Source organism: Rhamphochromis sp. 'chilingali' (assembly GCF_963969265.1).
Source record: "Rhamphochromis sp. 'chilingali' genome assembly, chromosome: 18".
In the NCBI taxonomy this organism is placed as follows: Eukaryota; Metazoa; Chordata; class Actinopteri; order Cichliformes; family Cichlidae; genus Rhamphochromis; species Rhamphochromis sp. 'chilingali'.
In genome coordinates, this window is record NC_137945.1 from 34544796 (window position 1) to 34616884 (window position 72089).

Here is a 72089-nt window from a genome sequence, read left to right on the forward strand (position 1 = left end):
CCTAGTTAATTTATATATACCCCACTTCTTAATACCACTCCCTGGTTTTTAGTAATAACATAAATAAAACTAAACTGTAGGTGTTTGCACTGAGATGGAGGGTTGCTCGATTGCTCAAGTCATCCCCCTCCTCAGGTCTCTTCTTCTCCATGTGTATTTCTTCTTCAGTCACTTTCCTCACTCACTATGTGTTAATAGACCACTCTGACCTGCAATGACTTTGCCAAATTATTCACAGAAAAATCCAAAAGATTAGACAAGCAATTGGTACATCAACAGCATATTCAGGATATGTACTGTGTCCACCGAAAAAGTGTTTAAACACCATCAAACAGTTTCGCCCTATTAACAGCAAAGACCTGGAGGACATCTTAGGTCAACTGAACCCCTCCTCTTGCTTTTTAGATGTAATGCCAACAAGTTTTTTCAAAAAGGTCTCAAAGACTTTTGAGTCAGACCTGTTACAGATCGTCAACTTTTCTTTAATGTCAGGTGTGTTTCCAGAATCACTAAAAACTGCTGTAATCAAACCTATACTGAAAAAGGACAATCTTGACAAGACACAAATGAACAACTACAGGCCGATCTCAAATCTCCCATTTTTAAGTAAGATCATTGAAAAAGCAGTTTCTCAACAGCTCAATTACTTCTTAAAACAGAATAACTGCTATGATGCCTTCCAGTCAGGCTTTAGACAGAACCACAGCACTGAAACCGCTCTGACCAAAGTGTTTAATGACATATGTCTGAATACAGACAGTGGAAAAATGTCAGTCTTAGTTTTACTGGATCTCAGTGCAGCATTTGATACAGTTGACCACAACATATTACTCAAACGACTGGAGAACTGGGCAGGTCTTTCAGGAACTGTACTAAACTGGTTCAAAACATACTTAGAAAACAGGAAATACTTTGTATCAATAGGTAACTTCACATCTGAGCAGACAAGTATCACATGTGGAGTTCCCCAAGGTTCCATCTTGGGACCCCCTCTGTTTAACATTTACATGCTCCCACTGGCACAGATTATAAAGAACAACAAAATAAACTATCACAGCTATGCAGATGACACACAAATATACATCACAATGTCACCAGGAGATCGAGGCCCTGTACAGGCTCTTGGTAAATGCATTGAGGAAATTAATGACTGGTTGTGCCACAATTTTCTCCAGCTAAACAAAAACAAAACTGAGGTAATAGTCTTTGGTGCCAAAGAAAAACGATTACAGGTCACCAGAGAACTTCAATCTATACACCTAAAAACCACAAACCAGGTGAGAAATTTGGGTGTAGTGATGGATGCAGACCTAAACTTAGAAAAACACATTAAGACAATAACAAAGTCAGCTTACTATCACCTCAAGAATATCTCAAGGATAAAAGATCTGATGTCTCAACAGGGCCTGGAAAAACTAGTCCATGCATTCATCTTTAGTAGGCTTGATTACTGTAACAGCATCTTTACAGGTCTACCTAAAAAATCAGTCAGACAACTACAGCTCATTCAGAGCTCTGCTGCTTGAGTCCTCACTAAGACCAAAAAAGTGGACCACATCAGTCCAGCTCTGAGGTCTTTACACTGGCTGCCTGTCCGTCAGAGGATAGACTTTAAAGTTCTGATGCTGGTCTATAAAGCTCCGAATGGTTTAGGACCAAAATACATCAGTGACCTCCTGACCCAGTATGAACCTTCCAGATCCCTCAGGTCATCTGGATCTGGTCTTTTATCAGTTCCCAGAGTCAGAACCAGACACGGAGAAGCTGCATTCAGCTTTTATGCTCCTTATATCTGGAAAAAACTCCCAGAAAGCCTCAGATCAGCTGAAACACTCAGTTTATTTAAATCCAGGTTGAAGACTCACCTGTTCTCAGCTGCATTTGAATAAAGCACCAAATCCACACTTTTAAGCTTAAATTGCAAAACTTAAATTTTAACTACTGATTTTATCTACTTTTTTTTTTTTTTATCAATTTTAAAACACACTTTTTATTGTTTTTTGTTTTTTAATGTCTCTGTGAAGCACTTTGAATCACCTAGTTGTTGAATTGTGCTGTATAAATAAACTTGCCTTGCCTTGCCTGTCTTCCTTCTCTCACCCCATCCGGTCGCAGCAGATGGCCCCGCCCCTCCCTGAGCTTGGTTCTGTCGGAGGTATCTTCCTGTTAAAAGGGAGTTTTTCCTTCCCACTGTCGCCAAAGTGCTTGCTCATAGGGGATCATATGATTGTTGGGTTATTCTCTGTATGTATTATTGTAGGTTCTAGCTTACAATAATACATTAGAATCTGCATAAATAAAATTGAATGTGTATCTTGCCCATATATCCTTGGGCTAGACACTGAACCCTTAGTTTTCTCCTATGCGTCCACTGACAGATCTTTTCGAGTACCGGGGGTGCTCTGGAAGACCTTTTTTGACTCTGCTGTGGTGTCATTCATCTTCTATGGTGTTGTCTGTTGGAACAACAGCTTATATACAGTTGAGATGGAAGCAGTTGGATAAGCTCATCGTGAAGGCCAGCTCTGTTCTAGGATGCCCATTTGACCAAGTGCAAGTGGTCGGAGACAGAAGAACTCTGGCAAAAATAACATCATTCTTAATAATGGCTCCCACCCCATGCATGAAGCTGTTGCAGAACGGGAGAGGTCCATCACTGACAGACTGCTGCATCCTAGGTGTACAAAGGAACATAATCGCAGGTTCTTCCGCCCAGCAGCTGTTAGTATGAAGGTTTGCGTGGGTGTGTCAGTCCAGTCACAGAGTGTTCAGGGGGAAGACACTGTTTTGCAGTCTGGCATTGAGGGCCTAAAGAGTTCAGGGTGAAGAGTGTGTGGGGTCCTCCACAATGCTGGTGGCTTTGCAGGTGCACCATTTGCGATAGGTGCATGTGATGAAGGGAAGAGAGGCTCCAATGAGCTTTTCAGATGTTCTTAATATCCGCATAGGGTATTGCGATCCGATACGGTGCAGTTCCCATATCAGACAGTGATGCAGCTCTTTAGGACGTTCTTGACAGTCGTTCTGTAGAAGGTGGTGAGAATGGGTGGTGGGAGATTTCTCAGTTTCCACGGGAAGTAAAGACTGAAGATGTCAGCGAGAACATCTGCCAGCTGGTCTACACATTCTCTGAGCACTCTCCCAGGGATGATATCTGGACCAGCAGCCTTCCGTGGGTTAACTCCGTGAAGTGAAATTCTCACATCGGCTGAGGTTAGACACAGAACCTGGGTGTTGTGAGGAGGGGTGCTCTTCCTCACCATCACATCATTCTGATATGCTTATGCATTTTTAAATTATTAAAAAAACAAACAATGGGAATTCATCAGTGGTTGTTGATCAATGGTCATGACAATTTGCATATTAATTTACTGTTTATCAGACTGAGTAAACCTGCAGTCAGCTAATATGGACAAAGTAATTTGGATGAATGACAAAATATTTCTCCCACTGAAAACGGTAAGTCCAAATGAATAGAATCAACTTTTTCGGATATATGCTTGCTATATGGTCCTGCATGCCTGTCAAGAGGTTCTGGCTTAAGATATGTGAAGAACTATCCGTATAGTTTAGTTGCTGTATCCCAACCTCAACCAGGCTGTGCATCATAAGTGACATAAGTGAACTAGATATGGAAGCAAATACATCATATATATGCCTTGCTTCTTTTTGCATCACCAAGAAAACGATCCTCGTGAGCTGGAAATCAAAAAACACCTTATGTATCAATCATGATCACATTACTGTAAAGAGAATGTCTACCTCTTCAAAAATCTGGATGAATTTGTCTCTCTCTGGTCCCCACTCATTATTTACATTACTTAGTGGGGGTGGTCGGCTGTAATCTCTCCAGGATACTCTCTGGTACTATGGGCGTCTGGCGGCCTCTTGGTGGCTGGAGAGTAGTGGTTGCTTCTTTGGAGTGTCTGTGTGTCTGCCTCTGTTAGTGGCAGTGAGTACTGGGGTGGGTGCTGCTGGAAGCCTTGGTGCGTTACCCAGAGGCTGGATGTGTGCGGCTGCAGTGGCCCCACTCATCCCTTCACTGTTATCTGCCCTTCAATTTCATCCATGGGGAACTACAGGGTGGTTTTATTGTATACCTCCCCCACCATCCCAATTTTATCAACACTCTAGTTTTCACACAATCACATGTAACATGCTTCAGTGCGTTACTTTTGTTTTGTTTTTGTGCATTTCTTCTGTGTCTGGGCACTCCTCTGGATACTCGTACACCAGAGAAGAGCTCCTTAACTACAGGACTACAACGCCTGTGGATTTATTTCCAATATTTGTCGCATCTGCAGCAGATTTACTGCTGACTCTGACCAGGAAAGCGAGACGCCGAAAGAGAGGGAAGCGAGCCGGCGCACTCGTGCGTTTGAGGAGACGCGGACTGCGAACTGCTCTTCCTGGGATCTTCCTTTCTAATGTACGCTCACTCGGGAATAAGATTGACGAACTGGCCCTGATGAGAAGCATGAACAGAGACTTTGCCTCCTCCTGTGTCTTATGTTTTACGGAGTCGTGGCTCAGTGAGAACATCCCAGACTGCGCGCTCAAGCTGGAGGGCTTCCATCTGCTGCGCGCGGACCGGCAGGCCGCTCTCTCCGGTAAGTCCAAAGGTGGAGGTCTCTGCTTCTACATCAATAGTGGCTGGTGCACAGATGTGACAGTGATTGCTCAGCACTGCTCTTCCTCTCTGGAATATCTTTTTATCCACTGCAAACCGTTTTATTCTCCGCGGGAGTTTGCTTCATTCATCCTGGCCGCTGTTTACATCCCGCCAGACGCAGATGCGCAGGCAGCTCAGTGCGCACTCGCGGAGCAGATACTGCACATGGAACAATTACACTGCAGTCTGTGAATACTACGAATTTAAGAAGTGGCTATTGTTACGGTTATTCTGTTTTTTTTATTTTATAACGTTTTTTGCTGAAATGCTAGCGCAACAGAAATGCCTCGCTATCATTTTCGGCTGAAACTTCCTTCGAAAGGTAAAGTAATATTAATAATTTGATCCTTCCCCAAAAATATGGAAAACATTTTAAAAGACTCCATAACTAATCGGGCTTGGGATGCAGTCTTCATCACCTGCGCTACGGCAATGTTGCAAGACTCTCATCCATCCATTATCTGGTTCCGGGCTCCGCTGGCGGTGCCAGCAGCTTCAGTAAATAGACCCAGACTACCCTCTCCCCAGCCACTTTAGCCTGCTCCTCAGGAGGAATCCTTGTTTCTTCAAACAGTGTGCTGGTCATTCTCGGTCTTGATGCTTAAATCTAATCAAATCAATCATTTGATTTGTTATTACTCAATAATGTACGCCTTTGCGATGCTACAAATTATCACGAGGGAAAAACGTGTCAAATTTTCACGGTTTTCCTACAATATAGTATCATGTTCTAAAGCAAGAAGTAAGAGATCTTTTTCAGAAGGCCTTTTTTCCCCCAAGTAATGTGCAGCTGAATGATTCCAGTTGAAATGACACAACTGCAAAATCTTCCCTAAACTATGTGTCATGTTTAAGTAAATAACAATAAATGATAATACTAATAATAATAAAAATAATTAAGTAATAAAGGCACTACTAAAGGAGTTTACAATTTATTACGTAACAGAGAGAGAGAGCAAACTGCGGTGGCAAGAAGTTTTTCTTCTGTCTATGTGCTCATTATTGGCTGTTTCATATAGATACAACCTGTACATAATGCAGATTTTTGTCCACATACAAATTCCAGGCTTCCCTCGTTCACGTATTCATATGCAGCATACTTTTGGGAATTTTAATATGTTGTTTTTACCGTCCCTCTTCTAAATTGGCTGTTTCTCTGATGTACTGTTTGTTTCTATGGTTTATTTACATTTCTTACACAATTAACATGGCTCCCACATACCAGAATTCAAAGCGTAATGCCAAGCCCTATATATTTACATTTATTGTTAATACAATTAATTTTTTTTATGATGTGTCAACATGTTATTTGCAATTATTACTTTAGAGCATGTGAAAACAGCACTGGTGATTCACTGGTCATCACATAGAAAATGAAAGGCCATTAAAAACAAGAATTAATTAAGTGGAAGCAAAAAATTTTGAGTGTCTCCCAGATTTTTGTTTGTGCTAGCATTATACACTATCATGCTGATGCATACTTATTTATGTTTAACTAGGGATGCACCGATACCACTTTTTTGGAAAATGAGTACGGGTACGAGTACTTCAGTACACGCTGATGCCGATACCGAGTACTTAATAAAAGCATGATTTAAATTTACAAGTTACAGTCACATAGTCATATGATTTTACAGAAAAACAAGGGACTATTATGGAATTAAGAACATTTATTTAAAATGAAAACTAAAGCATGTTGTATGTAACATATTATAGCAGAGGTGGGACCAAGTCATTGTTTTGCAAGTCGCAAGTAAGTCTCAAGTCTTTATCCTCAAGTCTCAAATCAAGTCTCAAGTAATGTCAGGCAAGTCAGAGTCGAGTCTCAAGTCACTGGTGTAAAAGTCCGAGTAAAGTCACAAGTCTGAAATTTTGAATTTCAAGTCCTTTCGAGTCTTTAAAAAAAAAAAACGAAAAAAAGCATGTTGCAGTTATATGCTAAATGTAAATATTAGACCATGTAATTTTTAAATCTGTGTTTTTCTCAACACATGACAAAATAGTGAACTTAGAAAATATACACAAATTGTGAAATTGCACCTCTTTAAAATGCAGCTCAATTAAACCTAGCTCCAAGAATAATTTTCACCGACAGTTCGGAGATAAGCCGCATGTTATTCTTGGATGCGCTTGTAGGACTGGCTTTAAAATCGCATGACAAAAATATCATACATATTAAAAAAAAAACTGCATCACCAACGTAGCCTGGAAACCATTTGCTAGTTAGATGAAGTCAGCTATCTCATCGTAGCATATTTATATACATATTTATAATTATACGGTTCTTGTGAGTGCATACACTCGTGAAGTTTAGTAACTTCCGGTCACTGCAACAAGCCCAGGTACAGTTTACCGACGGATGGGTACAGGACCTTGAAATGCACAAGTGTAGAAAGTAAAGACCATCGTACGTATCATAAGTTTACCAGTCTCACAAATCGTCGTCATAAATACACATTTGTTAACCGTTTATTAATAGGACCTTTGAGCTCAATGGTAATTAATTAGCAGTGGAAATAATTTCTGGTAGCATCACAGAAATGTAGCAGTGACAATAATACTGTATACTGTAATCGCACTGGGCAATTAGCCTGATCTCTGATAACAACGAGACGGCCTACCTGAAGGAGATTAGGAATCTGGAGAACTGGTGCCAGAGGAACAACCTCCTTCTAAACGTCAGTAAGACAAAGGAGCTGATAGTGGACTTCAGCACTAAGCAGGAGAGGAACTACCAGACCCCCGTCATCAACGAGTGCCCAGTGGAGAGAGTGGACAGCTTCAAATACCTCGGAGTTCACATCACGCAGGACCTGTCATGGTCCTGTCACATCAACACCGTGGTGAAAAAGGCCCGTCAGCGTCTCTACCACCTCAGACGCTTGAGAGACTTCCAACTGCCCTCCAAGGTGCTCAGGAACTTTTACTCGTGCACCATAGAGAGCATCCTGGCGGGAAACATCTTAACCTGGTTCGGGAACAGCACCATGCAGGACAGACGAGCTCTACAGAGGGTTGTGCGGTCAGCTGAGCGCACCATCCGCTCCGAGCTCCCTGACCTGCACTCAATCTACAGCAGGCGGTGCTGGACCAAGGCCAGGAAGATCGTGAAGGACCTCAGCCATCCCAACAACAGACTGTTCTCTCTGCTGAGGTCAGGAAAGCGATTCCGCTCCCTGAAGACCAACACAGAGAGACTGAGGAGGAGCTTCTTCCCGCAGGCGATACGGTCTCTCAATCACACCACCACACAGTACTGACCCACACATACAGTTCTTACACACACACTGGACTTTCTGGACAGTGTTTTTGCACAACACTGGTCACTATATTCTTCATTTCCGGTTAATACTTGTACAGCTGCTGTTATTGTGTATATATTTATTTATATTTCTTCATACATTCTTATATAGTTCTATATTGTGTATTTTGTTGTACAGTTATTTTATTTTCAACTTTAATTTATATATTTTATCTTATTCTTTCCCAGTTAAATTTACCCTTCATTCTAATTTGTGTTGTACAGTTATTTCATTTTTAAACCTTAATTTATATTTTATTCCTTCCTAGTTAAATTTACCCTTTTTAATTTTTCATATTTATTTCCTATCTTATTCATAGCCTTTTCCGTTTTTGTTTTCTTTAGGTCACGAGCAGTTGTCCAAGCATTTCACTACATATCGTACTGTGTATGACTGTGTACGTGACACATAAAATTTGAATTTGAATTTGAATTTAGTGATACAAAACAACTGTTTTACCCTGTGAATAAAAGTATATGTTTTTGTCAATGTACCATAATAACAGAAGCGAAACGCAATATTGTGTCAGTACAATTCACTATTTATGCACAATAAACAAAGGAGCGACAATTTCTGTTCAGCGCCAGACTTGCTTGTGACCTATATCACCAATTATGTTATGAAAATGACGCATTAACTACAACAGAGGACTGACCTTTGTGGGAATGCTTGGAGCAGACTAACATGTGAGCTGGAGTGTTCTGGGACGTTATAATTGGTCTTTGAATGGCTGCAATCCAGGCCATCCGTCGCCTCTTTGTTACTTCGGAAACACGGCTCGAACAATTTCTCTTCAACGACGTAATCCGATAACAACCGATCTCTTTACCCGTCGGCTTCCCGTGGCTGTCATGCGACCGGCTATTGCAGTTAATAATACAACAGCTTCTTGACATTTTTGTGTTTCTTTTTATCGCTGTGTGACTGATTTCAATTGAAAGCCTGCGTGCGCTAGTACCTCTTGCCACGAGTTCCCAGAATCCTTTGCGGTTCTACCCGTGAATGACGTCACATTTTCAATCTCTATATAATATGTATGTTAAATTTTATATTTGGGGTGAAATATCAAGTCTTTTCAAGTAAACCGGCAGCCAGCCGTGCCTGAGTGACCGAGCCCCAGGCCGAGAGATGGCGCCGGTGAGGTCGGCTGCCGTCACGACTGCTCCGACCACTTTTTCTTTGTCTTTGTTTTTTAAGTTAGTTTTCAGCGTTTCTAAATCGGCAAAATCACCACCATTGGGTACATTAGGTATGACAGTGACACTCTTGTTTCTATTGGTTTACAATGGTTTACTCTGTTCATGCTTCTCATCAGGGCCAGTTCGTCTATCTTATTCCAGAGTGAGCGTACATTAGAAAGGATCTTCCTTTCTAATGTACGCTCACTCTGGAATAAGATAGACGAACTGGCCCTGATGAGAAGCATGAACAGAGACTTTGCCTCCTCCTGTGTCTTATGTTTTACGGAGTCGTGGCTCAGTGAGGACATCCCGGACTGCGCGCTCAAGCTGGAGGGCTTTCATCTGCTGCGCGCGGACCGGCAGGCCGCTCTCTCCGGTAAAACCAAAGGTGGAGGTGTCTGCTTCTACATCAATAGTGGCTGGTGCACAGATGTAACAGTGATTGCTCAGCACTGCTCTCCCTCTCTGGAATATCTTTTTATTCACTGCAAACCGTTTTATTCTCCGCGGGAGTTTGCTTCATTCATCCTGGCCGCTGTTTACATCCCGCCAGACGCGGATGCGCAAGCAGCTCAGTGCGCACTCGCAGAGCAGATTCTCCACATGGAGCGGACATACCCGGACTCTCTCATCATTGCTCTTGGGGACTTTAACAAAGCCAATCTGAGCCATGAGCTTCCGAAATACAAGCAGTATATTAAATGCCCGACCAGAGAGGAGAGGACATTAGACCACTGCTACAGCACGATCAGCGGGGCCTATCGCGCGGTGCCGCGCGCTTCACTCGGACTTTCTGACCACGTCATGATCCACCTGATCCCCACGTACAGACAGAGGCTGAAGCTCTCCAAACCTGTCGTGAGGACCAAAAAACTGTGGAGCAACGAGGCTGTGGAGGAGCTTCGCACGTGTTTGGAGACCACAGACTGGGACACAATGAAGGCTGCTTCTAACAGCTTGGACGAGTTTACGGACACTGTCACCTCCTATATCCACTTCTGTGAGGACAGCATTGTGCCATCACGCACCAGGGTGAGTTATAACAATGACAAACCCTGGTTTACTCCTAAACTCAAAAATCTGTGGCTGGAAAAGAGTAAGGCGTTCAGAAGCGGAGACAGGGACTGCTACAGAGAGGCCAAGTACAGGTTCACTAAAGAAGTGGACATTGCCAAACATCAGCACTCTGAGAAGATGCAGCAGCAGATCTCAGAGAATGACTCGGCCTCTGTGTGGAAAGGTTTTAGGAATATTACAAACTACAAGCCTAAAACCCCCCACTCCACTGATGACTTGCTCTTGGCCAACACCCTCAACGACTTCTACTGCCGTTTTGACGAGCCATCAGGCAGCCTTCACACCTCCAACGACCCCAACAATAGAGGCACTTTGGACACTCATTCCCCCACCTCTCCCCCCTCCATAGAGCCATCACCACCTTCAAACTGTTCACCTGCAACACCCGCCCCCTCACCCCACACAAAAGAGGATTTCACACCACCTCCTCCGACCACAACTCTTCATATTCATGAAGCAGATGTGAGGAAGCAGTTTAGGAGTCTGAATGCTCGGAAAGCTCCCGGCCCAGACGGCGTGTCTCCTGCCACCCTCAGACACTGTGCAAACGAGCTGGCCCCAGTGTTTTCTGGCATCTTCAACTCCTCACTGCAGGCATGTCATGTGCCTGCCTGCTTCAAGTCCTCTACCATAATCCCTGTCCCCAAGAAACCTAGGATCACTGGACTAAATGACTACAGACCCGTGGCTCTGACATCTGTGGTCATGAAGTCATTTGAGCGCCTAGTTCTCTCCCATCTCAAGACCCTCACGGCCCCCCTCCTGGACCCCCTGCAGTTTGCATATAGAGCCAACAGGTCTGTAGACGACGCCATCAACATGGCCCTACACTTCATCCTGCAGCATCTGGACTCCCCAGGAACCTACGCCAGGATCCTGTTTGTGGACTTCAGCTCTGCCTTCAACACCATCCTTCCAGACCATCTCCGAGGCAAGCTTTCCCAGATGAATGTGCCTGATCCCATCTGCCGGTGGATCACTGACTTCCTGACGGACAGGAAGCAGCACGTGAGGCTGGGAAAGAATGTCTCGGACTCCCGGACCATCAGCACCGGCTCCCCTCAGGGCTGTGTTCTTTCTCCTCTGCTCTTCTCCCTGTACACCAACTGCTGCACCTCCACCCACCAGTCTGTCAAGCTAATCAAGTTCGCAGATGACACCACCGTCATTGGGCTCATCTCGGACGGGGACGAGTCTGCCTACAGGAGGGAGGTTGAACGTCTGGTGTCTTGGTGCAGCCACAACAACCTGGTGCTGAATGCCCAGAAGACAGTGGAGATTATTGTGGACTTCAGGAAGCACACAGCCCCACTCCCCCCCCATCATCCTGACTGACACCCCCATCACCTCTGTGGACTCATTCCGCTTCCTGGGTACCACCATCACCCAGGACCTGAAGTGGGAGCCCACCATCACCTCCGTCATCAAGAAAGCCCAGCAGAGGATGTACTTCCTGAGGCAGCTGAAGAAATTCAACCTGCCAACACGGACGATGATGCAATTCTACACTGCAATCATCGAGTCCATCCTCACCTCCTCCATCACCGTGTGGTACGCTGGAGCCACTATCAGGGACAAACAGAGACTGCAGCGTGTTGTGCGCTCTGCTGAGAAGGTGATTGGCTGCAGACTCCCATCTCTGCAGGACCTGTACACCTCCAGGACACTGCGGCGTGCAGCCCGGATCTCAGCTGACCCTTCTCACCCTGGACACAGTCTGTTTGACCTGCTCCCCTCAGGCAGGAGGCTCCGGTCCATTCGCACCAGAACCTCTCGCCACAAGAACAGTTTCTTCCCCTCTGCTGTTGGACACATGAACAATAACCACATGATTGTCCCCGCCACTAACACATGACCCTACGCTGTGTCACTGCATCATTTCATGTTTGGCACTGATCACCACCTGCACTCATGTATATATCTTTCTACGTAGCACTCATAATTCTTATTCTCATGTATATATCTCATGTATATCTCATGCACATATCTTTCTTTCTACATAGCACTTTAATTCTTATTGTCTGCACTGAAGCACCGCAGCAATTTCCTAATGTTGTAAACCTCAACATCTGGCAATAAACCCATTCTGATTCTGATTCTGATTCTGATTCTGATGTACTCACAATTCGAAGTTTTTAACTCCGGATCCGAGCTGGCCGAGTGAGATCTTGAGGGAGAACAAAGGGAAGCGGCGGCGGCCTAGATGGAAGCGAGCCGGCGTCAGGAACAGGCTGAGAGCTCGTGCACACCGCACACCTCTGCCTAGCATCCTGCTCGCCAACGTCCAGTCACTGGAGAACAAGCTTGACGACCTCAGGGCCAGGGTAAAGTTCCAGAGAGACATTCGGGACTGCAATCTCCTCTGCTTCACCGAGACATGGCTGAACCCAGCGGTGCCGGACCACGCCATCCAGCCGGCCGAGTTCTTCTCGGTTCACCGCATGGACAGGACACGGGACTCGGGGAAGTCAAGGGGAGGTGGCGTGTTTTTAATGGTGAACAACAACTGGTGCAACAGTGCGAACGTTGTTCCTCTCACACGCTCCTGCACACCAAATCTGGAACTACTGTCCATCATGTGTCGTCCTTTTTATCTACCTCGGGAATTTACATCGGTCATTATAAGTGCCGTTTATATTCCACCACAAGCGGACACGGTCACCGCCTTATGCGAGCTGCATGAGGCACTCACACAGCACCAGACACAACACCGGGACGCTGCGCTTATTGTGACGGGGGACTTTAATAGCGCCAACCTCAAACGCGCAGCGCCGAACTTTTATCAATACATCTCCTGCCCCACCAGAGGTGAAAGGACACTGGACCACTGCTACACTACGGTCAAGGACGGCTACAAGGCACAATCCCGCCCTCCTTTTGGCAAATCTGATCACGCCGCCATCTTCCTCATCCCAAAATACAAACATAGGCTGAAACAGGAAGTTCCGGTTCAGAGGAAGGTCGCGCGCTGGACGGATCAATCGGTGGCCGCGTTACAGGACGCACTCGATGACGCAGACTGGGGCATGTTCAGAAACAGTTTACCGACGGATGGGTACAGGACCTTGAAATGCACAAGTGTAGAAAGTAAAGACCATCGTACGTATCATAAGTTTACCAGTCTCACAAATCGTCGTCATAAATACACATTCGTTAACCGTTTATTAATAGGACCTTTGAGCTCAATGGTAATTAATTAGCAGTGGAAATAATTTCTGGTAGCATCACAGAAATGTAGCAGTGACAATAATACTGTATACTGTAATCGCACTGGGCAATTAGCCTGATCTCTGATAACAACGAGACGGCCTACCTGAAGGAGATTAGGAATCTGGAGAACTGGTGCCAGAGGAACAACCTCCTTCTAAACGTCAGTAAGACAAAGGAGCTGATAGTGGACTTCAGCACTAAGCAGGAGAGGAACTACCAGACCCCCGTCATCAACGAGTGCCCAGTGGAGAGAGTGGACAGCTTCAAATACCTCGGAGTTCACATCACGCAGGACCTGTCATGGTCCTGTCACATCAACACCGTGGTGAAAAAGGCCCGTCAGCGTCTCTACCACCTCAGACGCTTGAGAGACTTCCAACTGCCCTCCAAGGTGCTCAGGAACTTTTACTCGTGCACCATAGAGAGCATCCTGGCGGGAAACATCTTAACCTGGTTCGGGAACAGCACCATGCAGGACAGACGAGCTCTACAGAGGGTTGTGCGGTCAGCTGAGCGCACCATCCGCTCCGAGCTCCCTGACCTGCACTCAATCTACAGCAGGCGGTGCTGGACCAAGGCCAGGAAGATCGTGAAGGACCTCAGCCATCCCAACAACAGACTGTTCTCTCTGCTGAGGTCAGGAAAGCGATTCCGCTCCCTGAAGACCAACACAGAGAGACTGAGGAGGAGCTTCTTCCCGCAGGCGATACGGTCTCTCAATCACACCACCACACAGTACTGACCCACACATACAGTTCTTACACACACTGGACATTCTGGACATTGTTTTCACTTCATTACTTAAATCACGCTGCTGTTATTGTGTATATGCTGCTGTTATTGTGTATATATTTATTTATATTTCTTCATACATTCTTATATAGTTCTATATTGTGTAGTTTGTTGTACAGTTATTTTATTTTCAACTTTCATTTATATATTTTATCTTATTCTCCCAGTTAAATTTACCCTTCATTCTAATTTGTGTTGTACAGTTATTTCATTTTTAACCTTAATTTATATTTTATTCCTTCCTAGTTAAATTTACCCTTTTTCATTTTTCATATTTATTTCCTATCTTATTCATAGCCTTTTCCTTTTTTGTTTTCTTTAGGTCACGAGCAGTTGTCCAAGCATTTCACTACATATCGTACTGTGTATGACTGTGTACGTGACAAATAAAATTTGAATTTGAATTTGAATTTGAATTTGAATTTGAGAGGCCGGGGGCATCCCACCTCCGAAGTGGCCCGAGCGAGCCCCAGGCTCCAGGCCCCGATAAGCGGCCGACAATGTAAAATGGCGCCAGTGAGGTCGGCTGCCGTGCTGGATGCTCTGCCCTAACTTCTCCACTTTTTGCAGTTTTTCGTCACTTTTTGCTATATCTGCGATAATCTTGCATGGGCATCATGCAAAACAAACAAATCCGCTACAGTAGAGACACTTTGGTTTCTATTGGTCTGCAATACACGAACATTTCACCATGTTTAACTCCGGACCCAACCTGGCCAAAGGAGATCCTGAGAGAGAACAAAGGATGCGACCCTAAGCGATGGCCTCGAGGTAAAAGAGCCGGCATCAGGAACAGGCTACGGGCTCGCGCACACCGTGCACCCATGCCCAGTATCCTGCTAGCCAATGTTCAATCCATCAAGAACAAGCTTGATGACCTCAGAGCCAGAATCAAGTTCCAGAGAGACATTCGGGACTGCAACCTCCTCTGCTTCACTGAGACTTGGCTGAATCCAGCGATACCAGACCACGCCGTGCAGCCGACGGGGTTCTTTTCGGTTTACCGCATGGACAGGACAATGGAGTCGGGGAAGAAAAGAGGTGGTGGAGTATGTTTGATGGTGAACAACAGATGGTGCGACAGCACAAACATCTCCCCACTCACACGCTCTTGCTCGCCCAATCTGGAGCTTTTGATTGTTAAGTGTCGCCCTTTCTATCTCCCTCCGGAATTCACTGCGGTCATTGCCTGCACTGTTTACATTGCGCCTCACGCAGACTCGGACACTGCCTTATGTGAGCTACATGAGGCTCTCACACATCAACAAACACTTCACCAAGATGCCGCACTCATTGTTATGGGAGATTTTAACAGAGTGAATCTCAAACGGACATTTCACAACCTTCACCAGCACATCAACTGCCCCACCCGGGGCACGAGGACATTAGACCACTGCTACACCCCGTTCAAGAACTGTTACAAGGCTCAGCCCCTGCCGGCATTTGGAAAATCGGACCATTCCGCCATCTTCCTCATGCCTGCTTACAAACAAAGGCTAAAGCAGCAACCACCAATCAGGAGGGAGGTCGCTCGCTGGACGGACCAATCGGTGGCCGCGCTGCAGGACGCACTGGATGACGCAGACTGGGACATGTTTCGGCGCAGCTCTGATGACATCAACATGTTTACGGAAGCGGTTGTGGGATTTATCGGGAAACTAGCGGACGACACAGCAGAAAGAACTATCATCCGAACGTTTCCCAACCAGAAACCGTGGGTGGATAAAAACATCCGCGACGCTCTGAGATCACGCACCGCTGCCTACAATGAAGGGCTTGTCTCCGGTAATATGGACCTATACAAGGCTGCGTCCTACAACGTGCGCAGCGCGGTCCGAAAGGCAAAGCGGAGCTACGGGGAAAAACTAGAATCACAGCTACGACAGTGCGACTCAAGGAGCCTGTGGAAAGGACTGCGGACTATAACGGACTATAAATGACCAGCTTCTTCAATGATGAATGCAGATGCTTCACTGGCTGATGAGCTGAACACGTTTTATGCTCGCTTCGACGCCGCAGCAATTAAAACAACAAACGGCTGCGCGCGCTCGGAGTGCACCAGTGAAGAAAATGCATTTGTCATCACAGAGCATGCCGTGAGGAACACCTTCAGGAGGGTGAACACCAGGAAGGCAACAGGACCAGATGCAATCCCTGGCCGGGTCCTTAGAGCCTGCGCTGATCAACTAGCACCGGTGTTCACGGAGATCTTCAACCTCTCCCTGGCCCAAGCTGTGGTTCCCACGTGCTTCAAACAGTCCATTATTGTCCCTGTTCCAAAGAAACAACAGCCCACTTGCCACAATGACTACCGTCCAGTAGCACTGACTTCAATTGTGATGAAGTGTTTTGAAAGACTGATGAGAGATCACATCACTTCTTCACTTCCTGCCACCATCGACTCACTTCAGTTTGCTTACCGGACTAATCGTTCCACAGACGATGCCATATCTCACCTGCTCCACACATCCCTGAGTCACCTGGACACTGGCAGAGGGAATTATGTTAGGATGCTGTTCGTGGACTACAGTTCAGCATTCAACACAATAATTCCCTCTAAGCTTTTCACCAAGTTGACGGATCTAGGACTCAGCTCATCACTGTGTCAGTGGATCCTCAACTTCCTCACAGACAGACCCCAATCAGTGAGGGTGGGAAAACAAGTCTCCCCCTCCATCTCACTCAGCACTGGAGTGCCTCAGGGCTGTGTTTTAAGCCCCCTGCTGTACTCACTGTACACTTATGACTGTGTAGCCACATCCGACACCACCTCCATTGTCAAGTTTGCTGACGACACTGCTGTTGTGGGCCTGATCTCCGACAACATCGAGACGGCCTACCTGAAGGAGATTAGGAACCTGGAGACCTGGTGCCAGGAGAATAACCTCCTCCTAAACATCAGCAAGACTAAGGAGCTGATCGTGGACTTCACTACAAAGCAGGCGAGGAATTATAAACCCCTCATCATCAGTGGCACGCCAGTGGAGAGAGTGGACAGTTCCCGATACCTGGGTGTCCACATCACTCAGGACATCACTCAGGACCACTGAAGGGGCTCAAGAACTTCTACTCCTGCACCATCGAGAGCGTCCTGACGGCAAACATCTGCACCTGGTTTGGGAACAGCACCAAGCAGGACAGACGAGACCTGCAAAGGGTGGTGCGCTCGGCAGAACGCATCATTCAATCAGAGCTCCCTGACCTGCTGTCCATCTACACCAAGCGGTGCAAGTCCAAAGCTAGGAAGATTATGATGGACCTCTCCCATCCCAACAATGGACTCTTCTCACTGTTGAGGTCTGGGAAGCGCTTCCGCTCCCTTAAGGCCAAAACAGAGAGAATGAGGAGGAGCTTCTTCCCCCAGGCTATTCGGGGCCTGAACCAGGTGTAGGACTGGACTCTCCCAAACACGTCACTATAAGAGTGGACTCTCACACACGTCACCACACGCACCACCACACATTTCCTATAATCCTATAATTCCTATAATTTATAATCCTTATCTTTATAATCTCTTCTGCTATTTGCACATTCTTTACTGTAAATTCCAAAGTTAATTTGTAAATTTTTGTAGTAAACTGTAAATTGTAAATATTGTAAAACTTTTCTTCTGTCATTTAATGGTCGGGCATTGTACAGCTACAAGCATTTCACCCCCATGTCATACTGTGTATGGTTGTGTGTGTGTGTGACAAATAAAATTTGAATTTGAATTTGAATTTGAATTTGACAAGGAGTGAGCCGGTGTGTACCTGGACGCCCATCCCCGGACACAAAGAACCACCAACGCACCGATGTCTGAGGGAGTCCGCCACTGGCAGGGGAAGTGGTGGTAGGGGGAGATAGGCCTCCAAACCTTGGAGGGCCTGAGATATCCCCAGAGAGGTGGCGTCTGACACCCAACCTGACATACAGACACAGACATACAGGCACATACATATACAAACATCCATTCCCACCCTCACGCTCTCATATGCACTTACTCCACACTCAACCAACGTGGAGACAGACATAAAGAGACGCTGTACACACGATCACACTCCCCAAGCGTACTCTACAAACCGGGTCTAGGTACCCTTGCCCCTGGAGGGGTGAACTGCACCCAGACCCAGGTGGTGTTACCCTTTTCCCTGCGGTGGGGGGAGGCAGACCGCCCCGACTCCGCAGCAGCAGGAAGGCCCCACACTCCAGACCGCAGTCGGACGGCCAACTCCTCCTAGCCCCCCCGCTCCAGCAGGCCGCAGCGAACGGGGGTGAGAGAAGACTCCAAACCTCCCTCCACCCGCTCATTGTAGTGTTGATGCATGTGTGTTCTAAGGTGCATTTAAAACCCAGGAGGGCTTGGAGCTACCTGCCAGAGAGCAGCAGGTAAGCGCATGGTCCCTCCTGCTAGCCCTCAATGTCTACGTGTATTTAAAATTGAGAGGTGGGCAATGACGCCAGGGTTGAGGTGTACACCCTGATGGTACTTTGGACTCCGTGTATCGTGCCCACCCCCAAGATCCTATATGTATGTGTAATGAGAGTGTGAGTAATGTGAATGTCTAAGTTGTGGGATAAAATTGAGGCAGAGGCAGCCAGAAGGGGACGGGGGGGGGGGGGGGGGGGGGGGGTAGCCTCCTCTGCACCCTGGTGACATACCCCTACTCCAAGGTCCTGCATGTGTGGGTGGTTGTGGTGGAGCGGGAAGAGGGAGGCAGCTGGAGATGGGGAGGGAAGGAAGGGAGGGGCAAGTGACCCCTCCCTGGGGCCAGCTCCCCCGCTGACCCCAGTAGGCACCCCCATACTCCGCGACCCGCCAGGGAAAGGGGGCCCAGGCCCATCCAGACCGGGGCCCAGTGCAGCAGCGCCTCCCGGCCCCACAGAGCCCGGGACAGTCCACCCAACCCCACCACAGAGAAAACTGCACCCACCCCACTATCCACTCATCTTCCAGACTACATAAGACAATAGACGCCCAGGCTGAGATCTTCCTCCACCTTTCCTGTATCTCCCCCTCCTGCAGAGAGAGTTCCTGAAGAGTGGAAAGCTCCTGGAAGATGTGACAATCTCCCCCACCAGTTGAAGAGCCCCCCAGGTGGCTCGACGCACCGGCGGCACCCTGCGCCAGGGCTGGGCCCCCATGCACCCACCCGCCCACAACCCCGGCAACACACCAACCAGGACCCAAGCCCCCAAGGCCCGGCCAGGGCCCCAGCCCAGAGACGGAGCGCCCCCAGAACCTCACGCCCATCCCCGGCCCACCCAGTGGCAGCCAGGCTACCTTTTTGGTGTGTTATAACTGTGCTGTCATTTTCATGTATTTTTCTAATTCCATTCAGATCATTCCCTGGTTTCTTTGGAAAAAAAAGTTTTCTTGGAAAACGAAAGATGCATAATCCAAGGATCCCTGTGACACCACCTTTTAAAGCATGGAAGCCTTTCAGTTTCTATGTATACTTGCTGAACTGTAATGCAGAAACAACACCTACCTCCTCTGAGGAATTTCAGCTTGCACAGGCAGGACTGGGTAAAAGACATCTCACAATGTCCAGGGACATGAACCATGAAGAGGTTTAAGGAATAAATATATAGATTTTCAGACTTACATGTCTCTGTAAAGATCATCAAGTCTGCAGGCATCACAATATTGATCTTCTTCTGCAGTTATTTGGACTTCTTCAAAGTGAATATCCTAAAATGCAGGGTCTGACTGGAGGATGGTTGCTCTACAAGGCTACAGGTAGGGGTAACAAATGTTTATTACATGATAGTCCCATAATTTGCACCTATGTGAACTAGATCTGGGCTCTACTTTTTTCAGGCGGTCAGGGTAAAAGGAAACTGACACTGGTCCCTCCTGATTCTGAAGGTTACACAGGGACCCTAATACGCAGTATGACAGGAAATGGGAAAAACTTGCTGTATATAGTACCTTTACAGCAAGAATTTGACCTTACTCCGTTACCTCCTGATGCAGTTGAATTTAAAAATATGCCCAAAGCACAATGCCAAACATGCAAAGTAAGTCTGCCATTGCATATTTTGGCTCTTCATGTGCAGGAGTGCACAGAGTCTGGGTCTTCAGCTGAGGACACAGAGGTACATACATCTTAGAACAATATATGCATTTATTTTAATGAAATTGCATTGCATTGAAATGGCAATAAAAAAATTGTCCCACTTTTTTTAAAATCTTAATCAGCAATGTTATATGTCTATTAATTATGATAGGCATGTCAAACCGAGGTCCAAATAGTGTCCGTGCAGCCTTCTGAAGAGCACACCGACACAGAGGAATTGGATGAAGAAGTAATATCTTAATATAAATGAGTATAGACCATTAACATAACTACAATGGAACTCTATTCAATATTTTAACTCTCATTTCTGTTTTAGAAACTTCAGTGTCCTATCTGTAACTTGAAATTTGCACCTTATTTCCTTGAAATCCATGAAAGCACATGTGGATAAAGGTAGTTGAAAAAGCAAGGCTTTTAAAATTACATATAGGATATAACATCTTGAGAATTTCCCATTGACACACCAACTTTTTCTTTATTTTTATTAGAAGCAAAAATGTAATAGACGTGGATGAAATTGAGGAGAACATAGTAGAAGAGGACCATATGAAAAGGTAAAAAACATCACACACACAGATGACTATTAATACTCTGAACTGAATAAAGAGTGTTTATTCTTTCATTTATGGATTTTTTTAGTGTCGACGATGTGTTGGATGCGATTTGTCAAAGAGTTGATGTGGAGAAGCAGTTCATCCTTATTTCAAGAACAAACATTCTGGAGAGAGACCTTCTGCAGTGGCAACGTCAAAAGAAAAATTCACCCACTGCAATGTTGAAGGTGTCCTTCTTTGGGGAAGCAGGAATAGACACTGGTGCCTTTCGAAAAGAATTTCTCACAGGTGAACTTAAAGAGATCAATTACTTTTCCATTCGTATTATTTATGTTGAAGAAATGACCAATCCCTAAATTTTATACTTCTGTAATATATATTTTATCTTCTAAGTGAACTCTGCTCCAGTTGTGTTGTAAATATGACTATATTTCTCCTTTACTAAACTATACATCAATCATGTTTATAATTTGGGATGGACTGATATGAAAGTTCTTGGCCGAAACCAAAAATGAGAAAACCAAGGTCGAAAACCAAAACACCGGTAACACAGGGAAAATACTCTTTTTTTTTTAAACCATAGCATGGCTGTGATGTGACTATGTTGTGTTATGAGCTTACTGGTTTGGTGTTGATAAAAGGTGTCAATATTATTGTCTCAAGTACACCTTTCTGTATACTATGATTTCTTTTTTGAATCATCCATCCATCCATTTTCTTGGCCGCTTATAATAATAATGGATACTTTATTGATCCCCATGGGGAAATTACTTGTTTTTCTCTGCATTTGACCCATTCACTCAGTGAAGCAGTGGGCAGCCCACTAAGCAGGCGTCCGGGGAGCAGTGTGTAGGGACGGTACCTTGCTCAGGGGTACCTCAGGGTAGCCGTTAAGTGGATTCGAACCGCCAACCTTCCGATCATGGGGCGACCACTTTACCTACTGAGCTATCCCTGCCCCAAAAATCCCTTGTGGGGTCGCGGGGAGTGCTGGTGCCTATCTCCAGCGGTCACAGGGCGAAAGGCGGGGTACAACCTGGATGGGTCGCCAGTCCATCGCAGGGCATCTTTTTTGAATCAATATTTTCATTTTGAATGGAATTTTTACATATCTGGAACAGATGTATGATGTTCCTTCAGTACATCTGTCATGTTAAGCCTTCAAAATCAGTGAGACACATTATGATATATATATATATATATGTGTATATATATATATATATCAGTATTGCCTCAAATGAAAAAAATACTGTGATATGAAAAAAATCTTATTTCACCCAGCTCTAAATGAATGTTTTACATCGGATAATTCATAACTTTCTTCTCTCAATAGAAATGGTCGCCGGAATCAAGACTCGTTTCTTTGAAGGACCACCACATCAAAAAAGTCCACACTATTCCCTTACTGACTTTGACAGTGGACTCTTCAGGCATGTTTATTTTAAAGAAAGGGAAAACTGTCATGTTTTATAGTATAAGCAATACACTCATGCTGTTTGTATAAGTAGGACTGTTGGTGAGATTCTGGCTGTTAGTTTGGCACAAGGAGGTCCTGCCCCTACATTTTTCAGCCAGTGGGCTTACAGTTACCTCTGCAATGGGCAGATCAACCCAACACAGCTGGATAAAAATTACAGTGGCAGATTCACAGTTGCGGTTACTGATTGACCAGGTGCTGTATAACTAGTAAAAATATTGCCTTAGTACACATTGCAGCTATATAATTTCATCTCTTAAATTACTTTTAGGTGGAATCTTCAACTGAGCAGTCACTTCAGGGCCTTACTGATGAGATTTTAAACTGTGGATTCACTGGAGCCATCTCGGTTCAAAACAAGGAACCGATTGTCCGGTATGCTGTGACAGGTTTTAGTTTTTCAAGGTTCAAGGTTCAAGGTTCTTTATTATTTGTCACATGCATAGTTATACAAGTATAACACACAGTGAAATGTAGCCTGACACGCTCCTCGACATGTGCAAAAATTGGGGGGGGGGGGGTGTAGAGGAAGAACATTATATATATGTATATATAGTATATACACTGGGTGAATGTGCAGTAGTAGCAGCAAGCAGGTGAATTCTGTACATTAATATGAATAGATATCTGACTATTTTACAGGATAGACAATATAAACATATTTAAAATTAAAGGAATTGTGTCTGGAAGAGTCCTGTCTCAGTCAATTATAGATGATGTGAGAGGGCGGGTGTGTGTGTTTAGGGCACGGATGGCTTGGGGATAGAAGCTTTTCTATATGAATGTAAGAAAAATAGCATCTGAAGATGTTGTTTAATCTCTTTTTTTGTACCCACAGAGCCATTACACTCCATGCTGTGCTTAGATTGCAGCCAATGTTGGAACAACTCAAGGAGGGTTTGCAGCTGTATGGCCTCCACCTGCTGATTAAGCAATACCCAGAAATCTGCCAGCCTCTCTTCGTCCTTGGGGGAGATGTGAAAGTGAGTACAAACGTATTTTCAGTTTTACATGTATGTATTACATACATTTACACATTTTGTTACATTACAGACACAAATATGAATCTATTTTATTTGAACTCTAAATGAAACACCTACACAAAGTGGTGTACATTAGAGAAGTGGAACAAAAATCATACATGATGCCAAATATTTATTACAAATAAATAACTGAAAAGTGTGGTGTGTGTAATTATTCAGCCCCCTTTGGTCTCAGTGTAGTCAGTTGCCCATAGACATTTCCTGATGATTGCTAAACATACAGTAAAGCCAGGGCAACAATAGAAAAACAAAACATTTCCATGTGTTAGAACGGCCCAGTCAATGTCCAGATCTAAATCCAATCCAGAATCTGTGGCAAGATCTGAAAACTGCTGTTCACAGACGCTGTCTATCTAATCTGACTGAGCTGGAGCAGTTTGGCAAAGAAGAATGAGCAAGAATGTCAGTCTGTAGATGTGCAAAGCTGGTAGAAAAATACCCTAAAAGACTGGGAGCTGTAATTGCAGCAAAAGGTGTTTCTAAAAAGTATTGACTGAGGGGGCTGAATAATTACACACACCACACTTTTCAGTTATTTATTTGTAAAAAAATGTTTTGAATCATGGATGAATTTTGTTACAATTCCCAGTTGTTTACCACTTTTTATTGGTCTTTTATGTTGAATTCCAATAAAATATATTCATGTTTGTGGCTATAATGTGACAAACTGTGGAAAAGTTCTAGGGCCCGAATACTGCATCCCTGAAGTAATCAAGCCGTTGGGTTGCTTTGCTTTCTAATATCATCATAGGTTAGTGCCGAGTTTGTCATGGCGTCCATTCACCCTCAGCTGAGTGAGAAGGGAACCTCCAAGCATCAGGTTGAGCTGGACCTGGTTAACTTCATTCAGGACTTGCTTTATGAGTCAGAAGGTAAATGGTTATTTTTGTCTAGTTTATAGTTGTCACATTCCAAAATTATATCCTAAGGTTTTAGTGACAAAAGTTACACTTGTATCGAATTCAAATATTTAGATATTTTTTTTGTCCAAAAGGCCAGGGTTCTTCAAAACGTCTTAAAATTCACTCTTATCCTAACAGAAGGTCAAGAACATGTAGCTGACGAAAATGGCCCAAGATCTATCACACCTGCCAGGTTTCTGCAATGGATCACCGGTCAAGGCCATGTTCCTCTCCTCCCCTCAGAAAAGAAGGACTTTGCTGTGGTGGTAAAATTTAATCACAATTGTGAAGCTGACTTTGGAAATCACAGCATCTGCTATACTGTTGTGTCATCCTGTGCTAAGACCATTGTCCTGCCTGTGAAACATATGAAGTCCTATAGTCAATTCAGAATGGTTCTGCTGGAGGCTTTTCATCTTGGCCAGGAATTTAACAATGTGTAAAGCATTGTCTATCAATAGTTTTGAGGTGTAACTCAAAATGCTGCTCCTTCCATTTAATGTTCAGGAAGCACATTTCAAAGTTGGAGATTGACAGCCAGAGTTCTTTAATGAGTGGCATGAAGCACACAAAAACATACAGGTTTACTGTTGAAAAATGTGCCAGAGACAAAAAAAATAGTTTGTAATGTGATGTTTGAGTGTTCACATAAACATTTCCTGGCAGGTTCATTTTACATGTATATCACATCAAATAAAGGCCTGAGCTATTCATGAACCTTCTCTGGGTTGAAAATTCAAAATAAAAATGTTGCCGCCTAGGAACGGTGAGCTAGTACAAAGTTAAGTACATCCAAATAAATGTCTCGGCCATGTGACTGAGAGGGCCTTGTTACATTGACAGTGTCTCTTAGTCTTGCCATGTCCTCCTCAGATGTCCTCTATCTGATGGAAGAATTACTCCAGGATTGCTCCCATCCAGCTCACCAATAGAGTTGACATCTAAGTACGCATCCTCGAGTTCCTGTGATGATTTAAAAAAAAAAAAAAAGATATTTCAAATGACAATTCAAAAACAGTGTTGGGAATTTCAAGACAAACAGTCAGCTCCATAAATATTGGAACATGGGAATTCTACTTTTGGCTCTATATGCCACGCAATGGATTTGAAATGAAACTAACACGATTGGCTATAACTGCAGAGGTATTTGAACTGTTTTCATATGTGCCTTCCACTTAAAGGACCAAAATGTTCTTTGAAATACCCCCAACTTAAAGCTGATAGTCTGCAGTGACAGCACACCGTGTTTTTTTCAACATCTCCAAGTGCACTTTTTGAAACTTGATTAAAGAGGGATTGTATAATTTAGATTTGTTTTAGTATCTCCACTGTGTCTGGAGTATCAACTGGATTCTGGTGGAGTCCCAGTGTCCACAGTTGTTGTGGGGACAGATTCCTCTCTGTCCTTAGAGGGTGGTTATCCCAACCCTGTCTAAAGACATCCAGATCCCTCTGCAGACGTGGAAGAAATGTATGTTGGGCACAAAACATGTGGACACCATCAGTTGGATTCAGAAGGTCTTCATCCTCGAGGTTGTGAAGGGTTTCATAGTGCACGCTTGAAACAGCCATCCACACATCTCGCCACAAGCGCTCTATTCTGTTCAACATCAAAATATGGCAACGTTTTCAGAATTTTACCCAGAAATTCACTGAATTGAAAAATATATAAGAACATTTTTCTTATTTCCATGGGACATTTATACAAATACTACACATACCTTTGGTTGTGAACACTCTTGCCTGACAGAAAGCTTCCTCTTCCACAGCCCCGGATGGTGAACATGCATCTTGCTATTCCAACATTTTCCACCCCTTGATCCCCTCGAACTCTGAAACAAAATTAAACATCGACAGTACAATTTGTTTTAAATCTAAAAAAAACATGTCACTCTTAAAATTTATTGCAGCCTTTGTGTTTTTAATATAATTTTACTTTAGACTGGTTATTAGAAGTTTATTGTTTTGGTCATTCAACAGTGTGCAGCTCTGTATAAGCACACCTTTCAAGAATTCTAAATGTTTGAACCATTTAAACATTTAAACTGATCATATAGGCTACAGTTTACACATTGCATGTCAAAATAATTACACTGCTAATCAAGGGGGGGGGGGGGGGGAATCATATTTACACATTTGCACAAGCATTGTGAAAATTAATTTTGTATAGATTTTACCTCAATGGAAAGCCATACTTTTGTACAGCCTCCAAGAAGAAAGCAAGTGCAGTTGATGCTCTGTTGTTGGCAGCAGCACCCAGGTACATGATCTAGAGATGTAAATATCATTAAGTGGAAACTTGGTCAAGTCAAGTTACTATAATTAAAGATAGAAACATGTTTATCAGGTATTGTAGCTTGGTACATTTATTTTATATTTATAAGTACAAGAAAAAAAGCCGGCTACATAATTCCCAAGGTAGCAAGCTGCCATGAGGTGTAGCAGTACTTGTAATCAACTATTCACCCAAATGCAAAGGGTAAAAAAAAATCCTTTTAGCAACTTGAAGAATTAGTTTACCAAGCATTTATAGTCACCAAATACTGACAAACATAAACAGATTAGGAACATTTTGTTCTACAGAAGGATCTCTATATTACAGTATATGGTAAGTTTTATGGTAGACCAAAACACAAGTATTTCACTTTTCAATTAACATCTCATTCAGCTCAATTTTGAAAGTGAAAAATCACCTTTCTTGAGTACCCATCTATTTATTTTAAACATCAGTTAGCCAGGACTACACAAAGATTAATGAGCACAACGGTTAGGGGTATAAGACTGTGGAATTCACTTCATTATAATTTAAAGAATTGTATAAATCTACAATGTTTTAAAAAGTGTTATATGTTTAAAACGATAACTCAGTATGAAGAATGCGAATGAATGTGATGTTGGTTTGGGATTCGACCGGAGAGAAATGTCAATATTAGTTTGTTCCTGATTTTTGGTGCCCATCGGTGATATAAGTTCGATGGTAGATAGGGGGCAGGGTTTAATAAGAATATTTTCTTCTTCCTGCTCCTTTTCACACATGGTTGTTGTGTTTTGTTGATAGAAGATGTGGTTGTTTTGTTTGATTTGTAGTACCAAGTGTGAAATAAATAAAAATGAAATGAAATGAAATCCCTCCGAATATCACCAGGCCAAATCTGTAAAAAGAACAACAAAAACAACAACTAGGGCATTAACAGGTATAAAACATAATTCAGTATTTAGCAGTATTGTCAGAATTCATCCTACCTTATTAGTTTATGGTTTGTGTCTATATGCATCAAGTATAGAGGACCTTGCACTGAATATGTCCTTCGGACCACAAATCCCAGCCTTGTCATTCTTGAGAAAATACCAGCAGAGTCCACACGGTGCATCGACGAGTACACTCTCTTCCACTGTACATGGTGGCCCATGGCTTGAAGCATCCCTTTCATCATCCTTTATCCAACATGAGGTGTTCTTGTCTTTATAGATCTTACTAAATTGTCCAGCTCTTCATCACTTGTTGTACTGTAGCACTGCTTTATGGAAATGCAATATTCATGCAAACGACGTTTCACTGTCCTCACAGATATTCCAAGAAGTTTTGCAATTTGGGTGATTGATAAGAACATTTCTGTCAGTATCTGGAGCTGTACAGGTGATACATTGTAATTTGGACGTCCCAGCTTTCCTTCTGACACTGACATCTGAGAGGGGGTTTGTTCATTGACGTCCTCCATACTGAGCACAGTTGACAGCTCTATCAGAGCATTTATAATACTTTGAGGGATCTCAACCTGATCGGACAAAGATCTTAAAAGGACCATCTCATGGTCGATAACAAACTGCAAATAGTCCACATCGAGGGGTTGTCTGTGCATGACCTGGGAAACTTTATGCAGTAGTCACTGAAGCATCTCTCTTTTTAGCTGCTCCTAAATTAAATACAAAGAATTTTACGTTACTTCACTAACTTTGTTGTTCTCCAAGCTTACAGATCAAGTAGGACGTAAGTTTCAGCTGAAAATGATAGCGAGGCGTTTCTGTTGAGCTAGCATTTCAGTAAAAAACGTTATAAAATAAAAAAACTGAATAGCCGAAAAATTTACCGTAACAATAGTCACTTCTTAAATTCGTAGTATTCACAGACTGCAGTGTAATTGTTCCAAACTTAAACACTCACCTGATTGTTCGCAGCAGCACTGTTGTTGGAAGACGACGCCATCGTTCATTGAGGGACAAGTTAACAGCAGCCCCCACCCGATACAATGCGCGCTACTTTGAGAGCATGGGAAATGACCACTTCTCACGTAGTGGCTGGGAAAACGTCTCATAATTGATCAGTTACGGCGTAATTTGTACACATTACTGCTTGAAAGAGCTTTAGTAACTGAGTTTTAGCAGTTATGCATGACATGTTTTCTAACATGAAAACATGAAAAATGGACCATCTTGAGCCTGCAAATACTTACTGTCATTTTACACTCCACTAATTAAAACAGACACATTTTTCTCCAAAGTTTTCATGGTGGAGAAGCATGCTTGGAAGTACATCACTTGTACTGCCTGACCCTCTTCCTTTGCATATGTGGGAAATGCTCACAAACATGGTACCAAAGTCACTGATAACACTGCTCAAATAAAAAAAAAATAGATTTCTATAAATGACTGTGCTTGTTATTATGTGACCAGCAATGTTTCCTCTAATTTATCATGTGTCTGAGCGAACACACAAACTCCCTGAGCGTCCCTTGGACCACTGTGAGCAACAGCAGACGTGTGCACTGTGGTCACGCCAGCATCGAATCCATCCAAGTTACATGGTTTATTAAAATAATCAAATTACAGCATAAGATAAGATAAGATAAGATAACCTTTATTAGTCCCACACGTGGGAAATTTGTTTTGTCACAGCAGGAAGTGGACAGTGCAAAAGTTATGACGCAAAAATTAGAATACAATAAGAATAAATACAGTACACAGCTGTACAGAATAGAATAAAATAATATACTATATACAGTAGAATAAAATAGAATAAAAATATACAATAAGATAAAAATAGAATACGAATGCTATATACAACTGAGTAAAAATACAACGATGCCAGAAAAGATTATTGCACTTAGTGTTATTGCACATGTGTGGATGTGTGTGTTTGTTCAGTTAAAGTCTTTGTTGTGGAGTCTGACAGCAGTGGGGAGGAAAGACCTGCGAAATCTCTCCGTCCCACACCGTGGGTGCCGCAGTCTCCCACTGAAGGAGCTGCTCAGTGCTGTCACAGTCTGCTGCATGGGGTGGGAGACGTTGTCCAACAGGGATGACAGCTTAGCCGCCATTCTCCTGTCACTCACCACCTCCACTGGGTCCAGAGGGCATCCTAGAACAGAGCTGGCCCTTCGGATCACCCTGTTCAGTCTCTTCCTGTCCCCAGCAGAGATGCTGCCGCCCCAGCAGACCACACCATAAAAGATAGCAGAAGCCACCACAGAGTCATAGGAGGTCTTCAGGAGTGGGCCCTCCACCCCAAACGACCTGAGTCTCCGCAGCAGGTACAGCCTGCTCTGCCCTTTCCTGTAGAGGGCGTCTGAGTTATGAGTCCAGTCCAGTCTGTTGTTCAGATGAACACCAAGGTACCTGTAGCTGTCCACAGCCTCAATGTCCATACCCTGGATGTTCAGTGGTTGCAGTGGAGAATGCTTGTGCCTGCGGAAGTCTACCACCAGCTCCTTGGTTTTACTGGCATTGATCTGGAGGTAGTTCAGCTGGCACCAGTCCACAAAGTCTTGAGTCAGTCCTCTGTACTCCTTGTCGTCCCCATCAGTGATGAGGCCGACTATTGCAGAGTCATCAGAGAACTTCTGCAGGAAGCACTGGGTGGAATTGTGGGAGAAGTCTGCAGTGTAGATGGTGAAGAGGAACGGAGCCAGAACCGTTCCCTGTGGGGCCCCCGTACTGCAGACGACCCTGTCCGACACACAGCCCTGAGTCCTCACATACTGTGGTCGGTCGGTGAGGTAGTCCAAAATCCAGGTAGTGAGGCGATGGTCCACTCCAGAGTTCTCCAGCTTGTCCTTCAGAACCGAGGGAAGAATAGTGTTGAAGGCACTGGAGAAATCAAAGAACATGATTCTCACAGTGCTTCCAGCGGTCTCCAGGTGAGCGAGGGAACGATGTAGGAGGTGAATGACGGCATCATCCGCGCCAATGCCAGGCTGGTAGGCAAACTGAAGTGGGTCCAGTGATGAGCTTGTTAGGCGCCGAAGCTGAGCCAGGACCAACCGCTCCAGGGTCTTCATCAGGTGGGATGTCAGAGCCACCGGCCTGTAGCTGTTGAGGTCCTTGGGGCGTGAAGTCTTTGGCACTGGTACAACACAGGAGGTTTTCCAGAGCTGTGGGACTCTTCCCAACCTCAGGCTCAGGTTGAAGAGGTGCTCCATCACCCCACACAGTTGGTCCGTGCAGGACCTGACGACCCTCGAGCTGATGCCATCTGGGCCCGCTGCCTTCTTGCCATTAATCCTCCTCAGTTCCCTCCTAACCTGGGTGGTTGAGAGAGACAGGCTGGAGCCTTGTGTTGAGTGTGTATTGGATGCTGTTGTTGGGGGTGGGGAGGAGTGAGCAGGGTGAATAGAGGAGGTGTGAAGTGTCTGAGGTGGAACAGCAGCAGTGGGGGTGGGTGAGTCTGCAGCCGATGTTGTAGACTGTCTCATGGTTGAATCAAATCTGTTGAAGAAATGATTCAGTTCATTTGCCCACCTCACATCCCTCCCAGGCAGAGAGTTCTGCTGTTTGTGGCCTGAGATGGTTCTGAGGCCTCTCCAGACTTCACCAACGTTGTTTTGCTGAAGCTGGTTCTCCATCTTCTGCCTGTAGCTGTCCTTCCCATTCCTTATCAGTCCCCTCAACTCTCTCTGCACCCTTTTCAACTCCTCTTTGTCTTTGGATTTGAAGGCCCTCCTCTTCTGCTTGAGGACAGCTTTAATTTCTGGGGTAATCCAAGGTTTGTTGTTGGAGAAACACCGTACAGTCCTGGTAGGTACGGTGTTATCCACACAGAAATTAATATAGTCAGTAATGCATGTAGTAAGGCTGTCGATGTCCTCTCCATGGTCGTCACAGATCACCTCCCACACAGTCGACTCAAAACAGTCCTTAAGAGCCTCCTCGCTCTCCTCTGACCATCTCTGCACTGTGCGGGTGGCTGGTGGCACCCTGCGCACTAAGGGCTCATACACAGGGACAAGGTGCACCAGGTTGTGGTCAGATTTGCCCAGTGGAGGGAGAGGTGATGAACTGTATGCCTCTTCAGCATTGGCATACAGTAAGTCCAGTGTTTTATTGTCTCTGGTTGAGCAGGTCACATACTGGGTGAAGGTGGGCAGTGTGGAGTCCAAAGAGGCATGATTGAAGTCCCCTGATATTATGAGAAGGGCTCTCGGAGATTGTGTTTGCAGTCTGCTGACCACTGAGTGGAGAGTGTCACAGGCTGCATCCGCGTTGGCCGAGGGGGGGGACATACGCTGTTATTGCGATAACATGCGAGAATTCCCGGGGCAGATAGTACGGACGCATGCTAACGGCTAACAGCTCAATGTCTCTGCTGCAGAGTTGTTCTTTCACAGTGATGTGCCCAGGGTTACACCATCTGTCGTTCACAAAAACTGCCAGTCCCCCTCCTTTCCTCTTACCGCTCTCTCTCGTCCTGTCCGCTCGCAGCATCTGAAATCCCGGTAGTGTCACGCTTGTGTCCGGAGTTAGCGGTGTTAGCCACGACTCCGTTAGCATCATGATGCTACATTGCCGGTACTCCCTCTGTGACCAGGTTAGCGACGTGAGCTCATCCATCTTATTGGGCAAAGATGTTACGTTTCCAATGATTACAGAAGGAAGAGATGGTCGATAACGTCTCCTTCTCGGGCGACGGCGCTCCTTCCCAGCACGACACCCCCGTCTTTTCCTCCTCAGCTCGCTGGGAATGTCGGGTCTGTCTGCCGGCAGTACCGCTGCGGGACGCAGCGCTAACAGCTGATCCTTACTGTAAACAAAGGATCCCTGCTCTGGGTCCCCAGACACGCGTGAAAAAAGTAGAAATAAACTAAGAAAAACGACCAGAACTAGCACAAAACGGTAGAACATGGTTGCAGAGTCTAATTACTGATACGTTAGTTATAAAAAATTACGAGAAGAAAAGATAAGAAAGAAAGAAACTCAGATTGAGCAGAGCTGCTGTAACAGGCTGCCGCACACGGGGGGCGCCGGAAGTGGCCCTAGTCTAGCATTTATGTTAGACTACTTTTAATTAATGCTTTAGCCCACTTATAATGAAAATTAAAAAAAAAAATTCTTGTTCATGACCTGTGTAGCATGTTAACACTATTGGAAGTAAAAATAACTCCAATTTTGAAAACACACCTTTCTTTTTCTTTCTCTCTTTTTTTTTTTTTTAAATAAAGCTCTGGCTTGTACTATGAGTATGAGTCTGTGATCAGGGAGAGAGTCCTGTAACTCTCTGTCTGCAAAATACAGTATATAATGTTGGGCAATTAATTATATAGTTACTTCTTCAGAAAAGTAAAACAAAGTTTTTGCAGCTGTTTACCTAAAAGTGCAGCCAAGGAGTTTTTTAAATAAACATTTCAAACTATTTACAGAACAATCAGCTGTTCTGCCTCAAATCTGATGCCACACAAATTATTTGTGTCACTCCAAAAAATAATTTCTGTCCACTATGAGATGAAGGAGAACAACAACCTGATACCTGCAGGCCTGACAACAGCAGATGTATCACTGCTGTAACACCTGTAACATTCAGCAGTCGCCTCATTGTTCTCACACACACAACAAAACTATTGACTACACTACACACTAACTACACAAGACAACACACCAACTTTATGCCAAACATGCTAAATGTCACAAATCTCTCACATCTCAAAACACCGCTGTCACTCCTAAATCTTCCCCCTTCCTAAACAACTAAATGCCACATTGCCATTTCATTTTTTGATTGGTCGACATGGTAAATTTTTCCACCAATAGGAAAGGGTGGGAGGTTTTTTTTGTTTTGTTTTTGCTCACAGGCGGAGAGTGCTTTTGAGTGTTTTCCTTATAAAACGCAGTTTTTACCGTTTCTTCCCGCAGTAAATATAAACAACGACAGTATTCAGGAAGAAAAACAAACATTGCAGATATTTTTATCATAACTCTGGTTTTACGTGGCCGATCAACACAATTTAAAAACTGGTATAAAGTCCACATTTTTTCCGTCAGTTGTTCCGTCAATTGTTCCTGCTCACATCTCCAATGGTTGTACACGTTGTCATTAACGTGGCTTCACTCCACATCAGCCACGTTGCTTTGCTAGTTAAAACACCGGTGTTGGCACATAAGGACGCTGTCATAGCCTGTCAACGTTGATTAGCACAGAAAAAACATGAAGGTGATTTTCCTGGCCTGGGATTTTATAAAAATATTCTGCAGTAGATCACAAACGAAAGAAAACCATTAATCAACTTATGAACATTACCTCTGAAGTTACAGCGGTGTTATTAGAGACACAGCTGAGCATTTTGCATTTTGTATAATTTTAAAAAGTTTAAATTTGTTCAGAAGCCTGTTGAACGGCAGAAATTAGGTTTTCTTTTCGGAAGTAAGTAAAAGGGAAAAAAAAACATCGGCCGACAGCGCTGTAAACAACGTTAGTCTTGTGCGTAACAAGCAAGTGAATAATGCAGAAAACAGATTTCGGGGATAGACGGGAAACTGTTCTTGAAGTACAGAGAGAGAGAGAGAGAGAGAGAGAGAGAGAGAGCTGTGTATGAAGTGTGATTTTATCGTGGTGGAAGCAAAACAGCAAAAGTTATAGTGAATTCATGACGATGCTTATGTGAAGCTTAGTTTGGATCTTCTTTTGCTTCTTCTTTTTGAAATTGAACCACACTTGGTGGTGTTTGTAGTTCAACTTGACCCGGTTTGAATTTCTTTTTTACTATGGATTTAATTTGTTGATATTCTAAAAAGTTTTTCTTGTATACATAACACTATTCATTACATATTACTTACGTCTTGTATATTGTACAGTTTATATATATATATTAGGGGTGCAACGATATTCGTATCGATATTGAACCGTTCGATACAGTGCTTTCGGTTCGGTACGCATATGTATCGAACAATACAACATTTGTAATTTATTTTATCAACTTTCCTTCTGACGATGCTGTCTGTGTTGAGCGCTCAGTGAATCTGCGTTCGACTGCTCCGCCTAGGGTCGACAGTGCAGCCTAGGCGGAGTAGTCGAACGCAGATTCACTGAGCGCTCAACACAGACAGCATCGTCAGAAGGAAGAGCGCAGGGCAAGCTAGCGAGACAGAAGTTAAGCTCCCCTTACAACATGGACCTCCCCCACTCTCATTCAGATCTGGCGTTTGGAATTATTTTGGTTTTCATGTGATGTATGACCCTGAAGGTAAGCGAGTCATGGACTAAAGTAAAACAGTATGTTGGATGTGCCATGCAATGCTCAATTACATGGGTGGGAACTAGTGTGTTAGCGCAGTTAGCTCGTTAACGTGTTGGCCGTCTAGCCCCATGCACGGGGCTATCAGGGATAGCTCATTAACGGAGATTTGCCGTGTTGTGGCGTTAAGGTCATTTCAACGAGATTAACCTGAAAGCACTAGTGGGAACACAACGAATATGACTGCACATTTACGCCGACATCATCCTAGTGCAAAGACAAGTGGAAGCAGAAAAAAACAAGCAAGCATGCTACTAACTTTAGCCGAGTCATTTAGACAGCTGTTTAATATGCTGCTGAGAATATAGCCCAGAAGAAGCGGATAGTATAGCTTTTATTTTGGAAAGAGACATTTCTCTGTAATAAACTCTCTTTTCCAAAGATGAGTGATTCCTCAATCAGATACAGGGCTCGCAATATCGCTAGCCCGACGTCCCGGGGCTAGCGATTTTTTCAGTCGGGCTACCAAAATCTATCTCTGCCCTGCCCGTCGGGCTTTTGTAGGAAGGAAAAATATATGTCAATGCTTTTGCATTCTTTCGGAAATGTAGCTGGGTAATTATGTCATTGGCATCGGTGAGCCACTGTCAATATGTGACATATTGAAATCGTGTTTGAATTTGCACTTGTTTTTTTGCTTTCACTTTGCAATCGCGTGAACGGTGTATAGAGAGCGACAGCACTGATCTGTGAGTGATGATAATTTGTGCACCAATTCCTCTGACATCGTCTTATTAATTGTTAGCTTACTATGCAAACATGACAAGTGAAATCTCCCGCAGCAAGCTTAAACATGTGAGAGGTTGATCGCGCAGAGAATCGTTGAGCTTATGTGAGTGCATGTGTAAAAGCATTTCAGTTCTGCTGAGCCAAATAAGACAGGTCAGGGTGAAGAAGTGACAGCCAAAGAAAAGCTTACCACAAAACGGAGAAGTTATGACAAATCAGACTATAAGGCAAAAAGAAAGTGCAGCTTTATGGTTTCATGGACAAAAGAATTTCTGTGGCTGCAAAATGAGGAGCTAAATAACCAGGGCTGCACATAAGTGGTCCGCAGGTGCGCATTCGCTGTCAAAATAAAAAACACGCACAAGGGTTAGGGTTAAATTTAAAAACTGTACTTTTGAGTTAAAATATATATTTATAATTTTAATAAATGACAAATTAAAAAGGCATGAACATTTTTTTTGTATCGAAAAAATATCGAACCGTGACACCAAAGTATCGAACCAAACCGAACCGTGAATTTTGTGTATCGTTGCACCCCTAATATATATATATATGTTTTTCCCTATGTTAATACTGTCCATATGTACATAGCGCTGCAGAACTGTACCGCCCCCCCCCCCCCCCCCCCAGCATGTTTACACTGAGTAGGAGAGGCTCTGTATCTCATTGTACAACTGTATAGTGACAATAAAGGCATTCTATTCTATTCTATTGTTGATCCCATATTGTGTAACTAGTCTGTCAAATGAAATAAATTCTGTTCCTTCTAATATATGTTTTAAGCATTTGATTTCTTTACCATTCCAATCTGAAAAGTTTATCATATTATTGGTTTGTAATATGTCAGGGTTGTTCCAGATAGGTGTATGTTTGCATGGGATTAATGAAGACTCCGTCAATTTTAGAAACTCCCACCATGCTGTCAGAGAAGAGCTGATGTTGACGCTTTTGAAGCATTCATGTCGTTGGATGTTTGAGCTGATAAATGGTAGATCTGAAATCTCTAGATTATTGCAAAGTGCCTGTTCTACATCTAGCCAAGGTTCATCTAAGAGGGTATGTTTTAGCCATCCTGAGATAAACTGAAGCCTGTTGGCTAAGAAGTAGTGCTGAAAGTTAGGCAGTTCTAGTCCTCCTCTATCCTTGGTCTTTTGTAGTGTTTTTAAGCTTATACGTGGGGGTTTATTTTTCCAAAAGAATTTGGACATGTATGAATCTAGAGATCTGAACCAATCTTGTGGCGGTTTAGTTGGGATCATTGAGAATAAATAATTTATTTTTGGTAAGACCATCATTTTTATAGCGGCAACCCTTCCCATTAATGATATGGGTAGACATTTCCATCTAGCCAGATCATCTTCTACCTTCTTTAAAAGTGGGATATGGTTTAATTTAGTTAGATCTGCAAGCTTGGGAGAAACATTAATACCTAAATATTTTATATTTCCCGATTGCAGTGGTGTAGAAGAAGCATTATGGAAGGAGCAATTAATCGGAATGACTGTAGATTTTGACCAGTTAATTGAGTAATCTAATATTCTTGCAAAAGAGTTTATCAATTCAATCACCCCAGAGATATTAGTTTGTGAGTTTTGGAGAAAAAGTAACACATCATCCGCATAAAGGCTGATTTTATGTTCCACGTTCTTGCATTTTATGCCCTTAATTACTGAATTCTGTCTAATTGCTGCTGCTAGTGGTTCAATAAAAATTGCAAACAGTTAAGGGGAGAGTGGGCATCCCTGCCTGGTGTCCCTCAGGAGACAGAAGCTGGGGGATGTTTGGTCATTTGTTTTGACACAAGCTGTTGGGGAGTTATATAATATTTTAACTAGTTAATGAAAGAGGATCCAAAACCAAATTTGTGTAAAGTTGCAAATAGAAATTTCCAGTTAACTCTGTCAAATGCTTTTTCTGCGTCTAAAGAGAATATTGTAGTTTCTAGGTTTTTACTGTATGAGTAGTCTATCAAATTAAGTAATCTGCGTGTATTTGTTGATGAGTGCCTACCTTTTATGAAACCAGTTTGGTCAGGATGAAGCGGGTCTCTTTGAGAAAGCTTTGCAGATTATTTTAAGGTCTACATTTATAAGGGATATTGGACGATCGCTTGAGGGATATACAGGGTCGTTGTATGGTTTTAGCAGGAGATTAATGTTTGCAGAATTCATATTTGATGGAAGTCTGCCCTTTTCTTTGATTCCCAACAACGTTCTGTAGAAAACTGGTGCTAGAATCATCCAGAATTCTTTGTAGAATTCTGCAAGAAAGCCATCTGGACCTGGAGCCTTATTATTGGGCATACTTATCAGGGCTTCCTGGAGTTCACCTGATGTCAGTGGCGAATCCAGTGCCATTTCTTGAGTGTCTAATAATTTTGGAAGAGTTACGTGGTCTACAAACTGATCAATGTCCTTTTTAGATGGGTTTATTTGTGGTTAATACAATCTTTTATAGAAATCCCTGAAAATGTTGTTCATTTGTTTCGGGTCATATATTGTGTTCCCAGTTGTTTTTTCTTTATTTATTTTTAGCTGGTTTGCTAGAAATTGACCGGATTTATTACCATGTTCATAATTTTGTAAGCGTAGTCTTTGTACTAAGAATTTTTTTTTTTTTTTTAAATCAATTATCTCATTTAATTCTAGTTTTGTTTTGCGTATTTTGTTCAATGTTTCCTGATTTTGGTGGGACGTGTAGGCTTCTTCTAGTGATTTGATGTTTTTTTCTAATTCCATAATATTTTTGTTTTCTTCTCTCTTTTTATGTGATGAGAAAGAAATTATTTTACCTCTCATCACAGCTTTCCCTGCTTCCCATAGAACAGAAGCTGATGTTCCGGGAGTGTCATTAAAGTCTAAATATGAAGTCCACTCTCTTTTAAAATATTTAATAAAGTCTTCATCTTTAAGCAGCGATGTATTAAATCTCCAGTTTTTTCTTGGTGTAGTATTATTCTTGTGCATTAGTGTTAAAGACACAGGAGCATGATCGCTAACAGCTATAGGGTGAATCTCAGTGTCTGAAATGTGAGCAGTGAGCTGCTGACCAAAAAATATTCCAGACGAGAGTAGGAGTGATGAACATGTGAGAAAAAAGTATATTCCTTACTGGTGGGGTGAAGGGAGCGCCATGCATCGCAAAGACCAAAGTCGCTCATATACTGTTTGATTATATTTGTGGATTGCCAGTTGCGCTGAGTTCCTGCTGTGTTGAGCCTATCCATGTCTTCATTTAGTCCAAGGTTGAGGTCGCCTCCAAGAACAAGTGTGCCATCTAAGTGTTCAGAGAGTGCACTGAAAAAAACCGTCAAAGAATGAGGGATCATCAACATTTGGACCATATACACTTACAATACATAGCTTTTATCAAGTATAGATTGTTTAATGATTAAGAATCTGCCCTCTGGATCTATAACTGTATCGAGTACTGTGAAATTAATATTTTTATGTATTAAAATTGCTACTCCCCTTTGTCTAGAATTATAACAAGCTGAGAACACATTAGGAAACTCAGCTGTTTTAAGTTCATTCGAACCTCTAAGAGGTCTGTGGGTCTCTTGTAAAAGGACAACATCTGCCTGTAGCTTTTTGAGTTGGTTAAATATTTTTAACCTCTTTTCTCCAGAGCCAGCTCCATTTATATTCCATGTAATGAACCTCAGTGTACCCATAGATGTCTGTGCATAACTAGGGATGTATGCTGTGTGTGTCGCTTAGACAGGTGGAGAGAATACATCACTTGTTCACAGATAAAGAGAAGGAGAGAGGGAAAAAATGTGTGGCGAGATGCTCCCTGAGTCTGACTATGTGTGTGCATATTTACTAATATGAGTAGGCTTGGCTTAAGTGAGTGTATTGCATAGGTCTGTGTGCGCTGTCTGACTAATATAAATGTGCTGCTGTTGAGCGCATGATTGTGTGTGATCGTGCTGTACGTATGTGTTGAAATAAAGGATGTTGTTTGTGGATGAGTGTGGAAGCAGGTGATCGAAGCAGTGAAAGAAATAAAGAAAGAAACCAAGGACAAGGGTGAGCAGCATAAAAACAAAAGGGGGAAAAGAGAGAAAAAAAAAACCTGAAACATTCCAATCAAACCGTTGATGGAGAGTGACGGTGTTAATTCTGCTATGATATCACACTTAAGATGCGATTTGATACTGGTAAGTTAAACAGATGTTAATGTTAAGTTAATGCAAGTTAGTGTGAGTGGATAGGGAAAGGGTGTAGCAGATTCTTATCTGGTAAGAGTCCACGGTAAAGCTGTCCGTCCACGTACAGCCGGTCCACAGTGATGACAGCGCGGGAGCCCTTCTGGATGAGGCCGCGTCGGATTGGGAAGAGGACTCTGCGTTGTTCCAGGATCTCTTTGGGGAACTGGTCGTTCACGCTGAAGTCCGTTCCTTTTAATTCCCTGCCGCGGCTTTTCACCTGTTCTTCTTGTTTGAAGTGGCTGAATTTGGCCACAATAGGACGTGGTCTCCCGGCCGGCGACCTCACGGCCCCAAGCGATGCACTCTATCGAAGGCGATTTTCTTTACGGTGTCCTCCGGCAGCTTCAGGTGGATTTTAATGAAGCTTTTCACCGTTGCCTCTGCGTCCTCTCCGGCAGATTCTTGAATACCAGAAAACACAAGGGTGTCTCGCATGCTACGCTTGTAGATCGATAACGGATTCTTTTATTATTCCTTAGCCAATACCCTTAACGACTTCTACTGCCGTTTTGACGAGCCATCAGGCAGCCTTCACACCTCCAACGGCCCCAACAATAGAGACACTTTGGACACTAATTCCCCCACCTCTCCCCCCTCCATAGAGCCATCACCACCTTCAAACCGTTCACCTACAACACCCCCCTCCTCACCCCACACAAAAGAGGATTTCACACCACCTCCTCCCACCACAACTCTTCATATTCATGAAGCAGATGTGAGGAAGCAGTTTAAGAACCTGAATGCTCGGAAAGCTCCCGGCCCAGACGGCGTGTCTCCTGCCACCCTCAGACACTGTGCAAACGAGCTGGCCCCAGTGTTTTCTGGCATTTTCAACTCCTCACTGCAGGCATGTCATGTGCCTGCCTGCTTCAAGTCCTCCACCATAATCCCTGTCCCCAAGAAACCTAGGATCACTGGACTAAATGACTACAGACCCGTGGCTCTGACATCTGTGGTCATGAAGTCTTTTGAGCGCCTAGTTCTCTCCCATCTCAGGACCCTCACGGCCCCCCTCCTGGACCCCCTGCAGTTTGCATATAGAGCCAACAGGTCTGTAGACGACGCCATCAACATGGCCCTACACTTCATCCTGCAGCATCTGGACTCCCCAGGAACCTACGCCAGGATCCTGTTTGTGGACTTCAGCTCTGCCTTCAACACCATCCTTCCAGACCATCTCCGAGACAAGCTTTCCCAGATGAATGTGCCTGATCCCATCTGCCGGTGGATCACTGACTTCCTGACGGACAGGAAGCAGCATGTGAGGCTGGGAAAGAATGTCTCGGACTCCCGGACCATCAGCACCGGCTCCCCTCAGGGCTGTGTTCTTTCTCCTCTGCTCTTCTCCCTGTACACCAACTGCTGCACCTCCACCCACCAGTCTGTCAAGCTAATCAAGTTTGCAGATGACACCACCGTTATTGGACTCATCTCGGACGGGGACGAGTCTGCCTACAGGAGGGAGGTTGAACGTCTGGTGTCCTGGTGCAGCCACAACAACCTGGTGCTGAATGCCCAGAAGACAGTGGAGATTATTGTGGACTTCAGGAAGCACACAGCCCCACTCCCCCCCATCATCCTGACTGACACCCCCATCACCTCTGTGGACTCATTCCGCTTCCTGGGTACCACCATCACCCAGGACCTGAAGTGGGAGCCCACCATCACCTCCGTCATCAAGAAAGCCCAGCAGAGGATGTACTTCCTGAGGCAGCTGAAGAAATTCAACCTGCCAACACGGACGATGATGCAGTTCTACACTGCAATCATCGAGTCCATCCTCACCTCCTCCATCACCGTGTGGTACGCTGGAGCCACTATCAGGGACAAACAGAGACTGCAGCGTGTTGTGCGCTCTGCTGAGAAGGTGATTGGCTGCAGACTCCCATCTTTGCAGGACCTGTACACCTCCAGGACATTGCGGCGTGCAGCTCGGATCTCAGCTGACCCTTCTCACCCTGGACACAGTCTGTTTGACCTGCTCCCCTCAGGCAGGAGGCTCCGGTCCATTCGCACCAGAACCTCTCGCCATAAGAACAGTTTCTTCCCCTCTGCTGTTGGACACATGAACAATAACCGTATGACTGTTCCCACCACTAACACATGACCCTACGCTGTGTCACTGCATCATTCCATGTTTGGCACTGATCACCACCTGCACTCATGTATATATCTTTCAACGTAGCACTCTTAATTCTTATTCTCATGTATATATCTCATGTATATCTCATGCACATATCTTTCCACGTAGCACTTTTAATTCTTATCCCTACTTTTATTTTTTTCCATGTCTATTTAAGTGCTATTTATGACACTATGTTTGCACTGAAGCACCGCATCAATTTCCTAATGTTGTAAACCTGCTCAACATTTGGCAATAAACCCCATTCTGATTCTGATTCTGATTTTTTTATTTTCTATGTTTAGCTGGGTCACGTTATCGGTGAGAGATTTGATCGACTCCCGTAGTGTGGCATTTTCAGCGGCATGCATTTCCACCTGCTGCTGGCTGAACCCCAGGGATTCTCGCAGAGATTAAAATTCCCGGTGTAAAATCTCCACCAGGGACAGCCTCGCATCAAAACTGGATCTCTTGTCGATTGACTCCAGGATGTCTGCAATGTCTTGGCAGGCGATGTTGTGCCGGGGGAGTCTGCCGGGCGACATCTCTTTGATTACGGTGTCTCAATTTTGGCCTGGGAAGATGCACTCTAAGCCTTCTTCATGACTAAATCTTTGAAACAGCAGTCGATGTAATCTTGGAGAGCGTCTAAACTCTCCCCGTTGTCCTCCAGGGTGTTAGAGATGATAGGACAGATGTTGTTAGTTATATGACAACTTTGTATATTTGGTAATACTGAAGCTTAAAGAAACTTTGTTCAATTCTAAACTACCATTCGCTTTAATTTTCCGCCAAAATCTCCGGCGTCTGACGTCAGTTACAACATGAGTCGCTTACCTTGTCCGTCACTTCCGTCACTTACCTCTCCCTAAGGCTAATGTTATGGAATCTGAGTGTGTTGTTGCATTCTCTGTTTCTGAGCTGGGTATGCTGATCCAACTTCTTGTCTTCATGAGACTGACCACTTGGAGTCTGTTTACTGTGTTGGTCAGAGAGCCAATTCTGAGACTGTTTATTGCGCAAGTACACGGACTGTCTCGGTCTGTGTGGCAGACCGTGGGTGTATGGGGAAGGAGGACCCAAGATGCAGGACTCTGCGGTGCAAACAGTGTGTTTGTTTACAGTGAAGTAAATAGTACACAATAATAAATCCCTTTGAGTTTCCAACTCCCGTGACGTGTCTCCTTCCCAGTGCTCGTGCGCCGTGTCTCCGCTCCCGTGAAACTTGTGCTTGCTGCTCTCCCGTTCCCACACTCCTGCTGGAAAATCCAGAGGCAACCGTTAACACAAAACTACGAAGCGACAGACTAGCACTCACTCATATTTCTGGGAACACTGACGGGTAGTCGCTCAATGATCCAGCGTCAAGGAGCTTTCAGCCACTCTGTTTTGTAGCTCCTCTGACGAGGCTTGATCGGCGCCAGGTGTGTATGGAGATCCTCGGGTGTGACCAGTCAACAGTAAGGGCCACACCCACCAGGCCTGAAGTTGCCTGTCGCGACCGCGCCCACAAGCACACCCACACGCACACACCTTCCAAAACACAAACATGGAGAGCAGGAAAAGCAGCAGACCAGAGCACGCCCATATAATATAATGATAATGTTCATAATAATAATAATAATAATAATCATAGTCCACACTGCTCATGGACCCCGAGTCCCTGGAACCGGGTCCGTGACACTGACCTCCCCAGAGACTGATGATGCTCTGAAGTCAGCACCTCCAGAAGTTAGAGTTAGTGTTAGTTTGTTGTGCTTCAGAGCAGGCTCCTGTTTATGCACCACAGCCTGCACTGTCCACAGTCTCCACAGTTCACCCTAGTCTCCGTACAATCTGGCCTTGACCTGTACGCTGCTCTGTCTGAGCCAGTGGTCTCTACTCCACTTGGTACTGCTTCTCCTGCATATTAAACTCTGTAGATTAAAAATGGAATGTCACTCAAAATCATATGTTGTGAGGACAGAGAAGTGAATACTTAGTAGTAGTTTCAAAACCTATCAATGCAACACTTTTTTCTCATGTCAAGTTTTAGTTGTCAATTGCTTTATCTAACAGTATCTTTTAAGAACGGCACGCTTGTTCATATTAGTGAATATACACACATAGTCAGACTTATGGAGCCTCCCACCACACATTTTTTTTCTCTCTTTCTATTTACAAACAAGTGATGTTTCCACATTCTCTTCACCCGTCTAAACGAAACACCCAGCGTACATCATTAGACATACACACACAATTATGGGCACACTAAGGTTTGTCACATGGAATGTAAATGGAGCTGGCACAAGAGAAAAAAGGTTAAAGATATTTAACCAGCTTAAAAAACTACAGGCAGATGTTATTTTATTACAAGAGACTCACAGGCCTGTCACAGGTATAAACGAACTTAAGCCTGTTATAATTCTAGACAAAGGGGAGTAGCAATTTTAATACATAAAAATGTTAATTTTACAGTACTCGATACAGTTATAGATCCAGAGGGTAGATTCCTTATTATTAATTTATCAGTATTTATCAGTATTTAACAAAAAGCTATGTATTGTAAGTACATGGTGGGCCATTTGGATACATATGGATACACCGTAATAACATGGGAATGGTTGGTGATATTAAAGTCCTGTTTGTGGCACATTAGTATATGTGAGGGGGCAAACACCTCAAGATGGGTGGTAACCATGGTGGCCATTTAGATGTCGGCCATCCTGGATACAACTTTTGTTTTTTCAATAGGAAGAGGGCCAAATGACACATCAAACTTATTAGTAATGTCACAAGAAAAACAATGGTGTGTGTGGTTTCAACGTAACTTTATTCTTTCATGAGTCATTTACAAGTTTCTCTTTGTTCACAGCCATTGACATGTCAAAGCATGACCTTCCTATTGCAAAGTGGGAAGCAGATTTGTCAGTCGGCTTAGACCAAAACTTCTGGTCTCAGGTATGCTTAAAAACCTTTAAATTGATTAGAAATCCCAGTCTGCAATTAATACAATACAAAATACTACATAGAGTGCACTATACAGGTCATCGGATGTTCCAGATAGGCTTTACATCTTCCAACAACTGCTCACACTGTCAAGGCAATACACCAGACAATTACATCCACGCTCTTTTGTTCTGTCCACCAGTGCAGAAGTTTTGGCGCGGGATATGCGAAGACTTATCAAAGTGTCTGAAATGTAAAATTCCAACCTCCCCTTTAGTGTGCTTGTTGGGCAAATTGGATGATGTCACTACAGAAACTAATACAGTCCACATGGTTTTTACTGCTCTATGCATTGCCAAGTCCTTGTTGGTCTGTCGCCGAGGTTGTGGGCGGGTGGGTGCACGGGTGCTCAGCCCTGGCGTAAGGGGTCTCTGGCGCATCGGCCTAACTAGGGGGCTCTTAAACTGGCAGGGAGTTTGTTCCATCCTTGCAGGAGTCCACTCTGCAGGTGGGGGAGAGTCATAGGAGAGGTGGAGAATAAACTTAACCTGGGTGTCTACTGTCTTGTGTAGTCTTGGAGATGATTGAATGTTAGGGTGGGTACAGTTTCCTCTGCGGTGGGGTCGGGTGGGCTTCCCCAGGGTCCTGTGGGGCTGGGCAGTCCTGCTGCCATAGGCCCCGGTCTGGATGGGCCTGGGCTCCCTTGCCTTGGTGGGTGCTGAAGGACGGGGGTGCCTACTGGGGTCAGCGGGGGAGCTGGGCCCAGGGAGGGGCATCTTGCGCCTCCTTTCTTTTCCTCCCCATCCCCAGCTTCCTCCCTCTTCCCACTCCAACACACCCACCCACACAAGTAGGGCCTTGGGGTGCGGGTGTGTCACAAGGGTGCAGGGGAGGCACCCCCCCCCCCCCCCTGTCCCCTTCTGGCCACCTGTGCCTCAATTTTATTCCACAACTTAGACATCCACATTACTCACACTCTCATAACATATACATATAGGGTCTTGAGGGTGGGCACGTTAACGGCGTCCAGTGGACAGTCTGTGTATTCAACCCCACCTCTGGCGCCGGTGTCCACCTCTCAATTTTAAATCCATGTAGACATTAAGGGTTCTCAGGAGGGGCCGTGCTAACATCTGCTGCTCTCTGGCTGCAGCACTATGCTCTCCCGTGTTTTAAATGCACCTTAGAACAACACGCAGCAACACTACACATGAGTGAGAGGAGGGAGGTTTGGGGTCTTCACACACCCCTGTTCTCTGCTTGCCATCGGGGTGGGGTGGGGGTGGGGGGCTGGAAGGGGGCTGCTGCGGAGCCTGGGCCAGTCTGCTTGCCTCCACCCTGGGGGAAAGGGAAATATCTCCTGGGTCATAGAGTTTGTTTGGGGAGTGTGATTGTGTGTAAAGTGTCCATGTTTGTCTATCCCTATGTTGGGTGAGTGCTGAGTGTTTGTATATGTGTGCATGAGGGTGGGAATGCATGTTTGTGTCTGTGTGTGCCTGTTTGTCTATGTGTACTGTATATGTCAGGTCGGGTCTTACACTCCACCTCTCTGGGAACTCTAGCCCTCCAAAGGCCTATCTCCCTTCACCACACTCCCTGCCGGTAACTGATGCCCTCAGGGGTCAGTGCGTTGGTTGTTCTTGGTGTCCAGGGCTGGGCGCTCAGGTGTGTACCAGCTCACTCTCGGTGACTACTTGGCGGGGCCTGGTGCCTGTTGCTCGGCCCCTCTGGCTTCTGCTCCGTGGCTACTGGGTGACCCCTCATCTGGAGCTCTCCTCAGCTCTTCCCAGGAGGGTGGTACGGATGCCCCCCCCCCCCCCCCCCCGGTGGTCCTCCTTGGGCTCTCGCACTCTGGAGCCTCTGGATGTCTGGAGCCTGGATCTCCTGCATGCCTGCTTCATGCCCTGGGGGACAGGGCTATGGCTCTCTATATCCTGTAGCAGACCATTACATGGGGAAACCTTTTGAATACAAGCGCACTGATCCACACAGGTGTGCACACGGGTGTTCACTGTTCATAGACTTAAACTACACCTCTATTGGCTGCTTTTAGTATTTACCGCTGTTTACACTTAGCTAGATTAACTTGATGGTGTTGTGCTTAGTATATTGCTCTGTTTTTTGTTTTTTTTTTGCTTGTTTTCTCTTCTTTTTCTCTCAACAGGTGATCCAGGAGATTCTTTTTCCTTCTTTCTCTTTTTAAGTGCCCTTTCTCACTGTCCCTCTTCCCTTCTGTTTTTCTTTTCCTTCGTCTTTCTTTCTCCCTTTCCGATCCCTCAGTCATGTCTGTCCCGTCTGTAACAACTGAAAATAAAATAAAATAAATATTATATTATTATTAAATAATAACAACAAAGTTTGATCAAATGGACCAATACGGCAAGGCCGTGATGATCCATTTGGCAAAGTCAATCCATTGGGTATCCTTGTTGGTCTTCAGACAACAATTCTGACAGCTAAAGAACCAAATGGGACAGGCAAAAAAAAGAAAGAAAAAAGAATGACATTTTATGACTTCTCTGTGAATTTTATTTAATTTGTAAGATGATGTGCATGAATATACACATGCAAAATTGTCATCAGATTCAAGAAATCTGTGCACTGGCTAATTGTATTATTACCATTGTGTTAAACAAATTTGAATCTTTCTGAAATGGCAAATTAATGATTATTATCTGCAATCTGTAAAATCTTATACCCCATTTCATTATCCAAGGCAACACATTTACCTCAAGAAACACTTCAGTTGTAAGAGAAAAGCCTGTAAACTTAAGCAAAAAACATCTCAATAAACTGAAATAATATTTACTGCCCTATTAGGCAGTAAAATATTGTTACCGTGTCACTGGCACCGGACCCTAATCGATGATGTGGAGCATGCCGGCGTTAACTGGGATTCAGGACTCAGCTGTACAGCTCCACATAAAGGTTAAAGATCACTGTGTAAAGACCGGCCCACCACGGTGCACAAATGACATGGTTTCAGTTTTATGGCTTACCACAAGCACCAGAGACCACACCCCTGCCACACTCACTCTTTCACGTTTTGGACCAAGAACACAGATAGTTTGAAGAAGGAGTCATATCTTGTAATGTTTTTCATGAAATTGAATTTCTTATTTAATTTAATTAATCTATGTTCCTGATCTCACATAATATGTTCAGGACATGAGAAATATATGCAATATTGCCAAAAGTTGTCTTTCGCCCACCCACTGATCAAATTCAACTGTTCCCATCACTTCCATGGCCACAGGTGTATACAGTCAAACACTAGGACATTTTGGACAGTTTCATGCTGTCCACTTTGTAGGAAAATTAGGGGGATGGCCCCTTCCTGTTCTAACGTTCGTGAGCACAACTTCAAAAAGCATGAAAGAACTTGACTGACCTGCACAGTCCTGATCTCAACCCACAGCTTTGGGATGAAAAACAGCAGGCCTTCTTGCCCAACATCGGTGTCTGACCTCACTAAAGCACTTCTGTAAGAATGGTCAAAAATTTCAATAAAAACACTCCTAAACCTTCTAAACAGCTTTAGCTCTTTCTTGGGCCCATCCAGGAATATGAAATGCCAAATATATTTTGGCATTTCGCTCAGATTGAATTAAAAAAAAAAGGTTTTAGAGTTTTAGAGCGAATTAAAAAAAAAAATAGACACTGGAATACAGTGCACATCTCACAGTGGTTTTTATCTGTGATGTTCTGAAAGCTTCTGGCAACCCTCGTTGGGTCTCAGCCATGCCAGTTAAGAAACACATCACCTCTCACAAGCTGTTATGTCTGCCTGAATCTCGTTATCTCCACACAAAGGGACCTTGGATAACAAGAGCATACTTCCCTTAATGATATATCTCCATGGAGATAACTGGAAATCACCTAGAAAGCATGACTGCAGTGTAGAGCCAGGAGGATAATTTAAGGCCATTTCATGTCCACACAATCACACAACTGCACTGAAGCTCTTGTGACCAAAGTGTCTCAGGGTTTTGCGTTCTTGGAAGGTCACTAAAGTGAGTGACCACACATACATCTGTGTCTCTCCATTCTCTTGCCTTGCAGGTAATAACCATACATTTTACAGTTCAGACAGAAAAAACTGAGACTATTTGTGCAAGCCTCTCTCATCTAATCTGTTGGCTTAAACTAAAATGTAGACTGCAGAAATAAATTGGTGTGTTTACCGTTCACTAGCATTTCCCCTTTTACTGTAACTCCCAATCTCTCTAATGTAAAACATGTTCAGCTGCCCTGAGAGGTTACCAGAAAACTAGGAAGAAAGCCTCAGCTGTGTCAGTGTCCAGAACAAATAAATGTCCTCCTAATCTATGGATATGGGTTTTTGTAACCTCAATACATATACTTTGTTTGCCTACAAAGTGTGAATGTTTCCTTTTTTGTTTAAATTAAACTTACAGCCAAATCATTATGATTGCTGTATACAGAATCCAAAAATGGTTCAGGAGGCTGGCTGCAGGGCCAGCACCAGCAACGGAGCTGATCTGGAGGCCTTCTGAATGGCCACTAATGCTCCACTGGGGACTGACGGAGGTGATGGGACAACTCATTGAGTTTCAGGTGGCTGGCTGTAGCGTGGCTTGGCAGGTAGCTGGTGGCGGTGAAGATCCTATGGTAGCTTGGCAGCTTGGCAGCTGGCCAGCCATGGCGCGGCTTAGCACAGACCACTGGCTTGGGCGGAGCAGGATCAGACGGCGATGCACTGGCTGAACATGAAGAAACCTCTGGCAGAGATGAAGCAGGACCAGATGGTGCGGAAACCTCTGGCAGAAAGGAAGCAGGACCAGGTGGTGTGGAAACCTCTGGTGGAACATGAGCTTACTGGGGCTGCACAGGGCTCACAGCAGACTCTGGATGCTACAGCTGGAGCTCATGTTGAGGGCTGGCCATTCTCTCTCTGGGAACAGGTATGGGTGCTGGGACTGGCCAAACACCACCTATCCACACTTGAGGAATAATTATGGGTGCAGGGACGGTTTGGATCCTGGCCCCACTTACTCTAGGAACAGGGACAGAAGTAGGAACTAGCTGGACAACAGCCACCCCCACTCAAGGAACAGGTAAAGGTGCATGACTGGACTGGGTCTCTGGTGCCCTTGCCCTGGGAACTGGAACTTCCACAATGTAGCCAGCAATCATTTTTTTAAGCTCACCTTCAGATGCTTTCTGTGCTGCTGAAGTAAAATCAGGTTTTCATTTCATTTATTTATTCATTTCAGGCCCAACAAAATACATATATTGAACATAAAGTGCACAAAACAAAAAACAAAAATTACCCGAAAAGGAGTGGGACGAAAGAAAACTTATTAAATCCCACCCCTATACTCACTCATCAACAAAAAAAACAATAAACTTCCCACAGCTACGCCCATCGTTACAACCAAACAAACCATCAAACCATCAACAGCCCCAGGCACATGCAAGCATCTCAACGGCAGCTCGCAAACAACAATTAGAACCATTGTAACTAAATACAGAATATATAATAATTATAAATTACCACAGGTAACAGGCAATAATAATTACATAGTGACAAGCACACATACATATACATACATACATATATATCTACACACACATGTACATATATGTACATTGTTGAAATCACCCAATTCTTTGAATCTTTGGGCTGAAGGAAGGACAATACTCGGTGTATTTATGCTCAATCAACAATCATTTATTTCCATACAATTCAACAATCAGAGCATTACAACGTCCGGAAGGGAGAGATGCCTGCAGAGGGTCAACAGCATGTCTCAAAATGGTAGCAACTTTCACAGACTTTTATAGCTAGTAACAGCCCCCCTCCTTGTCATAAAAGCTGCATCTTCACATGTTTTTCTAATTCTTAGCGAGCCTGGCTCCTGACCTTGCCTCCCTGTCTTTCTGTGTGAAGTAGGAAGGGGGGTAAGGAATGTGGTTTTATCTCTTCTGCCCAGACACCTAGTCCCCTGCTTACAGCCTTCTTCACATGATTCAGCAATAAAACATTTCAAGAAAACAGTGTAAGACATTCACAGCTGATCAAGGATACAGAGTAATGCACACTTTATCTAATGAACTACAAAATGATTATGTTTCTTTTATTCAAGAGTATAATACAGACTAAACTACATACATAGCACACCATCAGAACTAAAGGATAATATATGGCCTACAGCTGTTAACCTAATTTACTACATTGACTACTGGTCATAAAATGGCATATGTTTAACTACTAGTCTCAACAATCCCCCTTTGATCTCTTTTTTTAAAAAGAGATCACTTACAACACGCATTCCAGGGTCACAAGGTCCATGTCTCTCCACTCCTCAGGCTCATCCTTTAACAGAGGCATCATGACCCCCCGGCCCTCCGGCCCTGAGGCTACGGCCCTGTCAATAAGACGAACTACTAGTGCTCTGAGGCAAGGGACCAAACAACAACCACATGTGGTTAGGATTGCAGTGAGACCATGATTGACATAACAAAACCTTTCCATTGCCCAAAAACAGAAGTCATCCATTCCTCCAGCGGATTTTCAATACCTGAATGTTCATGCATATTATGGGCCAGAGTTCGTAGCCCCTCCAGTGCTCGAGTTACAGAGCCATCCGGAGCCGTATTATTGGGAATAAAAGTACAACACATTTGTCCAAACATTTCGCAAACCCCTCCTTTTTCAGCAAGAACCATATCCAGCGCCATCCGGTTCTGCACTGCCATCAGAGAGGTTGGACCTACTTGTTCCGCTAACCCCTGAATCGCATCACGGGTCAAATTTGACAGTCGGAGAACGTTATAATGCACATAGTTAATTCTATCTACGTTTTTGTTGGGGGTGACGGGAAACAAGGCAGAAAGTACTGGGATGTTCTCAAAACCGGCTGCTATCTGATCTACTAATTTAAACTCATTTGGGACGCCACGCGGAACACCGATAGAATCTATATATGTGGGTGAATTAACAGTTAAATCAAACGACCAAGAAGATCCTTTAGGCCACCCCTGACGTCTGCGCCTAGGTGGTCGTCGCGCATTCCCCTCTACCCCCTTGGATTTACCCTTACCCCCTATTATCAGCAGAGGCGCTCCTAGTCTGACCATGGCACAAACACCAACCGCTTCATTTGGTATCCGCACATGCAGACTCCCACCACCACAATAATAGTACAAACCGGCTCGAGCCCAAGTCCCCACAACCGTGGCGCCCGCACGCGCGCCCTCCCCTCTTCCTGGAAATGTGACCTCACACCAATCAGCCGGGATCTCTCCAGCATCATACTCCTGTGCTCCGGGATCATCTGCAGTAAAATTAAAACAAGTGTAATTAGCTTTCCTAGGTGTGAACGGTCCGGGAATGGTGTTTATATCTATTGGGGGAAATAAAGCAGACAATGGCGCACATTTTCCTGAAGATACTGCTCTCCGAGTAAGTCGGAGCATGCAATCAAAACCCCATGGGTCCTCTGGATGCAGAGGTGCCGGTTCAGTAAATAAACGTGGGCGTGCTGTAGCGCATGCCACACAATCAGACACCTTTTGCTCTTTTGCATTTTCAATCAGCCAGTCCAACCACAGGTTGCTGTCCACATACCCTGTGGCACGAGACATCAGCTGTCGGGGTTTCCACTTTGTGTAGTCCATTTTTGTTACCTTAGACACGGAAGGGGGGGCTTCGCTTGATGCGGTGTTGCTGCTGGATAAATTACAGCTTGATGCGATGTTGCTGCTGGGTAAATTACAGGGAGGGTCTTTAAAGTTTATCTTTATCACGCCCCTCGGGTCGTTCCCAAATACATCTACACCTAACACTAAATAAAACACTTTATCTTCTTTCCTGTACCGCTGCGGTGTAACCTGCCACCCACCAATAGACATTGTAAGTGGATTTTGAGTGTTACTGAAATCACGCTGAATCGCAAACCCTTCCCATCGGCCCCGTGTATCCCATCCTGGGAGGGTGTAACCGGTCACCATTTCCCACTCCTCACACGGGCTGTACCCCATGGTGGTGGGTTTACCTATAAGACAAGCATTCGTGAATCTTATGTCATGACATGTCCACACTTCGTACCCGCGCCAACTAGTCTGATCCTCCCCACACTTTATCACGGAACACAGATCAAAAGTGAAGGCTGTGGTGGATCCTCTAATGTAATCCACCTCTATGCCTCCATAATACTCCAAACAAGGATCTGGTTTCTCACCTACATTGCGCTCAGATCTGGTCGCCTCAGGGTCTGCGAGAGGAAGAGGAGGTGGATGAGTTCTGTAACTGGGCAACTCACACAACAGAAAAACAGTAGTTAGCACACCAATAGTGATCATGGCTAACACTCCCATCAGTTTCCAGTTCTCCAGAAACTTTATTTTTGCATTAGACTTTCCCTCCCCCATTTCAGTGCTTGCTAATAGCTTCTAGACTAGAGCTTAGGCCTAAGGCACTTTTAACTTTAATTTTACTGCAGCTAACAATATCTTTTCGTCGGGTGATTCTCGACTTCTTTCTTCAACCTCCGGGGTGGACTACCCTTTGGTCGTTGCACAGATCAGGGGATTATTCTGCCCCTTCTATACTAAGATCTGTGTTTTTTGGGGTCACAGCCGTGTCCCCCTTTTTCGCCAAGAGCCTCTCCGACCGCCTAGGCTCCTCTGCCGCCGCACACTGGCTCCAGTGGTACCAAGTGTCGCCTTTGCCCCTCAGCTGGACCGCGTGAGAGGTTCGAGTGGTCACCTCGAAAGGTCCCGTCCACCTGGGCTCGTCCCACTTTCGCTTATACACCTTCAGCCACACCCACTTCGCCTCTGGCGTGGTCACCTCCTTTCCGGTTGGGTCTCCCACCTGCGCAGTGAAACTAGAGACAAGAGCTTTTAGTGCTTTAAACTGTTTCACATGTTCAGACACGTTTACCTCCTCTCTTAATTCTTTTACACCTGCTGCAGGGCCTGGAAATTGTCTTCCTGTCAGCAGCTCATATGGAGTGAACCCAGTGCGCTGATTAATGGCGCACCTTACACTCATTAGGGCTATGGGAAGAGCATCAACCCAATTCATATTTGTCTGTGCACAGATTTTTTCCAATTTGTTTTTAAGATTTTGGTTCATTCTCTCCACTTTCCCCTGAGATTGTGGATGGTAAACTGTACCATATCTATGTTGCAACCCCAACATACATTCCACTTCAGCGAGATCTCGATTTTTAAAGTGAGTGCCATTATCTGATCTTACCTTCTCTGGGAATCCATGCCAGGGGACATAATAATTCACCAGACATTTGATCATTTTTTTACTATCCTCTCTGCGCGTTGGCCAGGCCTCTGGCCAGCCAGTCAGCGCATCCACACACACCAACAGATATCTAGACCCTCGAACAGTAGTTATCATGTCAGTGTAATCAATCACAATTTCCTGGCCTGGTCTTTCTGGCAAAGGAAACTTACCCATTTCTGGTTTCACGGTGGGCTTCGGATTGTATTGTCCACAAATCAGGCAGGTTCTCACGTGTTCCCTTACCAGGTTTTTCATGTAGGGATGCCACCAATGACACAAATCCCTTTCCATCTGGGCCACTCCCACAATCCTTCCGATTGTACGGCCCCTCTTTCCTGCCACACCGCCTTTTCCTCGGGTGAGGCTCCTCCTTGCGCCTTTTCGATGTCCTCTCGCTGTTGGGCTGGCAGGTCTCCCCATTCCATACCCATACTTACCATTTGTTTTCCTTCCTTATAGCCTGCCGCCCGTTTTGCTTCCTCGTCGGCTGCTCTGTTTCCTTTTGCCACCCAAGTGTCAGACTCGTCATGCCCTTTACACTTTATGATAGCGACCTCCAGAGGTTCTTTCAGAGCGTCCTCCAGCTGTCTCATCTCCTCCTCATGTTTGATCGGTTTATTTGTGGCTGTTCTGAATCCAGCCCTCCTCCATTGCCCCAGCTCCACATGTGCTGCTCCAAACACATATGCTGAGTCTGTATAAATGTTAACTCTTTTTCCTTTCCCTAATCTCAGAGCTTCTATTACTGCAATAAGCTCTGCTCTCTGCGCTGACTGAGACCCTTCCAATGTTCCTGATTTCTCCACCAGCAGCTGGTCTCCAACTCCTTTCACCACTGCATAACCTGTTTTCAATCCTTCACTCGGATCCCTAAAACAACATCCATCTGTAAAATAATCATCTGCCTCACTCACCGGTTCTGCTCTCAAATCAGACCTTACTTTCTCTTCAACCTCTACTATTTGTGCACAGTCATGAGGTGTGTCCCCCCCCCCCCCCCCCCCATTTGATCTGCCATGTTAATCCCTTCATGTGTGAAGGTCAAGTTTGGAGACTCCAGAATCTTAGTCAGTCTCTGTTGTCTCAGTGGGGTCATTGTAAATGCCTGTGAGTTCACATAGGCCACCACACTGTGTGTTGTGAGCACTTTCAGTGGGTGCCCTCTCACAATGTGAGCCACTTTCTGAATTATTTTTGCTACCCCTGCTGCATGTTGTGTGCACATGGGGTGTCTTTTTTCTGTGTTATCCAGGCCAATGCTGATATACATCAGCACCTGTCTCCTTCCCCCTTTTTTCTGAAACAACACACCATTTACTGCTCCATTTGTTTCAGAAACATCAACTGAGAAATCAGAGTTATAATCGGGGATTGCCAAATCTGCTGCACGAGACAGGGCCTGTTTTAGTTCAATGAACCGCATTTCAGCTTCAGTGGTCCAGTTCAGATTAGCTGTGAGGTCTCTCATGCCGTGTTCTTTCACCAAATCCCTCAGGGGTTTGGTTTTGCCCACATAGTCAGGAATGTAGTGTCTACTGTAACCTGTGAGCCCAAGAAATGACAACATTTCCTTAACTGTACGTGGCTGGGGGTGTGACATAATTGTTTCCCTCTGGGACGCCAACATGCCCACCGTCTGCATCGCCACCACACGACCTAGAAATGTAACTTCAGTTCTGACAAGTTGGAGTTTTTCTCTACTTACTTTAAAACCTGTTTTAGCCAGCTGACGAAGCACAGTCATTGTCGCTTGAAAACAAGCATCAGCTGTTTTAGCGGCAATCAGCAAATCGTCCACATATTGGATCAGTGTGCATCCTTCAGGTAATACACATGGAGAAAGAGCATTTTTAAGTACCTGATTGAAAATCCCAGGTGAAAGGGCAAAGCCCTGCGGCAGCCGTGTGTAACGCAGCTGCTGGCCCCTGTAAGTAAATGAAAAAATATCTCTTAAAGATGGATGCAGAGGGAGACAAAAGAAAGCATTTGCCAAATCTATGCATGTGAACCACCGCTGATCTGGAGATAAATTAGTCAGAGCTGTGTAGGGGTTTGGTACAGGTACTGTTGGTGTCTTAAGGACAGCGTTTATTGCCCTAAGGTCATGTGCCATGCGATACTTGCCCGTGCCTGATTTTTCAACTGGGAGGATCGGAGTATTCCATGCAGAGGAAGACGACTCCAACACACCCACCTGCAGGAGCCCTGAAATTGTTTCTGCAATCCCATTATCTGCCTCTGGACTGTGTCTGTATTGTGAACGCCAAATAGGGGTGTCATCCTTTAACTCAAATGTGATGGGTGAACAAAATGTTAAACCCACATCAGTGGGACCTTTAGACCACAGAGTGTCTGGGAGTTCTGTTAAGCCTTTAACAGCTTCCTCGTGATCAGATTTCTCCCTGCCATGTGTTCGTTTTAAAAGTTTGTGTTCTAACACACTCTGATCAGTGGCGGTCACAGAAATTCGATATGTTTTACAACTGGGTGAGTATGAGACATCAGTGAGTTGTGTTTGTTGCCAATCTGTGGCCCTTGTGGCTGTTCTCACCATTGGGCCTAAATCTTTTGCTTGATGACCCTCATGTACTGCCAAGGACACATGGGGAACCGCTTCATCCCCCATTCTATACCAACTCATTTTATCTTCAGGGAGTGGAACAAACACTGCCACTCCAGCTGAACCAACATAAATGTCCTGAGAGTTAAGCTCCCAAGTTGTCTCATCTAAACACTCATTAAATATTTCCTCAAACCACTCAGTGTGCCGACCATTGTCCACGCCCCCTTCTGGCCGAACGTGGCATGTAGGTATTGTACTGCTGAGGCGGGTCAGGGCACTCTCGAACCCAATGTCCAGTCTGACCACAGTTGAAACACGCAGTCCCTGGCACATATGGACCTCCTCTAAGCGCACCCCTTTGTCTGCCCATGCCGCCGCCTCCTCCCCGCTGACCACCACGTGAACCCCAATTTCCTCTACCGACCCCACGGCCACCCCAATTTGTGCCTCGCGCAGGTCCCTGTGTGTCTACTGGCAATACATTAGGATCAACATATGTCCCCATTTGCTGGTAACCTTGAGCTACCATTACTTTAGCTATTTTTTCATTCTTTTTCTTTTCATTTGCTTTTACCCTCGCTTCACCCAGCTGTAATTTCAACAATTGCTCTTTCATGTTATCTGTATCCTCACTTTTAGCCATAACCTCATCATGAGCTTTCTGCAGGCGATGCACCAGATGTTTCTCCCACACGTTAGATTCCGCCCCCTCCATGTCGGGATTATCAGTCATGGCCACTCTGACCTGTTCGGGCACACCTTTTAACACAGCTTCTCTTTTTTTTTTTTTTTTTTTTTTTTGGCCTGTCCCGTTTGGCTCTTTTGCCATCAGAATTGTTGTCTAAAGGCAAAGAAAGATGCCCAACGGATTTACTTTACCAAACTGACCATCCCAGCCTTGCCGTAATGGTCCATTTGATTCACCTTTTATTGTTTATTTTATTTTCACTTACTGAATACGGGACAGACTTGACTGGGGGAAAGAAGGGGAGAAAGAAAGAGGGAAAGAGAAACAGCTGAGAAGAGGGACGGGGGAGAAGGGCAAAAGACAAAAACCAACAGAACGGGCAGAGAAAAAAAATGCATATATCAATCACCTGGATCACCTGCTGAGAAAGAAAAAAGAAAGCAAGCAGAAGAGAACAAGAGTAATAGAATAAACAACATCACAATGATATATGGGAATATGACAGTAAATACTAAATGTTAAACATTATTGTGCAGCACATAAGATCAACAGAACACAGTGTGCTTTGAGGTAGGAGCCAAAAAGGGTGTAGTTTGTGGGTGTGATCACCCGTGTGTACACCTGTGAGCATGGACGCGCTTGTTTTTTGTTTTTTTTTAAAAGGTTCCTTCATGTAATAATCTGCTAGAGGGTGTGGGGGGGCCACAGCCCCGTCCTCCAGGGCGTGAAGCAGGTGTGGAGGAGATCAAAACTCCAGACATCCAGAGGCCCCCAGAACACAAGAGACCAAGGAAGACCAACAGAGGGGCAGCTGCGCCACTGTCCCGGAAAGAGCCGAGGAGAGTCCCAGATGAGGGCTCACTCAGCAGCCGCGGAGCAGAAGCCAGGGGGAGTTGCAGTGACGCGCCCGTGAGCTCCGCCGGCAGCCAGCTGCGCCTGAGTGACCGAGCCCCAGGCCGAGAGGCCGGGGGCACCCCACCTCCGAAGTGGCCCGAGCGAGCCCCAGGCTCCAGGCCCCGATAAGCGGCTGCCAAGGAGTGAGCTGGTGTGTACCTGGGCGCCCACCCCCGGACACAAAGAACCACCAACGCACCGATGTCTGAGGGGGTCCGCCACTGGCAGGGGAAGTGGTGGTAGGGGGAGATAGGCCTCCAAACCTTGGAGGGCCTGAGATGTCCCCAGAGAGGTGGCGCCTGACACCCAACCTGACATATAGACACAGACATACAGGCACACACAGATACAAACATCCATTCCCACCCTCATGCTCTCATATGCACTTACTCCACACTCAACCAACGTGGAGACAGACATAAAGAGACGTTGTACACACGATCACACTCCCCAAGCGTACTCTACAAACCGGGTCTAGGTGCCCCCGCCCCTGGAGGGGGGAACTGCACCCAGACCCACGTGGTGTTTCCCTTTTCCCTGCGGTGGGGGGAGGCAGACCGCCCCGACTCCGCAGCAGCAGGAAGGCTCCACACTCCAGACCGCAGTCGGACGGCCAACTCCTCCTCCTAGTCCTAGCCCCCCTGCTCCAGCAGGTCACAGAGAAAAAAGAAAAAAAACACAGCTTCTCTAAACCACAATTGTTGCATCTCCTCTCTACCAGGATGCTGGCCAGTGCTAAGGGCCCACGTAGCTTTAGCCTGTTCTATGTACTCCCTTGGAGTTTGATCAGGCTTCCACAACAACTTCAAAATCTTAGCAGCATTCGGAGTGGGATATTTTTCACGTAATGCATGTGATATTTCATTCACAACACGGCAAAACGGGTTGCTATCAACCATCAATGCTGTACCTGCTATCTTTTCTATGTCATCCAGTGCTGTGCCTTTGACACATCTGGCAACCACAGCTCTGAAATCACCCAGGGCCAGTTGAACACCTGTTGTTGCTCTGTCAAACTCTCTCAACCACCCCGCACCTCCGTCTGTAATAGGAGGTAATAACTCAATCAATGCAGTTACATCTCCCACCCCGTATGGCTTGTATTTCATGTGACCCCCAGCGGTCACCACCAGGGGGAATGTCCCCGGCAGAGCCTATCTTCCTGGCTCCGACGCATCATGGGGTGTGGTTTGTTGGCAGGTTTGGGCTTGACTACTCTGCCTCTTCCTGATTTTTCTCTAGCTGCTCTATTGTGAAAGGCCCCTCCTAGCTCCGGCCCTGCATCTAATTTCTGCTTTTCCCAGACACTTACTGGCGTATTATCATCCAGTGTGCCGGATAGCCAGCCCTCGTATGCGTCCCCATCAGGCCCGCACACCTCACCTTTCTCAACCTGTGGTGCAACAACTACTCCACTTCCTGCCTCATCATCAGAAATTTGATGACGCTGCTCTAGAGTCATTATAGCTGTTTCAAGCAGCCGCACAGCCCGCTCTTCTTCAGTCTCTTCCTGCTGGGGAGACTGTTTCATGGGCGGTGACTGCACTCCGCCACAAGCTCCCTCCTCATTAACAAAAGTGGAGCTTTGCTTTATTCTTTCACTCTTCGGGGCTGGAGTAGGTCGTTTGGGCTAAAGGGTAAAGGGGGGCGGGGGCCTGATAGGGAGGGGGAAAGCCAGTGAGCGATGACTTCACCGGAGAAGCCGGCAGCATCAGCTTCTCAGGCTCCTCCCTTCTCTCCCTCATCCAGTGCTCCACCCCCTGGCATGTCACAGCCCACCTCGTTACACGGGCTTTCTCCTCCTGCACCTCCTTCAACTCCTGTCTGACCCTTCGCTTCCCCCAAAATAAGACCTCCTCTAACTGTTTACTAAGCTCATGTTCTTTTTTCTGGAGCTTCTGTGCTATTCCCAGAAGCACTTTTGCCAACGACCCTCTTGATTCTCCTCTCACTCCTTCATTATCACACAACTCCTTAATTTTTGTTGTCACAGCTGCAACCTTTGATTTTTTCTCTGGCACGTCTGCAGGTTGCATGACCTTCAGCACCCGCAACAACTCCTTCACCTGCTCTTCAGAAGTTTTCCACTCACCCTGCATTTCTCCTCTTTCTATGTCAGATTTAAGACCCGACATATTCACACCACCACACACCTCCTACACTCTCTCTCCCTTTTTTTTTTCCTAAAATGCTTACACCACAGAGTAATACACCCAGTTATGCCCGTCTATCTCTATGTGGCTCCAAATTCCCTCTTTATTTAATTTCACACTCGTCAGGGGACAGGCACACAACAATTTCAACCACTGAAACGAGGAATTCAACCTTTTTATTTCTTTACTAATCTAGACTCAACCTTTGTTCGCAAAATGTGTCTTGTTCTAGTCCGGAATAAATGTGAACACTGCGGTTCCAGTGTTATTCCAGTGTTCCAGTGTTATTCCGTAGCTAAGCGGGAGTCCTCAGTTCCCAAGTCGCCACCTCGGCACTTAACCTGCCTGCACGTCTACAGACAGGGGGGTTGCCAAACCATGAACAAAATTAGTTTCCACAGGTACACTAGACATCAACCTTTGATCCTAAAATGTGTCTTTGCTCTAATGTCCTCCTATTCAAACACATCAACCGTCACTGTCACTATGTTCACGTTTCACACTCACAAAAAACACACTCAGAGCGTGCCTCACTTACACTCAAAACAACACCCAGAGCGCGCTTTACACACAAAACAGCACCCAGAGCGCGCTTCGCAGCTTCGCACACCCACAATGAGACACACAGAAAGCGCTTTTCATCAGCAGAAGTTTGCACAGAAACCTCTGAGCTCAACTGTTAAAATTCTTCTGAAGCACAACCAAAGCCCAAATACCCCTGTCTCTGCGTTTATGACCGCCACAACGGGGCAAAATCGCATCATAAAAGTGATGCCTGCGTCCCCAGAAGTTATACCCGACACCATAAACCAGGTTTTGCTCTATGTACTTCTTGGCAAGTAAAATTTTACTTTATTTTATGACCGCAGCCCTCGAGGCAAAAACCGACACCACAAACCACTTCAAACCTCTATTCAATGTGCTGAGACCAGCAACCCCTCAGTGCTGCACTCACGGCCGCACCACCGGAACACGGCCGTATCATAAACCAAACCTACGGACGTGTTGCGCTTTCGCGTTGCCAGCGTTCAACCGCACCGTGAGCCAGCATCTGCTTTTCCTTAAATCAACTTCTATTTCATGGCCGCATCAACGATGACTCACCGACACCATAAACAAACTTCAAAACCTCGACTTCAATGTACTGAACTAATGGCTGCGTCTCCAAAAAAAATTCTAATGTATTATTACTACAGAAGCCAGTTTTAGACAAAATTAAATGTGGAAGGTAAAGTGGGCTGCAACTAGCTCAACGTAGTGTCTTATTAGTTTCTCGGTAGAAGCAGTTTATTTAACACACTGGAATTCAGCCTCAACTTATGTTGTTAGTATCTTGCGCCAAAAACCAGACACCGACAAATTTACTGTGAAAATACATGTGACTCAGCGAACAGATTAATTTGGAAAGCCCAATATGCACATTTGGTATAATACAACAGGCTGTGCTTACCTTTTTGTTGTTAGACCGGTCTTCCGTTCGCCTCGCCCCACGATCTCACCAAAGGCCAAATCTGCACCTCCTCAGCACGCCAAAGATCCGGGTCACATGGCACCAAGTTGTTGAAATCACCCAATTCTTTGAATCTTTGGGCTGAAGGAAGGACAATACTCGGTGTATTTATGCTCAATCAACAATCATTTATTTCCATACAATTCAACAATCAGAGCATTACAACGTCCGGAAGGGAGAGATGCCTGCAGAGGGTCAACAGTATGTCTCAAAATGGTAGCAACTTTCACAGACTTTTATAGCTAGTAACAGCCCCCCTCCTTGTCATAAAAGCTGCATCTTCACATGTTTTTCTAATTCTTAGCGAGCCTGGCTCCTGACCTTGCCTCCCTGTCTTTCTGTGTGAAGTAGGAAGGGGGGTAAGGAATGTGGTTTTATCTCTTCTGCCCAGACACCTAGTCCCCTGCTTACAGCCTTCTTCACATGATTCAGCAATAAAACATTTCAAGAAAACAGTGTAAGACATTCACAGCTGATCAAGGATACAGAGTAATGCACACTTTATCTAATGAACTACAAAATGATTATGTTTCTTTTATTCAAGAGTATAATACAGACTAAACTACATACATAGCACACCATCAGAACTAAAGGATAATATATGGCCTACAGCTGTTAACCTAATTTACTACATTGACTACTGGTCATAAAATGGCATATGTTTAACTACTAGTCTCAACAACATATATACGCACACACTTTTTTTTTTTTTTTGGAATCATACCAGCAATGGTAAGAGAACAGACATTACAGAGCACACTAAAACATCATTGAGTATACTGTGACCAGACCAACTGTTTGTAGAGGAATTTAAATCTATGAATATTTTTGCATTGTTCCAGTTGTAAACTCAGACTGTTCCAGATTTTCACACCACATACAGACACACAAAAACCTTTACGGGTTGTTCAAGTTCTGGGTAATTTGAATTCCCGAAGCCTCTCACATTATAAACCCTTTCTCGAATTTCAAATATAATTTGTAAATTTGTAGGTAGAAGTTCATTAAAGGCTTTGTATAAGATTATAGATGTATTGCAATTAACCAGATCCTGGAATTTAAGTAACTTTGCCTGAAGAAAGAATTTGTGAGTATGATCTAGATAACCAGCCTTGTGAATAATACGCAGTGCTCGTTTCTGTACTGTGACTAATGGATTAGTTGTATTTTTATATGTGTTTCCCCATACTTCCACACAATATGTAAGATATGGAAGAACCAGGGTACAGTACAGAGTACGAAGTGCATCTTTATCAAGGTATGGTTTCACTTTGTTCAAAACTGCGACCATAAGTTCCTGTCATATTGTAAGTCCAAATCACAACAGTATTTGACCCAAGGCGCTCTATGTTGTAAGGTAAACTACAATAATACAATACATACCAAATTTCCTCAGTCTCCTCAGGAAATACAGCCACTGCTGAGCCTTCTTAACCAGCTGTGTGGTGTTCAGTGACCAGGTGAGGTCCTCAGAGATGTAGATGCCCAGGTACCTAAAGCTGATCACCCTCTCTACTTAAAGGCCCCGGACAAACAGTGGCTGGTGAGGCCTCCTCTTCTTCCTCGTATCCACTATCATCTCCTTTGTCTTGTCAGTGTTGAGGGTGAGGTTTTTGTCCTCACACCATGACACCAGACTGGCCACCTCTCCCCTGTAAGCTGTTTCATCCCCTCCAGTGATGTGACCGATCACTGCAGTGTCATCCGCGAACTTCAAAATGATGTTATCTATGTTGGAGGTGACACAGTCGTGGGTGAATAAGGTGTAGAGGATGGGGTTGAGGACACAACCTTGTGGGATGCCAGTGTTAGTAATAATGCACGCTGAAGTCCTGTTGCCGATCTTGACGGACTGGGGCCTGCCAGTCAAAGAGTCCTGTAGCCAGTCACATAGGGTGGGGTGAAGGCCGAGTGTTGCCAGCTTGTGAGTGAGTTTGTGTGGGATGACAGTATTGAAGGCGGTGGTGTAATCAACAAAAAGTACCCTGATGTATGAGTCTTTGTTTTCCAGGTGGGAGAGTGAATAGTGAAGGGGAGCAGCGATGGTGTCTGACGTGGACCCATTGGGCCGGTAGGCGTACTGCAAGGGGTCCAGAGTGTCTGTGATGTTGCTCTGGATGTAGGCCAGCACCACTCTCTCAAAACACTTCGCAATGATTGGAGTGAGTGCAACTGGTCTATAGTCGTTCAGACAGGTGGCTGGACTTCTCTTGGGTAGAGGGATGATGGTTGTGGTCTTAAATCATGTGGGGACAGTGTTCTGGCCGAGGGAGAAGTTGAAGATGGAGGTAAGAACCTCCACCAGCTCATTGGCACATGCTTTAAGGGCCCATCCCGGGATGTTGTCTGGTCCTGCTGCCTTACAGGGCTTGATCCTCCTCAGGGATTTATGCACCTGGTCTATTGAGACTGCTGGCAGGGGTAGGGGTTGGTTGGCCTGGGGGATTCTGGCAGGTCCGGGTGATCTGGGGGGTCTGGAGGGTCTGGGAGGCCTGGAGGGTCTGGGAGGTCTCGTAGCAGGTGTAGAATGCATTGAGATCATCCAGAAGACCTGCAGAGCTGATGATTCTGGTGCTGGTGGTGGCCCTATACTCTGTGATGTCCTGAAGGCCTTGCCACATCCGCCATCCAGCTTCTCTTTGTGCTGCCTCTTAGCCACTGTGATGGCTTTCCTCAGTCCATACTTCGCAGCTTTGTCCGTCTCATTGCCTGATCTAAATGCGAGAGACCGAGTACGCAGCATGTGTCGTATCTGACTGGTGATCTAGGGCTTCTGGTTGGGGAACTTTCTGACTTGTGTGGTGGGCACAATATTGTCAACACAGGTGCTGATGTACCCAGTCACATATTCAGCGTCGTCCTGTATTTTGACAGAGCAGTTCTCCTTAGTGGCTGCAGTTTGAAACACGTCCCAGTCTGTTTGGGCAAAGCAGTCCTGTAGGATGCTCTCAGTCTCTGGGGTCCAGAGTTTAACAGGTTTGAGGACAAGGTTCGATTGTTTCAGTTTCTGAGGTGTCTAGAGGTCTAGAGGTGACTGGGCGTTTGCCCTGGCTGCACCAGAGTTGTGGAATAACCTTCAGATTGCGATCCGGGCGTCCGATTCTATCCAATCTTTTAAATCACGGCTAAAAACCTATTTGTTTAATCTTGCTTTTCCTGCTTGTTAATGCTCGTACCTGACTCTTAGACTTACTCTATTTTTCTTTATACATATTTTTTATGGCTTGTGCTTTTACTATGTTTTTTACTTGATATGCATTTTATACTACCTCTGTGTATTAGTGGCAATGAGCTGTGAGTATATTTGATACTTTGCTGAGGCCTTATAATACTCATGTTACTTTTCCGTCTTTTATGTTAAGCACTTTGGTATACCGCTGGTTTTTAAATGTGCTCTATAGATAAAGTTTGTATTGTATTGCATTGTATTGTCTTATCTTGTCGAGTTTGTTTTTCAGAGACCTCATATTGGCTAACAAGAGGCTGGGTTGCGGTGGTCAGGTGGCCCGAGCTTTAGCCTAGTATGGAGCCCCCCTCTTGCCTCGCTTACGTCGCCATCTCCGAAGTGCTCTCCTGGGGTCAGCTGACTCATATTGAGCCAGGTTCTTTTATTCTTCTGACCGGACAGAGAAGACACAGACTCAGAGTGGTCAAAATATTTATAATCATTTTATTCAATCATTACCTTACGGAAGAGAGATGTGCACGGTGCTAATCATCTGCAGATCTGAAGCATTACAGGCCCGCTGTGTATAATATAGTCTGCTCCCTCCTCCCCTAGAAAACGGTCACTTTATCTATTTTAATTCTATATATCTGCTACATTGCTGCAAAAACATCTGCACCCTAGTTCCTCATGTCTAGTTTTTACGTTCCGAAGGTCATTTCCTGTTGTTCTCTTTTTAGCAGCACAAACGCAGGCGATGCTCTCTGCAACTCTGCACAAAGCTTCCTGTTCTGCACAGTTTTCAGTCTTGCTAAACAATCTAATGACCTATGACACAGTTTATAACTCAAAGGTGGCTTTTAATATACTGGCCTGTCATTGAATAAATAAAACAAAATACACAGCGAATAAGCGCTAGAAAATATACTTTCCTAACACTCACTTGGGCTTGGTGTTTCAGGGCCTTCCTGGTAGTGGTGGTGGCGGTGGCTACTGGGGCAAACAACTTGAAGCTCTGGTGGAAGGGTGAAATGCGGTGGGAAGGTATAGTACAGAGGATTGAGTTACCGATGTCAAGTAGTGCCTGTTATGGGTATGTTAACAGTGCACTGCACTCATCCAGTGCAAGCAGAGCAAAAAGTAAACAATAATAAACAACAAGTCGGAGCCCATCGAGGCGGACATGTTTGCTTGCTCCGCTCTCAGATGCCATGTTTTCAGAAAAACAACAACAAAACAAAACAAAACAGAAAACCTAGTGTTGAAATCTCCCAATTCTTTGAATCTTTGGGCTGAAGGAAGGACAATACTCGGTGTATAAATGCTCAATCAACAATCATTTATTTCCATAGAATTCAACACTTATGAGCATTTAAGCCATCATGATGGGGAGAGCTGCATGCAGAGGGTCACAGCAAGTCTCAAAATGGTGACGGGTTGCTCAGCTTTTTATAGTCTCTAGTGGCCCCCATCTAGTCGTAAAAGCCAAAACATCACATTCTTTCTCTGTTACAGCGCCTAAGTTATGACCTCGGCAGTTGTCTCTCTGCTTTTCTGTAAGGTGGGGGTATGGAATGTGGTCTGTCTATCTCCCCTGTCTTAGACACAGAGTCTCCTGCTTACAATCTTCTCTTCATGATTCAACAATTAAGCATGTAATACATTCACAGCAGATCAAGGATACAGAGTGATGCACATTTATCTAATAAACTAATAAGTGAATATGTTCTGTTAACTCAAAAGTATAACGAGAACTAAACTACATACAGCTCACACACTCTATATTAAAGGGTATAATATGATCTACAGCAGTATTCTAATTCAACTACTTTGATTACATATATAAGGTAACATATAATAACAGAATAATATCACAATTCCCCCTTTGATCTCTTTTCTTCAAAGAGATCACTTACAACATACACTCCAGCATTGCAAGGTCCAGTTCTTCTTGGTCCTGAGGCCCTCTGTCCCCCTTTAACGGGTGGACCATATGTGGGATGACCTCTGTGTTCACGCAGTTCAGATGCAAGCAAGGTTAGATTTACAACCATAACAGCAGTTACAGATGACACTCCCATCACTCCCCAATTCTCCCACAGCTTTATTTTGGTGCTCCAGTTTTCCACCCCCTTTTTAATGCCCCCTTATACCTTTCAAACGTACTTAGACTAGAACCTCTGTCTAAGGAGCTTTTAACCTTTATTTTTATTGCTGCAGCTACCAGTGTCTTCCAGTTGGGTGATTCTCAGCTTCTTTCTTCGACCTCCGGGGTTAGACCACCCTTTAGTCATTGCACAGTTCTGGGGATTATTCTGCCCCGATTTCAAACAAGGATCTGTGTGTTTTGGGGTCACCGGCGTGTCCCCCTTTTTGCCAAGAGCCTCTTGAACCTCGTTGGTCTGGTGTTCCTGGTTTTCGCCAACCCCTTCATGGTTATTGCTGTGTTTGTGGGATCCATGTTCTCCAGGAGCCCAAACGCCATGACACTTGACCCCAGTTGCTGTCTCGGCAGTCCCTACATCTGTCCCTGCTGTGAAGGGTCCTCACATCTCCGTGTCCCCGTCTGGTGTCTGTTCCTTTCTCTGCAAGAGACAGAAAACCAAAACACCTCTCTCCCTAGCCTTGATAATCTAATATTGTTATCCATTGTTGTTCTAATGATTCAAATTTGGTTTAAAATATTATGTTCAGGACTCTCTGACCCAGGGACTTATTCTAATCATGATCTATGTGTGTGTAAAAGAAATCAAAAATTAATGAACCATTTCTAAGTGTAACACCTTATATGCTTAAGTTTTGCCATACCTAAATTATTAAACACAGAAATAACGTCATAAGATGTTCATAAAACCATTGTTTGGTGTTCGGACTCAACTTCCCCCTTTTTGACACACTCCCATGTGTCAATTCATTTCGAGCTAGACAATTAAAATACAAGGTTAGTGACATCATATCTCAGAAAATATCAGAAATTCTTCTCTCGAGTACCGTTGCTCCAGCCTTGTCATCCCAGAGGATCCTCAATCCCGGAAATTTCCCTTCTCCTCATGTAATAAAGTCTGTCATCCTTCCATGCCCTGGTAACTGGTCCATCCAGAGCTGTAACATTTTGAAATGTACATACAACAAGCCAAACCACACCTTTGTCACACCAACCCTTTTCTGCCCTGAAGATGTCCAACGCCATCTTAGTCTGGACCAGGGTTGTAATAATTTTGCAATTTTCATTAGTTTTTATTTTTATTTAGCTTCGATTTCAGATTTTCAATTTTATATCAGTTTTAATCAGTTTTTACCAATTGTTTGCTAGTTTAGTTTATTTTTTAATTAGTTTCAGTTATAGTTCTAGTTGTGTCTGCAATAATTAAGTGTAGCAAAATCCCAGTCCCATCATATCAGTCATGCTCTTGTGCTTATCCTTGGGTATTGTGACTATCAACTCTTCCAGCACCGGGTGCTCCTAAGTTTGGTTCAAGTGAATTTATAAACTTTGTGAAGTGAATTGACTCCTCTGCACACTGGAATAAACATAATCCACATGATCCACATTTTACTGCGTGTTATTTCACCATCTTATTGATTCAAATGCTCCATCCTTATGTGGTTTGCGACATTATGTTTATCCACTCTGTCTCTAAATGTTTGAATAATTTTCAAATTTTCGGGTCAAATTTTAAGAATTTGACCATAAGTGAAAGTTATGGTGTCATCACCCCCTTCGGGGCTTACCTTTCCCAGTTTTGATGATATTCCTCCCTATTCTTTGCAAATACTTTGGTGGCGAGAAACTGTTGGTGTGGTCAAGTGGGTGCTGTAAAAACAAACGCTCAGGACAGAACAGTTATCAGTCATGTACTTCATACAAAATTAGCATATATTGAATTTCATATTGATCCTCTGAGTGTAATGGTACATTTTAATTTGAATTTATCCAAACTAAACACAATAGGTTTTTCTTTCTCTACTTTGCTCTTGTTCTTTTGCAGTACCACATCCTATCACATGTCCCTGTTGATTATATTCTACTTTTAATAACTTACTATTTCAAGCGAGAACCTAAATCACGTGGCCCAATGTTTATTATTGCATATCTCTATTTCGAATGTGGCAAGTCATTCATAGGTATTGTTAAAGTTTTGGCGATTTTCCTCTATAAAATTTAATTGACTTTTTACAGTGGCCTGCTATGGTTAATAGTAACATATTCCAGTCATGAGTGATATCAATAGTTTTCCTCCACTGTAGCATTTGGCATTCCCAATAATATAACATGATACCTTAATCAAAACACAGCTAATATAGCACAGTTTTCTTAATGCAAACATCAGTAACTCAGCATTACCAACCCAAGAGTTAAGTCTGCAGTTCCACACTCTCATGTGAAGCCACAGTCTCCTCCTCCAGTCTCTCTTATCCTCCTGCTCCTGAAAAAACAAAACAAAGCGAAGCATCCACCCTTCTCTTGCCGGCTGGGTGAATTGTTTATTGGCATTTACTAATCCTAAAGTGGGTGCAGTCATTGTCTCAGTATTAAGTCAGTCAAAACTTTTAGTCGTCAGTCCATCACAGTCCATTCACATGCATACCTCCATACACATTCATACCAGATGTTGCTGATAATGGAGTCTCCCGCGCAACCTATTCGAGCCTCCATCACCAGCAAGATGACGTCATCATTTTAAAGGAAAACAATTCCTTGTTGTTTTTTGGGCCGGATTGACTCGGTGCAATCCTTTTAGACTCAGAACTTCTCAGTGTTCCCTATAAGTGAATTTCTCCCAAGCCAATTACAATCATGGAGAAGCACACTTTGCAACTGTTTTTGTAAGAATATTTTATAGCGCTTTAAATTTCAATCTTTCAGGCCTGGTTTAAAGAGCTGATTGTTAAATCATGAACTCCCAAAATATCAACATATCACCACCGGTGGATCACACCTCTCAGATTTTCTTATCTCAGTGCACTGTAACAAAAACGAAAACAGACATAACCAACAAAATACTACTAAAATAACACAAACTAGGGCCCATTGCCGACATGTCCAAGCATAAAACTATCCCTCTCTCGCTTACGAGAAAGAACACAAGCCAAAGCTCACTGATAACATCAAGCTAGCGCTAAACAAAACCAAACAATCAACCAGAAATTCACAGGAACATTTTGCTTCCTGCCGGGACAATATTGTGTGGGAATGAGAACCTCAGGTGCCGTAACACCTTTTGTTCCTCCTTGAATTAAAACTCAATCACAGAAAATGCCGTACTCCGACCTAAAACTTACACTATTAATTCATCATTTTCACTCTGTGCCACTGTTCCTCATCAGGGCTGTGTGAAGCACAGCAAAGAATTCAGTCAAGGCCTTGAGCCATAAACAGACATCATGCACAGACATTGTTTTCATAACCAAACCGTTTTAGACCTTATTCCTAAAATCTACATAAATGCCCTCTGAGTGACATATAACACATTCTAAGTAATCAATGGTAATCAATGGCTCCTCATAAAAATTATGCATTGGGATGTTTGTGTGCAGCATTTTGCATATCAGCATAAGCATTTGTTAGCAAAGCATTCTTCATTGCATCAGCGTGTGTGTGTGTGTGTGTGTGTGTGTGTGTGTATGTGTGTGCATCACTTCTCAGTGAATCAGCATTCCCGTGTGTGTGTGTGTGTGTGTGTGTGTATGTGTGTCATTTCTCCATCACTCAACGAGTGCACGTGTTCATGTGTGTGTTTCTCTTCATTCTGAGTCAGTGCATGTAGATGTGTGTGTGTGTGTGTGTGTGTGTGTGTGTGTGTGTGTGTGTGTGTGTGTGTGTGTGTGTGTGTGTGTTCATCACTTTCCTGTTCTGGTGTTCTGGGTAAACCACGGCCTGAAGCATGCCCTGGGGTCCTGCCCCCCTCCTTTTCAGTCTGTTTGCGACCATTGCTGTTGCTGCTGCTCAAAGTTCAGTCCGTCCTGGTTCTGACCCCAATTGGGGCAGTCCTTTCTCCAATGTCCATGCTCACCGCAGGTGACAACCTGCATCTTCTTCTGTGTTTTTTGTCCATTCTGAGGTGCCTTCTGACCTCAGTTACTCCTCCTGTCCCGGTCACTCCCTTTTTGCTGCCCGATCATCCGTGTTGGTCCATCACTGTCCTGCACAGTGTGAATGCAAAGTTATCAAGGTCAGCATTCTTTCGCTCGGCCTTACTTTTCATTCGGGCTTGGCGGGCGTCTCGTCACAGCTGAGCTCTGTCAGCTGACGCAGTCTGGGAATTTTCCCCCGTGTAGTGAAACGGGCCTTAGGTTTAGTGCTCTCCGTCTCGGCTTCATGAGATCGCATTCCTGCAGGTCTGTTGACATTCTCAGGTCGTTGTTGTGGGTCCAGCTGTTGCAGCATTTGGTCAGTGTCACGTATGGGGGAGAGCAGGAGTCCAGTCAGCCTCGGCTTTCAGGGCCGGCAAAGCAGCCTGTAATTAAACATAAAGAGAAAAACAAAAAACAAAAACAGACAAAAAACAAAAGCAAACGAACAGGAAAATGATGTTGTGTTGGCTGTATTTCAACAAGAGGGGAGAAACACCGGGACCAGGCCCTGTGTCAGCCTTCTCTCCCCTTTTTTTTTTGTTTTTTCTCTCCCGATATAATCAACTCCTAACCCACCAAGTTGACAGCACCTGTTAAAATTCTTAAGATCATGTTTAAAAGCCCAAAAAGAAATTTTCTTTCATTCAGTAATCACTTGTATCAATCAATCAGCAGAAAACATGTCACAATTTGAATCTTTTACCACTAAATTTGTCATGTCTTCACTGGTTGGTCAGACCAGTGTCTTTTTCTTTGAAGTTAAATTGTTGTCCTGCAACCCAGAGAGTTTATTTGTCAGTAATGTATTTATCCTTTAACAACAGATGTATGTTAAGTTTCGCTGCTTTAGCCTTGCTGGAAAATCTTCACGTGTTCATGAGTGTAAGCTGTTTCTTCATTGCGTGAGTGTGCATTTGTAGGCAGGCAGGTTAATTTTATCTTTTCTCAAACTAGGCGTTACCTTAAAAGGAGCCTTTCTCTCAGATTTCTCTGCTTGTGATCTCTC

At 44.5% G+C, this 72089-nt stretch overlaps 1 protein-coding gene and 5 long non-coding RNA genes across 7 annotated transcripts in view; 2 read left to right on the plus strand and 4 right to left on the minus strand.

The window, feature by feature from the left end:
- Nucleotides 1–19554: 19554 nt before the first annotated feature.
- Nucleotides 19555–21339, plus strand: LOC308386137. 2 transcript variants are annotated; one of them, XR_013969729.1, is made up of 5 exons: nt 19555–19787; nt 19881–20315; nt 20448–20689; nt 20785–20850; nt 20936–21339. It is a non-coding gene; the product is annotated as an uncharacterized lncRNA (long non-coding RNA). The 2 variants fall into 2 exon arrangements; XR_013969728.1 differs by having other exon boundaries at nt 19881–20689.
- Nucleotides 21340–22216: 877 nt separating this feature from the next.
- LOC308386255 (uncharacterized protein) lies at nt 22217–25080 on the plus strand. The gene is made up of 5 exons (XM_080865671.1): nt 22217–22522; nt 22599–22702; nt 23166–23310; nt 24122–24242; nt 24411–25080. The coding sequence occupies exons 1-5, from the start codon at nt 22448–22450 to the stop codon at nt 24713–24715; spliced, it is 750 nt and encodes a 249-aa protein (XP_080721797.1). The 5' UTR covers nt 22217–22447; the 3' UTR covers nt 24716–25080.
- Nucleotides 25081–25557: 477 nt separating this feature from the next.
- Nucleotides 25558–26828, minus strand: LOC308386266. Its single transcript, XR_013969762.1, has 3 exons — nt 26450–26828; nt 25994–26104; nt 25558–25872 (listed from the first exon to the last, which is right to left on the minus strand). It is a non-coding gene; the product is annotated as an uncharacterized lncRNA (long non-coding RNA).
- Nucleotides 26829–27397: 569 nt separating this feature from the next.
- Nucleotides 27398–28446, minus strand: LOC308386267. Its single transcript, XR_013969763.1, has 3 exons — nt 28435–28446; nt 27516–28186; nt 27398–27424 (listed from the first exon to the last, which is right to left on the minus strand). It is a non-coding gene; the product is annotated as an uncharacterized lncRNA (long non-coding RNA).
- A 24932-nt stretch (nt 28447–53378) lies between these two features.
- Nucleotides 53379–62608, minus strand: LOC308385440. Its single transcript, XR_013969512.1, has 2 exons — nt 61783–62608; nt 53379–53618 (listed from the first exon to the last, which is right to left on the minus strand). It is a non-coding gene; the product is annotated as an uncharacterized lncRNA (long non-coding RNA).
- Nucleotides 62609–66332: 3724 nt separating this feature from the next.
- The window catches only part of LOC308385732, a 7802-nt gene continuing 2045 nt past the window's right edge, over nt 66333–72089 (minus strand). The window contains exon 2 of the long non-coding RNA XR_013969616.1: nt 66333–71466. This is a non-coding gene — a long non-coding RNA (uncharacterized lncRNA). The remainder of the gene's footprint in view (nt 71467–72089) is intronic.

What these genes read in the sequence shown, in the direction of transcription:
- LOC308386255 (XM_080865671.1), top strand. Translation starts at nt 22,448, where the DNA reads ATGGGCAGATCAACCCAACACAGCTGGATAAAAATTACAGTGGCAGAT. An exon ending in AACAAGGAACCGATTGTCCG is followed by an intron (nt 22,703 to 23,165) that starts GTATGCTGTGAC and finishes TTGTACCCACAG; the next exon opens with AGCCATTACACTCCATGCTG. An exon ending in TCCTTGGGGGAGATGTGAAA is followed by an intron (nt 23,311 to 24,121) that starts GTGAGTACAAAC and finishes ATATCATCATAG; the next exon opens with GTTAGTGCCGAGTTTGTCAT.